The sequence below is a fragment of the Polypterus senegalus genome, chromosome 3 (genome assembly GCF_016835505.1).
Source record: "Polypterus senegalus isolate Bchr_013 chromosome 3, ASM1683550v1, whole genome shotgun sequence".
Taxonomy (NCBI): Eukaryota; Metazoa; Chordata; class Cladistia; order Polypteriformes; family Polypteridae; genus Polypterus; species Polypterus senegalus.
In genome coordinates, this window is record NC_053156.1 from 53,248,475 (window position 1) to 53,316,493 (window position 68,019).

At 41.1% G+C, this 68,019-nt stretch overlaps 1 long non-coding RNA gene across 2 annotated transcripts; it reads left to right on the forward strand.

Annotated features, from left to right (window-relative positions):
* The first annotated feature begins 25,377 nt into the window (after positions 1-25,377).
* LOC120526774 lies at positions 25,378-46,159 on the forward strand. Of its 2 annotated transcripts, none has more exons than XR_005633161.1 (3): positions 25,378-25,518; positions 28,384-28,525; positions 45,758-46,159. It is a non-coding gene; the product is annotated as an uncharacterized LOC120526774 (long non-coding RNA). The 2 variants fall into 2 exon arrangements; XR_005633160.1 differs by lacking the exon at positions 45,758-46,159 and adding an exon at positions 44,991-45,387.
* The last annotated feature ends 21,860 nt before the right edge of the window (positions 46,160-68,019 follow it).

Here is a 68,019-nt window from a genome sequence, read left to right on the forward strand (position 1 = left end):
ACTGCTGCACAGCCCTGAGTCTGGCTGGTGACGCCTGGAACTTGTTTGGTGACTCCTTCCTGAATGGATCATGATGGGACTGGGAAAAATTCACCTGATGAGGTGTGTCTCTCTTTCCCTCCTTCTCTCCTCTCCTCCCATTTTAACCACTTCTCTTCTCATTTACTGTCTCAACATGATGGGGGCTGTCCAGCAGAGGGGAATATGGGGTTGCTGGTGGTTATGTATTTCACTGCCTGGTGCATGAGGCACTCCAGATATGAGAGCATGGATGGAAGAAATGGCTTCCTCTACCTATAAAGACAAACATGAAGAGAGTTTTGTGCTGCTCCAAGCATTTCTGCCTATTCTCAGTGTGGTCAAGTTTTTGCTGATAGATAGATAGATAGATAGATAGATAGATAGATAGATAGATAGATAGATAGATAGATAGATAGATAGATAGATAGATAGATAGATAGATAGATAGATAGATAGATAGATAGATAGATAGCAGCCAGGTGTTACATGGGCGACCCCTTGGCCTGGTCCAGCCACTTGGGTCCCCAACAATGAGGATCTTATGAGCCGGATCACCCTCAGGGAAACCCACCACATGGCCGTAGTGCCATAACTGACGCTCCCTCACAATGCAGGTAATGTGCTTCATTCAAACCAACGGTACCCAAGGATTTTCTGGAGAGGCACAGTACCAAAGGAGTCCAGTCTTTGTCTCAGGTCAATGGATAGCGTCCATGTCTTGCAACCATATAGCAAGACAGGAAGCACCATGACTCTAAAGACTTGGACCTTCGTCCCTTTGCATAGATATCGGGAGCGCCACACACCCCTTTCCAGTCACCCCATGACCCCCCATGGTCTCCCAATCTGTCTACTGACTTCACAGGAAGAGTCACCAAAGGCATGAATGTCACTGCCAAGGTAAGTAAACCTCTCCACAAGGTTTACACTCTCTCTGCAAACAGACACACTGCTGATGGCTGTGTCTAAGAGTTAATTTAAGGCCTGGATCTTGGTTTTTATCCAGGACACTCGCAAATCCAGACACTCAGACTCCTCCCTCAGTCTCTCGAGTGCCCCGATCAGAGTCTCCATTGACTCCGCAAAGTCAAGATCCGTGAATCTTTCTTTAACAACAGATGCTCCACAGCTGCTGGGCCCCACAACCTTGCCCAACACCCAGTCCATACAAGCATTGAACAGAGTAGGAGCAAGAACACACCCCTGATGAACCCCAGAATCAACTGGAAAAAACGCAGAGGTCCTGCCTCCATTCTGCACAACACTCACAGTACCAGTGTACAGGCCAGCAATGATATCCAGCAACCTCGAAGGGATCCCGCAAACCCTCAGGATGTCCCACAGGGCAGCTCGATCAACTGAGTTGAATGCTTTGCGAAAATCAACAAAGACTGTAAAGAAACTCTGCTAATATTCACGTTTGCGCTCCATGAGAACCCCCAGTGCTAGGATACGGTTGATGGTAGATTTCTTAGGCGTAAAACCAGACTGTTCCGGTCGCTGGTAGGTGAGCAAGTGATCACGGGTCCTAGCAAGAACCTTACCTGGCACAGAGAGCAGTGTTATCCCCCTGTAGTTGCTGCAATCCAGGCGATCACCCTTTATCTGCCCTCAGAGCCCTTGCAGCCATTCTTCTCATTTCCCAGTACAGACCAGAGTTGCCATTGACCATCGGAACAACGGTAACACCAACACAACCCTCAGCAACCTTCAGGGTCTTGTCACGGAAGATCTCCCACATCACATTAGGATTGGCAGTAGTAACCAAATCTGAACGTTCCTCACATAAACTGTGTGCACACACAAAGAAAAAAGAACTGACCCTAGGACAGCCCCTTGTGGTTCCTCCAAAGGTAACAGGGGCTGCAGAAGATGAAGAAACACCAAGATGACACTAAAAAGTAAGTAAGTAAACTTTATGTCTATAAAAGGTGTTTTATAAATAAAGTCACAAAATACTTTACATATACAATAAATAAATATATACACATATGTATCCATATATAAAACCAATAATCAAAAAAACTCACAGAAATTATAAGCACCCCAAATCTAGAACATCCAAAATACATAAAAGCTATGATTAACCAAATGCCTGTTTAAAAAGACAAGTCTATCACTTACTTTTAAAATTATTTATGGTGCTCTTGGAATGCAGAGCCATTGGAGGTTTGAATCCCAGAATCTTGGAGCTGCCCACCTTGAAAGCCTGATCACCATGAGTTGTTAACCAAGTTCTGAGGATAGTTAGTAGACCTTGACCAGAGGACGTAAGGGATCCACTTAGAGAGTAAGAAAGGAGCAGTTCCACCACATATGTGGGAGCTTGGCTGCACATGGCACAATATGTGGTAACAAGAATTTTAAAATGATTTAAAAAGTGAATTAGGAGCCAACGTAAATGCCATTAAAACAGGAGTACTATAGGACCTTCTGTTTGTTATTGTTTAAAGCCTTGCAGCAGCACTTTGGACTCATTGAAGACACTCCAACAATGAATTTGTCAGATAAGCAAAAAGTCCATTATAACAGTCTAACTGAGAAGAAACAAAAGCATGAATAAACATCTCCATCTCAGCCTTAGACTCAAAAGTTCTCGGTTTGGCAACATTTCTTAGATGAAAAAAGAATGACTTAGTCATTAATCTGATATGAGGATGAAAACTGAGGGACTGGTCAAAAATAACACCTAAATTATGACTTATATGGTGAATATAAGAAGAAAAGGTTCTAAGCCTCTGCTTAATCTTAAATATGAACCCTTCCTGAAGCAGAAACCAGCACATCACTCTGATCCTCATTTAGCTGAAGACAAATATCAGCCAACCAACACTTTATGGTAGTTAAACATTTGGTTACAGCAGACAATTTATCAAAGTCATTAGGTTCAAAGGGAAAATAAAACTGGACATCATCTGCATAAAAATGATAAGAAATATTATTAAAACTACCAATAACCTGTCACAGATGAGTAAATATAAAGAGAACAAAATAGGCCCCAAAATAGAACCCTGAGGAACTCCACATGACACTGCAGCAGTATCTGATACACATTTTCCAAGTGAAACAGACAAACTCCTATCCTGAAGATAAGAAGCAAACCAAACTAAAGCAGAACCTGAAACACCAATCAGCTGGTTTAACCTACAAATCAGGATCTGATGATCTACATTGTGAAATGCTGAACTAAGATTCAATAAAATCAACACCAAGATTCTCCTGTGTCTTCAGCCATTATATGATCAGTGGAAACATTAATTAGAGCAGTTTCAGTGGAATGGATAGTGCAAAATCAGACTTAAATGTATCATAAATCCTTTGCACCCTCAAAAACTCTGTAAGATGCACACCAACATCCTTTTCTGAAATTTTTGAAAGGAAAGGTAGCTTAGATATTGGTCTGTTGTTGTTAGGTAGAGCTGGATTAAGATTTGCTTTTTTTGAGTAGTGGCTAATCAATAACATGCTCAAAATATCTTGGCACACAGCCTGACAGAAGGGTCAGGTTTATAATAGAAACTAAGCAAGAGCTAGTCTTAAAAACCTTTACCAGTAAAGATTACAGAAAAACATCCAAAGGGCTTGATAAGGGTCTCATTTGCCTACCATGTCAGTAATATCATCCAGGCTAACAGGGTGAAATTAATTCAACACAGCAAAGTTTGCACAACTTTCAGCAAAATGTCTTGGTAAGGGGGAGATATTTGCCTTAACAGCTCTGACCTATTCAACAAAATAATTTAGAAAGTTGTTACAAACACTATTCAAGAAAATGGGCACCAATTTAGAAGCAAGAGAGACCAAATTGGTCACAGTGTCAAAAAGCATCTTAGAATTTATATTACTGCAGGAAACTAAACCTCCTGCTCTAAAGGTACTCTGCGAATGAAACAAGGACAGTCCCCCAAATGTGAACCCAATGTTCATTTTGATCAATAAGAATATCATCCGTGTCGAAGACAACACTCAGTATGGCTCAAATACAAACAAAAACAACAAAACTATGTCCTCTTGGGCTTACCAGTACAAAAAATTGCCTTCTTACTATACGCTTGACTCCGGAACTTCTGACTGGTATGTTTCAGTCAGGATTTAATAGCTCATGTTTATTCTCCTTTTCATAGTTTTTTCTGATGTTTTTGAATTATTAAATTTGATGTGTTTTTGTCATACTGCAATTTTTTTTAATGTGTGATGAACTGAAGCAAGACAAACATAAAGGGATGCTAGTCTCATACAGCACTCCATTTAATAGCATCAATGCTATTTCAAAGGAAATTTTTAAAAAAATCATCATTATTTGTTCCTTCTGCATAAAGGTCTGTTGCTCCTGCTGGCTGATGTGGCTCTGGCTATTTAATGTTGACTGGGCATTTAGTTTCTTATATGGCGTCACTACCACAAGGGATAGATCTTGACGTAATGCCACTGCTCCTCTGAGGTCCCCTCCTCCATTCTAAGGCTACAAAAGAAAGAGGTTAGTAGGTTTGCCTCGCCCAAATCTGTCCCATTTTAATTCTTGTGTAGAGTCTCCGACACACTATTGTAGTATGTTTGTGACCACTGTTATATTTATTTATTATTTAATATTTATGTATTGTGTATTTTTGTTTGCCAATATTTCTTGTTTTCTATGGGTGGAACCCCAAGAGTCAGAGCCACTACTGCATCCCTACTGAAGAAACGTCATCAGCATTTACAGTGCATCCGGAAAGTATTCACAGCGCATCACTTTTTCCACATTTTCTTATGTTACAGCCTTATTCCAAAATGGATTAAATTCATTTTTCCTCAGAATTCTACACAACACCCCATAATGACAACATGAAAAAGTTTACTTGAGGTTTTGCAAATTTATTAAAAATAAAAAATTGAGAAAGAACATGTACATAAGTATTCACAGCCTTTGCTCAATACTTTGTCGATGCACCTTTGGCAGCAATTACAGCCTCAAGTCTTTTTGAATATGATGTCACAAGCTTGGTACATCTATCCTTGGCCAGTTTCGCCCATTCCTCTTTGCAGCACCTCTCAAGCTCCATCAGGTTGGATGGGAAGTGTCAGTGCACAGCCATTTTAAGATCTCTCCAGAGATGTTCAATCGGATTCAAGTCTGGGCTCTGGCTGGGCCACTCAAGGACATTCACAGAGTTGTCCTGAAGCCACTCCTTTGATATCTTGGCTGTGTGCTTAGGGTCGTTGTCCTGCTGAAAGATGAACTGTCGCCCCAGTCTGAGGTCAAGAGCGCTCTGGAGCAGGTTTTCATCCAGGATGTCTCTGTACATTGCTGCAGTCATCTTTCCCTTTATCCTGACTAGTCTCCCAGTTCCTGCCGCTGAAAAACATCCCCACAGCATGATGCTGCCACCACCATGCTTCACTGTAGGGATGGTATTGGCCTGGTGATGAGCGGTGCCTGGTTTCCTCCAAACGTGACGCCTGGCATTCACACCAAAGAGTTCAATCTTTGTCTCATCAGACCACAGAATTTTGTTTCTCGTGGTCATAAGTCCTTCAGGTGCCTTTTGGCAAACTCCAGGTGGGCTGCCATGTGCCTTTTACTAAGGAGTGGCTTCCATCTGGCCACTCTACCATACAGGCCTGATTGGTGGATTGCTGCAGAGATGGTTGTCCTTCTGGAAGGTTCTCCTCTCTCCACAGAGGACCTCTGGAGCTCTGACAGAGTGACCATTGGGTTCTTGGTCACCTCCCTGACTAAGGCCCTACGCTCAGTTTAGATGGCCGGCCAGCTCTAGGAAGAGTCCTGGTGGTTTCAAACTTCTTCCACTTACGGATGATGGAGGCCACTGTGCTCATTGGGACCTTCAAAGCAGCAGAAATTTTTCTGTAACCTTCCCCAGATTTGTGCCTCGAGACAATCCTGTCTCGGAGGTCTACAGACAATTCCTTTGACTTCATGCTTGGTTTGTGCTCTGACATGAACTGTCAACTGTGGGACCTTATATAGACAGGTGTGTGCCTTTCCAAATCATGTCCAATCAACTGAATTTACCACAGGTGGACTCCAATTAAGCTGCAGAAACATCTCAAGGATGATCAGGGGAAACAGGATGCATCTGAGCTCGATTTTGAGCTTCATGGCAAAGGCTGTGAATACTTATGTACATGTGCTCTCTCGGTTTTTTTATTTTTAATAAATTTGCAAAAACTTCAAGTAAACTTTTTTCACGTTGTCATTATGGGGTGTTGTGTGGAGAATTCTGAGGAAAAAAATGAATTTAATCCATTTTGGAATAAGGCTGTAACAAAATGTGGAAAAAGTGATGCTCTGTGAATACTTTCCGTGTGCACTGTATATTTCAGGCTGGGAAGTCAGTCCCTTAGAAGTTCATTGAGGTTTGTGGTGTCTAGGGTGTTATTGTAGGTACTGATTGGTTTATAAGGTGTTGTGAATTATTGCTTCCTTTTTGTGGATTTTGACTTTGAGTTTACGGTCTGGACTTGTCAGCTTTAAGTTGCCTTTTTAAGCAAACTGTTTTGTCTTGCCTCGCAGTTAGGAGACCTGGGTTCACTTCCTGAATCCTCCCTGTGTGGAGTTTGCATGTTCTCCTCGTGTCTGCGTGGGTTTCCTCCGGGTGCTCCGGGTTTCCTCTCACAGTCCAAAGACATGCAGGTTAGGTGCATTGGCGATCCTAAATTGTCCCTAGTGTGTGCGTGTGCCCTGCGGTGGGCTGGTGCCCTGCCCAGGGTTTGTTCTTGCTTTCTGTCCTGTGTTGGCTGGGATTGGCTCCAGCAGACCCCCGTGACCCTGTGTTAGGATATAGCGGGTTGGACAATGACTGACTGACTGACTGACTAATACATTCGTTAAATACTGAAACATTATTTTTGTCTTGTCTATTTAAGCCAGGTGTTTTATGGTTTCCTTCTCCCTTGAAGGGCAGTTTTGTGTATTTTGAGTGTTTTCAAAGTTTTGAACATTTTAAAGCATTTGCAGGCCTTGAAGTCTGCCTTCTGAGTTTGGGGCCAGGCTGTGAGTCTGTTCCTAAGAATTACCAGTGAAGTCCTGATTAGATTTTTGTTAATTTTGATACATATTCCTTCTCTTTTTTTATTTTGTGATGCATATTTCATAACACTGATCACACTCCTTCTCCTTCCTGTTATGAAATTATGTTTTCATAGCAGAAGCAATCAAAGCAGGCCAGGATTTTCAATGCTCTGCTCAGCAGAGGTTCACCTGAACCTGAGGCCCCTAATATAAATAACCTTCTTGCTTCAGATGATGCAGACCCTAAAATTGAGGGAGCTGGCAAAACAATATGAAATTAAGCAAAATGTACCACAAGGGGTTGCTGTAAACCCTTGGCTTGTATTGACAATGACAGACAGGAATCTTTACAAATGAAGGATTTTTTTTTTAAATCAGAAAACTACAAGAAAATGCCCTAATGAGCAAAAGAAGGTAAAAAAAGAACTTGCCTTCATCATAACCAGATAAGTCCTATTATAAAATTCAAAAATTAGAATCTTAATCAGAAGCAGGAAAATAACAAAACACAGTAAATCCACAGAAAAACTATTGCTTATGAAGCTCCACAGAAAACAAATGATCTCCTACTCCTAAACATTCAGCTCACATAAGCAGAATGACGGCTCAAGAGTGGCGATATGAGGGTGGCCCCACCTCCTGGAGCTCCACCCACAAAGAACAAGGAGCAGCAGAACATTTAAAGAGACAAAACAGAATTATAGAATAACAACTGAAGCTAACAGAAACAGCATAAAGACAAGAAAAAGGGTTCACAAAAACACAATAAAAAATAAACTACACGTAACAATTGCCAGGGTAGCCATTGTCTGCTTTTCTCTCTTAATTTCAAGCTCACCTAGCCAAGGCCCTTTTAAAGTCTGACCTTGAGAGACTTCTGGAGCATAGGCCAGCCAACTATCAATTCAAAATCTCTTAGAAGAAATCCAGCTGTCCTCTTAAAGTGCCAAGCAACTCATAGCTGCCCTCAGAGTACAGCAGTCTTCTGCAACTCCTGACTAGCTCTGACTTTGTGAGCCCTATTGGGAATCTTTGGTGACCTGTCCAGAGTGTAGCCTCCTCCACTCTCCCAAATAGTTTTTAACATCCTGTCCAGGGAATGGTCCACACCAATTTCCAGGAGGCTCTTTGGCATCACATAAGCCCCCGTGGTCCATGCCATTACCTTGGCAGAAAACATTGCATAAAATAAAAATGAATTTACTGACAATCCTACACCTATAATTGAAGAAAGAGCACCAAAGGAGGACACTCATGGTTATGACAGTAGTAGACACTGTATTGTGTGTATGGAGAAAAGATGGCAGAGAAAAGTAAAAGAAAAAAAGTTGAAATCACTCCATTCATTAACATATTGAAGATATACCATCTGTCCATCCACCAGTTTTATAAACCCACTGCTTTGATATTCATTCGACAGCAACTAACCCTGGATGGGACACACTCAATAAAAATGTGCCAATTCAGAGCGTCCAATTAATGTGACTCACACAGCTTTAGGAGGAAGACATACAAGTCAATAAAGAAAACCCACAAGGACATGGGGAGAATGTGCAAACTCCACAAAGGCAGACCATGCCAAATGTGGGCCCAAATTCTGGGAGTTTGCAAGCAGAAGCACTGTCACCTGGGCCACCATTAGATTCATGCCATGAACAACCAATTATTAATACAGTATGATTTTATATGTTGCTGGGACAGTTTTTTCAGACTTTATAAGTATTTTAGTGGCAGGGCTTGACTGACAGGACCATTGTTCACTATTTCCTAACAACCTGTCCCCATCTATAAACCAACAGCTTATCAGGTAGCACTACAAACAAGAACTCAGCTCTACTCCAGTGCTTGCTCTTATTAATAATCACTGTCCTCATCGGCTGTTTTACCCACAGTCAATTTAAACATAGTGGTAGTGATTTAGAAAACCAAGTGAATCTTCATTTATTGTTGCATCTTTTGTTGCCAAAGCTGCCTGTATGCACCTTATAAAACTAAGAAATTAATTGCAGCAATATTTTCATTTCTTGAAGGATGAAATTTCAAATATCATTTCCTTAGCATTTCTCTGTGTGACCCTTGCTCAGCCTGTAACTGATGAATGGTATAAGCAGATGAATCAGAGGGAGACAAAGTCCAATCAATGTTTGTATTTGCCATATGTTTAGTTGAAATGGAAAAGCAGGAATGAAAAGTTACAAAATGAATGCAGCAGAGCTTGAGTGCCATCTTCTCTATTGAATCACAGAAAGGTGTGATATAAAGCATGGACTGTCCCCTAGCCCCGGCAAGTCCCCAATCTTGGGAAGATCTAAAGACATGGCCACCTTTAGATGAAAATATATACAGAGGGCTGAGTGACAAAACAACCAATGAGTCACACAGGACAGGAAACATCTGCTGCTGTCAACAGGGAGAGAGGTTGGGAACATAAGCTGATGCTAAAAGGGCAACACTGGGATACACATACAGTAAAAGTAGCATAGGAGCAAGTGAGGACAAAGACTGGGCTGGAGGTATTCAGCCATTTTACTTTTGCTAGTTATTTTGTTGAACTAGGCAGCCACCTAAGGTGGCAAATGTTTGGGAGTGGTACTTTTTTTAAATGGAGAAGTACTTGTATTTAATAAAACAATATGGAGATCCATACTCCCACAACCCCCCCCCGATTTCTGAGGCATGCTGGGAGCTGGCAGAGTGCACTGACTCTTTTTCTCCCTATCCTGTAGACCATTCCCGGGAGAGTTCACCTGGCTCTCTTGACATCACTTTCGGGACCGAGCCAATGGAAGTAGACCTCCTCCAGCCCCTGTGATGTCACGTCCGGGCTCGAACCAATGATTGAAGAACATGGGCCCGATCCTTATGACCTCACCTCCTGTCTTCCCCTTTAAAAGCCTGCCCTTTTTCCATTTTCCTGTGCTGTGTATTTGATAAAAAACGACTTTGCAGCCAGGACACCATATTATACGGGTGGCTGCCCCAAACCTTTATCTGTTTATGTCTTGTTTTTGTGACAATATATAATCTTTGAAACCACCATTTATAGCTTCATCTAGGATATCAGAAATGCTAGTGCTGGCACTGCATTTATTATACTCCATACATTTCTAGAATTTTTCAAGATCCATCAGTTCATCAGTGAGTCACTAAGGAACTTACCATGAGAATATGTCTAATTTCTGTCCTCCTGGTCTGTACACTGTCATGCTTGTATGCTTTGGGACCAATCAGATGGCTCAGGTAAGCCAAGTAATACCACCACGAAGCAGGAGGGATGCTGTGGCTGTGTCTCTTGTTTCCTCTACAAATGAAGGGCCATCACTAGAAGACAACATCTAACTCTGCCCCACTGAGTGTTGGAAGCTCCACTCCTACCAGGAATGGGCCTATATGAATGGAGAGCTAAGTAATGCAGGTCATCTTATGACCTAAGGTAGGAAATGAGATGGAGCGCTCTATGATTGCTAATGTGCAAGGGTCACTTATTTATTTTGTGTTTTCTGGGACAGACCTTTTTTGTTTCAATTTTGTTATTATTAAACAAGATTGTGAGCAAGTTTGCAACCCAATAATTGCATTGCCTCTCACAATTTTTCATTTTATAACACCTTGTCTGGAATAAGATTATTTGTCTGTACTATGCAGCAAATATAATTAATAATTAGTTTGTGATTGTGATTTGTGCTTTGGTTATACAAATATATATATATATATATATATATATATATATATATATAATATATATATATATATATATATATATATATATATATATATATATATATATATATATATACTGCTCACAAAAATTAAAGGAACACTTTAAAGATACACATTAGATACATCAGATCTCAATATGGATATCTATACAAATAACGACAGGGCAATGTCTTAGGAACAAAAGGATGCCAAGTCTTTTAATGGAAATAAAAGTTTTCTGCCTACAGAGGGCTCAATTGTGTAGACACCCTAAAATCAGAGTGAAATGAAGATGTGGCAGGCTAGTCCATTTTTCAAAACTTAATTTCTGCTACTCAAAATGCTTTTCAGTATCTTGTGTGGCCCCCACGAGCTTGTATGCATGCTTGACAACGTCGGGGCATGCTCCTAATGAGACGACGGATGGTGTCTTGTGGCATTTCCTCCCAGATCTGTATGAGGGCATCCCTGAGCTGTTGTACAGTCTGAGGAGCAACCTGGCGGCGCCTAATGGACCGAAACATAATGTCCCACAGATGTTCTATTGGGTTTAAGTCAGGGGATCGTGAAGGCCATTCAATTGTTTCAATTCCTTCATCCTCCAGGTACTGCCTGCATACTCTTGCCACATGAGGCCGGGCATTGTCGTGCATTAGGAGGAAACCAGGACCTACTGCACCAGCGTAGGGTCTGACAATGGGTTCAAGGATTTCATCTCGATACCTTATGGCAGTCAGAGCACCATTTTCTACGCAGTAGATGTCTGTGCGTCCCTCCAAGGATATGCCTCCCCAGACCATCACTGACCCACCACCAAACCTGTCATGTTGAACGACGTTGCAGGGAGCATATCGTTCTCCTTGTCTTCTCCAGACTCTTTCACGTCTATCACAGTGAAGTCTGTTCCTGATTGTTTGGGTAGAGACATTCACATCAGTGGCCCTCTGGAGGTCATTCTGTTGGGCACGAGCAGTGCTTAGCCTGTTCCGCCTTGCACAAAGGAGCAGGTATCAGTCCTGCTGATGGGTTGAGGACCTTCTACAACCCTGTCCAGCTCTCCGAGAATAACAGCCAGTCTCCTGAAATCTCCTCCATGTTCTGGAGATTGTGCTGGGAGACACATTAAACCTTCTTGCTGCAGCATGTGTGGATGTGCCATCCTGGAGAAGTTGGACAACCTGTGCAACTTCTGTAGGGTTAAGGAATCACCTCATACTGCCAGTAGAGATAATTACTCAAGCCAAAACTAGCACGAGTGGAAAACCAGCCAAAAAAGATCAAGAGGGAGAAACTTGAAATGACCTCCACATGTAAAACCAGTCCTGTTTTGAGGGTTTTCTAATTGTTGCCACTTTAGTGCACCTGTCGTTAAGTCCATGAACACCAATACAGCTGAAAGTGATTAACAATGACCTCAGCTGCTTAACCAACCAGAAAATTATCAGACAGGTTTAACTGATTTCATGCCAGGCCCAATAAAAAAAGTGTTCCTTTAATTTTTGTAAGCAGTGTATATACATACATATACAGGTGTGGATAAATGTGTTAGTGCCACTCCATGAAAAAAGAACCCACAATTGGCTCTGAAATTACTTGAAACGGAGTAATTGGCACCCATTATTTTTTATTCCATATTTAACAAAAATCAGACTATGCTTTAGAGTTTTGATGCAAGAGAATATCTCTATATATAATCTTCATTTGGATCTTGATCTTTGTTTGTCCGCGAATGAATTAGAAGAAGAAGCACTAGATGGCAGTAGAGAGACAGCTAAAACATAGGCATTGCATTAAGAATCTCCTCCAGGCTTATACTACTGAAGACTGTAGTACTCCAGTCACACCTCAAAACACAGACATTCAAACTAAACAAATTGTTGTGCTTTAAATTAACTAAAGAGATCTTCATTTAGATCTTGATCTTTGTTTGTCTGCAAATTCCACGCATGTGTAGACCACCTTCCAGTTTAGTACGTTGTTGTTACTCACGGATGTCAACAATGTGCCGGATTAACGAAAGGGGTGGTGGACAGTGTTACGCTGGTTAGCTCCTGAGGCCTGGTTAGAGAATGAGATTGCCGAAGATAAAAGGTATGTGCCTACGTAACATATGAATGAAAGAAAGACAGTGGGTAAAATGAATGACAACGTAACAGCATGTTCCAGAAATTATTATTGTTACGTTGTAGCGGCGAGTGCTGCGCGTCTTACAGTTGTACCGTGGCTTGCTCACATGTCAGTGAAGTGATCCCTATTTATGCTTTAAAGAGCCTGGATACCTATGTGTCCCCCTTTTATAACCATTGCTCAGTGTATATTGCCTTACTCTTTGGATTGCCACAAAGCAACCTGCGAGATTGGAGAAAGGTTGAGAAGAGATCATGAGAGGAAACAACAGAGTCGTGAAAACGAGACTGACTGTAAACGGACAGAAGCAGACATGCTCCTGCACCACCACATAATTACGATTCGGACAGTGATTCCGAGTAGGCCGTTCCTATTGAATCAATATCCAAGGGTTTTCTTTTGTAATTTTGTTGCCCTTATAAAAAATCATAATGCTGTGTGACGAAGGGCCCAGTTCACGACTGGCAGCCGTGTTTAAACAGGGAGCCCTTCACAGACAACTTTAACGCGCGCAACGTAGTTGGGTGCACATGGCTAGTTTCATATAATAACACAAATGAAAATAGAATGGACAAAAACAATGGGACCCTTAACCTAATATTTTCTTGTACAGCCTTTAGAGGCAATCACGGTAAACAAGCGACTTCAGAATAGTCCAATGTTTTGTTCTTAGCCATTATTAGGTGCTTTTAGGTGTGTGTTTTAGGTCATTATCCTGTTGAAGGATCCATGACCTGTGACTGAGACTGAGCTTTCTGACACTGGGCAGCATGTTTCACTGATGAAGATGATAATGCTCTCAACTGTTTGTTCCAAATTAGACCACTTATGAAATCAAAACTAAATACTTTAAGTGTTTTGTCCTCCTAAGCCTGTTTTGGGGTGTGTATGGGAGCTTTTGGGCTGTATTAGTCTGCAAGGTAAAAGAGCCGACTGTTCAGGAAGATTGTGACCCCTGGATAATACTGACTACATTAAAGGAAACATTCGGAGGTGTGGCTGTGGATGCCAGTAAAGAATATACAGGTAGTCCCCAAGCTTACGGACATCCGACCTACAACTTACGAACGAGGCCGCAGCTGCGATGCATGTGCCTCAGTAACTGCTGCTACGTCATCTAGGGTCTGGGGATGCTGCAGGCGGTGGCTGGAGGGGGACGATTTCGCTGCTTGCGTAGTGTAGTGTCCCTCGGGTGGCTCCCAGCGGCAAGCAGTGACCCGTGGTCCATAGTCACTGGGGCCACAGCTATCGCTCGTGTGCAGGACAATGGTTCGCTGTCCGCCCACTACGCCGCTGCAGCAACTGCTCCTGACTGGATGCAGGGTGGATGGAGCGGAGGGGGGCGTTTCACTGCCCGCCCAGCACACATGGCTGTTAATGCTGCAAGCAGTGACCCGGTTGTGGCTGAACGGAGGCCATTGAGGCTGAACGGGGCGGCGGGTGGTAGCATTGTAGTGTGCATCGGATGGCTGCCTATTGAATGAGGGCGATTCACTACCCGCCTTTGGCCACACCGTGTTCGTTCTCGGTGGGCGGACACTGCAGGCAGCATACTGTAGTGGAGGTGACTGTGAGGTGGGCTGGTGATGAACCACCTGTCGATGCCCCCATTCATTCTCAATAGCAAGCCTGCTTGCACTGTTACGTACATAGCAGGAAGATGTCTCTTGTCAGTACATCAGACGTGTTGGCGGGTGCCTTCCTGCTGTGATAGCATGCATAGCGCTGTGCAGAAGAGCTCATCTTAACCTTTTGTCTTCACCCTTCAATAATTTCTCTGAAACACAAATCTGATGCAAGTGCTGGTGATACAGTAAAGAAGAGAACAACCATCACCATTGAAAATAAAGTAGAAATAGTAAAAAGGTCAGAGAGAGGTGAATCTCCATCATTCATCGGCAGAGCACTTGGGTTACAGTCTGTCAACAATAGCATTTATTACAAAAATGTACCTGTTCCGACTTATATACAAATTCAACTTAAGCACAAACCTACAGTCCCTATCTCGTACGTAACCTGGGGACTGCCTGTATAGTGTACAGTATCTGTCTTTTCCCTCACAAGCTGGAAGTCTTTGACCTGGAAAGAGCACCATGACCACCACTGGGCTCTGTTTACCCACACACCAATGCACCCCCTCAAATTCACCTCAGATGGAAATTTGTTTAGCTTACCATGTTATCCATGGACATTGCACCTTTCTATTTATCATTACCTTTATCATGTTTTTGACTTATATAGCAATCATTCTGCATTTCTGTGTATTTGCCAATAATGTGTGACAGCTAACTCATTATTTTCTTTGTCAATGATACTTGTTGCATTTGTATTTTAGTTCCCTGCTTACATTGTCTTTTTATTACTTCTACTATAAGTAGACAAGATCTTTTACTATTGACAGCTGTAAGAGTAATACTGTTTGGCTCTCCTGTCTAAAGCAGTTCAGAAAACATGCTGGTTGTGAGCTGGCTAACCCATCATTAAAACTTCTTCATTACCTTATTATTCTTTAGAATAAACTGGAAATTGTTTCATCTGGGACCTTCAGCACCTCCCATGTCTTTTTTTTTTTTTTTATAACCTGCGATAAGAAATTATCTGCCATCTACTGCATTATAAAGTGTTACCATCGTAAACTGCCTAGTGGTCTTTATTGAACTGTCAGGGACCACCTGTTTTATGACTGGTAAACTGCAAGGCTAATGAGTGCATGAAGGTTCCTAGCATGGATCAGCTGCTACCAAATCATTGTAATGAATGCATTTTAAAAGGTCAGTCAGTCATTCTCAACCCTACGTACTCTAATTCAGGTTGTGGAGGTAGCTGGAGTTTATCGTAGTGGCTTTGTACACAAGCCAGAAAACAGCCGTGGACAGAACAACTTTACAGCAGACACCCACTAATATAGATTTACACTCACACCGAGCCCAGTTTACAATTACCAGTCACCCTAATCTGCATGTCACTGGGGATGTGGGAGGAAAACCCACACTAATATGGGGAGAACATGCAAACTTCACACACACAATGACTGAGCACAGGATCCTAACCAAGGAACTGTAGTGCTAATCACTGGGCCACCCACTTCAGAAAGTCTTCAGATGTAAATTAGAAATGATTGATATATTAATACATCCATCAATCCAGTTTTTGAACATCCATATTGCAGAGTAGGGTCTCTTTTGGCAATAACAAGGATTCAAACTGGGAACCTTCCAGATACCGGCACAGAACCTTAGCCTCAGAGCCTCCACTCCTTACACATACACAAAGAAAACATGCAAACGTGACACAGGATCCCAAGTTTATGAGGTGCCAGCAATTACTGCTATAAAAATGTCATTTCCCTAAAGCAGGACCTTGGCATAAAACAGAATACTGCCAGAATATACTATCGACTCTGACTTTTGGATGTTACCTTTGGGTAAAAAGGTCTTTGAAACAGCAAGATTAATAGTAATAATAATCACCTGAAGATGACCTCCTATGGTTCACTTACTTAACACTCAGTAAAAGATGAATAGAGAAATTCAGTTCTGGAATCCCACACTGGCTGCATGCTTTCAAGGAATCCAGCCTCAAAAACAGAAGCTCATTTACTCCTGCAAATTAACTTCTTTTCTTTTTAGCTATTCCTTCTTTCAAAATGACCTAACAATACCAGACGTTCTTCTTTAAAGGTGTCATAAATAAGTGCTGATAGCAGCTTTGTAAAATTTAAGCTCACAAGAGTGACATCACAACTCTTCTGTTAATTATTTTAGACTAAACGTATATCACATTTTGTATTGAAAGCACACTGGCTCAAGTAACAGTACGCTTATTGAGTAACAAAATATTTACAACAGTCCAAAATAGTAAAAGAAAAGTAATCACCATGAAAATTAAAATGATTGAATGCATGTTTGTAATCTCAAACATGAAAAACAACACAATATCAAATATCTGGATGCAAGAAAAGCCCATTCTATAGCCGAGTGCAATAGATAGATAGATAGATAGATAGATAGATAGATAGATAGATAGATAGATAGATAGATAGATAGATAGATAGATAGATAGATAGATAGATAGATAGATAGATAGATAGATAGATAGATAGATAGATAGATAGATAGATAGATAGATAGATAGATAGATAACTGTATTAGAAAGACAGATGAAAACCTGAATCCACTTTAGTCCTGCAAACTGAAGTTGCCAATTTGCTTTATAAAGGATTAACAGATTGACACTTTCCGCCTTATCATACAACATATATTCAAACACAGGTCTCTACATGCCCAAATAAGTAAACAGTATCTAGCAAATATCATGTCGGGGAGGGAAATCTTTATTTATAACATTTAGAATCCCCTCTCTCTGTGATTTTGTCAAAATCCCAGTAGTTTTAAAAAGCATTGGAAAACACCTCTGAACATCACACAGTCAACAATGGACGAAGCTTACTGTAGGGGGAAATAAGTGTTGAACATGTCAACAGTTATTTAAAAGAATATATTTTCAATGAGACTAGACACATAAAATTCTCACCAGAGAATGGTATTAACTCAAGAAATCCACAAATATAAAGAATTCACAACATTAAAGGCTATATAAAGGCACGTGTAATAAAGAGAGCTAATTATTAACTTGGGAAATTCACAAATATAAAGAATTCATAACATTAAATTACATAAATAAAGGCATATGTAATAAAGTGAGTTAATACCAATGTCTAGTAAGAGTTTTATGTGACTAGCCTTATGGGAAATATATTTACTGAAAAAAAAGTTGATGCATTCAATAATTACTTTCCCCCACTGTTGGCAATCACTTGATGTTTAAGACATCAAGCATGCCTTACCTGATTACAGAAGTGAAAGAATTCTCTCCACACTTTTTGCTCCACCCAACAAATGTTTAGATTTCAACCTGAAGCCATTTAAAGTGCATGTAATAACAAGTCCTGGTGGGAAACATCCCACTGGCTGATAGAAGGCAGCTCTGATAAGCACTCCCAGGCTCAATCATCTGCTTAAAAGCTCTAAGGAGACAGATATTCTTTTAAGAAACTGTCTAAAGAATGCAGAATACAGCTGCCGATTCCTACAGTCTCATGATCCACTCCATTAGAGTCCTTATTTGGCAGCGATTGGACAGGACTGAGGGTGTAATGGAGAAAAGTAGCTGGGCACTCCAGCTTTAGACATCCTGCAGAAGCGTCCAGAGGTGTGGCTCATCTGTCCAACACTAAGCTTTTCTAATTCACTCTACGGACCTTAAGATTTGTTAATCAAATGCAGCCAAAGCCTCCCTAAAGTCACATAGCTAAATGTACTGTGCATCTCAAGTACAAGTATAGTTTGGCAATGTGTGCAGTGTGCTGGTATGAGTTTAAACACGTGAGGCCTGTGAGTCACAATCTAAACCATATAAGAGTGTTCTCCTTCAATTTATCTGCAGCCACATTAAATCAGCATGTTGGCACGGTGCCGGGCCCTCCCTCATCCACACCTGTAAATACAGTGTGACCTGTAGGGGCTGTCACCGAGCACCAAAACCCTACACATAACTAGGCCAACACAGTCACAGGCTCAAAGGAAGTTTTTTTTTTTTTTAACTTGTCACAAATGCGCTATACAGGTTTCCTCCTTGCCAGAATAGATAATGTAAAATTATTTTGTTTTAATTCTACTCCACTCCTCCCAGCTGAGCTTTGCCCAACTCCACTCCCGACACTGATTTCCTTTGGGGAAGAGGAATGGTGCCTTTTCAACTTGAACTCAGCATTACTTCCGGTGCATCAAGATCATCACCAGGAAGCATTTATGGGCCAGGCAGAACCTCTCCTTGATAGTTGAGCCTGTCCCTAATAGCTCCTCCATGAAGTCCTGCAGGGGTCCAAATGGCAGCCATGCCACAGGGATGCAGCCACCCAGAATACTGAGGGAACACATGATCCCAGAAGGCAGTTTTCTCAATGTCTTTCCGCTATAATGGCGTCTCAGCTGGAAAAGGTACCATTAACCAGCCCAACCAGGATGCCCATCTTTCCTCATCATCCTTTACAATAGTCACGTGAAAAAGTAAGTACACCCCATGAACTGTTCTCTTTTTTCAAAATATGTGGACATATCAAGATTTGATCTTTATTTAAACATCATCTATAGATAAAGGTAATATAACAAACATGCCACATTTATATTGTGTACTCCATTATATAATTTAAATAAACATTAATGCAAATTTCACCATGTGGAAAAAGTAAATACACCCATATATTTACCACTATCACAAATACCTGAAATTTGAATCAGGTGCAAATGGTGAGAATATCATTGCAGAGGATCTTAGAGGAACTTATTTAAAACTCACACATTCATTTTGGCTTGCCCTCTGTTGTTAAAGTGTGTGTTTTCGGTTATAGACTCCTATTAGTCTGGGAAAGGATTTAAAAAGATCTCCAAACAAATGGAAATTAGCCATTCCACTGTCTGGAAAATCATTTACAAGTGGAGAATATTTCAAACAACTGCTGACTTGTGCCACAACAGCCAATTCAGCCCAAGAAGAGAATTCAAGATGCCGAAAGAAGTCCGCTCTTGCCACTGATGGCATCAAAGTGCTTGAAATTAGAAAGAGGGCGCACAAGTTAAATCTGCATGAAAGGTTTGTTAAGAGGATAGCTCTGCTATCCAGGAAGAATAGCAGGGCAAGACTAAAGTTTGGTCATGAACACCTAGATAAAGACCAGGACGTCAGGAACAAGAGAGGTAAAAATATGTAGTAGTTACTTGGCCACAGTACCAGAATACACATTGGGGAAAAAACAAAGACAGCATTTGACCAAAAGAACTTGCTGCCAACCTGTAAAACATGGTTGTGGAAATATTATAGTTTGGGGCTGCTTTGCTGCATCTGGCCTGATCGGCACACCACAATCTGCTATTAACTCTTAGTTATTTCAGACAGTGCTGGAGAACAGTGTGATACCATCTGTCAGAAGACTAAAGCTCAACCAGCCCTAAACATACCGGGAAGTCCAACAAGGAATGGCTGAAAATAAAGAAATGGAGGGATCTGGACTTGCCAAGTCAAAGCTCAAATCTGAATCGCATCAAGATGTTGTGGGGGAATTTGAATTGGGCTGTGCAAACAAGACACCCCTCAATCATCACACAGCTGAAGGAAGGAATGGAAAAAACTTTCTCCCAGTCGATGTCCAAGTCTGGTAGACAGTCACAGAAAACACTTACTTGAGTTTATTTCTGGCAAAGTGGGCAATACCAACTATTAAAGTCAAGGGTGTACTTATATTTTCCACAGATTGACATGGTATATTTGTATAATTTTTCATTTTAACAAAAATGAAGTCACATTTTCATTGTTTATATTGTCTAAAGGAAGATCAAACCTTGATATACCCACTGTGACAGATAAGGGGCGCTATCGCTCCCTTGAACCCCTGTCCAAGACTCCAGACACCAGGAAACAGTCCAATAGTTGACTTTATTCTCACAGTACAGTGCACAAAGCACCCTCTCCTCCACAATACTCATACAAATAATCAATTACAAATAACAATACTCTCCACCACTCCCAGACGCGTTGCCCTCCTACCACCCAGCTCAGCTCGCCGTCTGGGAGCTATCACAGTGCTTTTAAAGTCCCTGACCCGGAAGTGTTCAAATCCCCAGTTCATGTGATCCTTATCACTTCCGGATCAGATAAAAAGTCCCTTTCTTCATCCCGGAAGCCCGTCACTTCTGTTGTCGCTCTGCCTATGACGCACTTCCGGGTTATAGGGCACAAATGACTCTCTATGCCTCCCTGCAGCGTCCTCTGTTGGCCCCTGGGGTATCCAGCAGGTTTGTAAGGGAAAACTCCATAGTCCATGATTCCCTGCTGGCATCCGGGGCACCTCCATGCTGCAAAGAAAGCTCCATCTGGCGGCCTGGGGGTATTGGCCGTGATGACAAGCCCGCCATAGACCACACCACATATGTTTAAAAAAAAAAAAAAATCATTTCATGGGATGTACTTTTTAAATTTTTTTTCACTTGGATACCACCACTCACGGGCCAGTTCCTTCTCACAGTCCCCTGTCCCATCTCTCAATGATCTAACTCACCATCTTCAATCTGAGGTTCCAAGATAGACTTCCATTGCTTCCATCCACTATTCCTTAAACTCCTGCACCCTTTTGGATCTATCATTCCTTACTGCTTTGTATCTTTTCAAATATAATATTCTCAAAACTGCTTAATCCAACTCAGGATTACTACGGTAGGCATGGCATGCTGGATGTTTGAAGATGCAGTCCTAACAACTGCACCGCTATGCCACCCTTCCATCAAACCAGTAAGCAATATTTACACAGCAATTATATCTGCACAGACATGCTGAAATATAATCAGTGTTACTGCAGCAATTTCCATCTCTCTGTATTCACTTTTGTTTGTCTTTATGAGTTATGTTGACAAATTAATTCCCATATGGGATTTAAAAAAAGCACAATACTGAATGTGAGATGAAAGTATGATTTCTAAAGTAAAACACATTTCAATAACTGGAGCACTGAAAGATTGATTGACTTAATCCTAGTAACTCAGAGGGAAATGAGCTAGCAACTGTGTGCTTTACTGTCCAATACTGAAGCCGACAAGCCACACTACTTAACACGACCACCATAAACGTATCCTCTTTACATGCCCAAACCCTCCCAACATTGATCTTTGTGCTCTGCACTCTCACATTTAAAACCAACTCACATTTACTTTCCCCACCTCACTCTCTACCACCCCTATAAAGAAGGAACTCTTTTAATCTGATACACATTTATCTCCAATTATTTTATTTACTATAGTGCCTTTTATTGCAACTTTTATCCCACATATTTTCATATGAACATAACAGCACACAATTCAGATTCTTACAACTGAAGGATGTGACAAGTAACTCTCGGAGATCACTCAGTCATCTTGTGGATTCAAGAGCAATACCTGAACCCTCAACACTGCCACTCCATTCTCCAGGAGCCACAAGCACCTGATCCTTTCTCTGTTTTTGCACATCAGTCCACACACGTTTCCACCTATGTGCAAATTGACCCCGCACACTACACATTCACTCCAGATATTCAGAACATGTTCAGAACATATTCATATATCATGACAAATTCAGCCACCCACACCCCCCGAAGCTGTAAGCAGGCATTGTAGATGTCGGACCTTGACCAACACCCCATTCCTTACGCTAAGAATTGTTAAGATATTAGGGGTATGCTACCAGCTGAAAGACTATAGCACCCCCTGCAGGCTTTTAAGGAATGAGGTGCACTTGAAAGTTTAAGATGTGTTAATGAGAAGTCAAGCAAAATGACACCTTTCATTGGTTAACTGAGCAAATTACAATATGCAAGCTTTTGAGGCAGCTAAGGGCCCTTCCTCAGGTAGTTTGTAATGTAATGTAATTAGCCTTAGCTGCCTAGAAAGCTTGCACATTGTAATTTGTTTAGTTAGCAAATGAAAGGTGTCATTTTGCTTGACTTCTCTCATTGCTTTCATAATGGCTAATATGGTACAACAACCTACTACTAAAGATGTGCTAAGAAATGTACATATTACCAATATTAAGGCATTAACTTTATGTATTTCATATAATTAATTAATCTAAAAAATGAAGGGCAATATGATACACAAGAACTGTATTGACAACAACAGGCCTTTCTGCCCAGCACATCTGTTAACTTCTATTTTCACCAAGTAAGTACAAAACACGGAGTTAAGATTGGAGAGTCTATTTAGTAATCTGTTCCTTCTATCTTCAAATGTGCTTGATAAGAAGTGACAATAGCACAAAATTGATCTTAATCCTGTTTCCATCTGTATTCTTGATTTACCAGAAACTTTAAAGTCAACATCTTCTGGGAAAAACCATAACAATTTTAATCACTTAATTACATTAACATTTATTTATTGAGCATAAGCTTTAATTCAAATTAACCTATGCATCACAAGTGTAAGGAGACAAATGTCAGTTTAACTGTAATGCAGAATATTAATTATTCACACATGCAAGTAATCTAGGTATCAGACTTTAAGCATTTAAAATGTATGGAAGAAATTTGGGAGAAAATTTTCCAAATGTAATTAATTTCAGCATAATTTATTCTTAGTAAGCGTCACAGTTCATTACACTATATAATAATAATAAATGCAATAAATATAGGTGAAACACATGGAACGCAAACCCAAAAAATAATGCGGAGCACAAATAACAAAACCATGTGCTATTTAAACAAAGAAATATGTATACATATTTATATTTACAAATATTTTACACACGTTTTTCAAGTCAGTATTATAAATAAGCAGATGTGTACTTGTTAATAAGGCTTTGGACTTCAAACCTTGAGGCTGTCGATTCCAGTCCCACTACTGACACTGTGTGACCTTGAGCAAGTCACTTCACCTGTCTTTTCTAATATTGGAAAAAGCATAAAATATGTAAGTTACCCTGGATAAAGGCGTTAGCTAAAAAGTAAATAATAATAATTTCAGTAGAGCAGGTCCATCATTAGTGACAACACATTCACTTCAAGCAGACTAAGCATTACCAAAGATGCCAGGAAGATAAAGAAAATGGTAAAAAAAAAAAAAATCATACTGATGGTCAATCAAAATAACTATTATCATTAATTAAAAAGTTATTGGAGCGATATGATCATCCTCAGCAGAAATTCTAAGAAGAATTTGCTATGCTAAGATAATAAGCCATAATTTAAGTGCTGGGTCCAATGAGGCCTCTCTAATATTGGTAGGCAGAAAATTCAGAGCTTGCTGACCTATTGGCTACGTCTCATACACTAGATTTAGTTATCCTTGTCATTTTAAACAGACCCATGTCTTGAGATTGCAATGCACACTCTGAGGAACAGATATCATTAAGTCCTATTAAGTATATAAAGTATGAAACTTTGTGTTTGAGAAAACATTAAAATTGACTGTAAATTAAACTGGAAGCCAGTTAAATCATTTAAGATTTGGTACTTACTATATGGTTGTACTTGTTTCTAGTTTAAATCATTATTGCATCGTTTTGGATGAATTTTAAAGCATTATATGAACAATTGAACAGGATAAATTTTAAAGCATTACATGAACAATTGAAACAACCTAATCATAAAGCATTACAATAGTTAATTTTTTTAAGATCCTGCAACTTAAGAAACGGAGTATACATAATAATGCAATATTTCTATGTCAGCGAAAGCAGGGCTTACAGAGTGTTAAATGTAGCAACCAAAAGTCAAATCTATCAATGCAAACTCTTAAATTTCAAATGTATTAATCTCAGGTCATTTTTTTGCGCATGTGGAAGTAGATTATCTGGTGGAAACCCATAATAACATAAGGAGAACATGCAGGTGTGAGATTCACTACATACATGAGACAGCAGCACTGCTTCACCCAGGCGGATTCTGCCAAAATAAATTCAAAACCTTGAGTTTTCAGTGTTGCTATTCAACTGATATATTTAATACCAACTAAATTATCTTTATCTTAATTTAAATGAAGTGATCGGTTCAAAAATAGAAGACAATTTTCCAAGTAAATGCTATAACGCAAACAAACAGTATCACTAACACGGTATACAACGGAAGCGTTAGGTCATATAAAAGTAAAATAAGTTAATTTTTTGCTAGCAAGTAGGCATGGATCCCGCCACTGTCCCCGCGATAGTATGCTTGTCATCTGGGTTTACTAATAACGCACTTGTGCGCAAAACGACTTCACCATTACAAACGTTGCCCAAGAACCTCGTTAGTCATTCAAAAATGAACATGCTGAAAAAAACAGAGGCGATTCGAACGTGAGAAATATCATTTGACCGTCTTGTAACTCAGGGCTGGGCAGACTGCTGGTAAAGCATTAGTCACGGGAAGGACGTCTTTAATTAAAACATCAAGAGCTAGTGACTGTTTCTCTTGTTTGTTTTAGTTACCATGTCATATGAAAATGTAGCTATTTAAACATTATCGCGAGCAGCTAACATGATATGAAAAGACCAAAAAATTGGCTGGAGTTATGAGCCGAACGTGAGTCATAAAAAAGATCGCGACATCTAGTTTAACGTCCAAATTTGGTTTTGCTCAACAGTGACTCCAGGGAGGAGGGATCCCAGCTGACGTCCCGTGTGCGCAATCAAACGTATTAAATTACCGCGTTCTTTACGCACTGCCCGACCTTTACCACAGCAGTGGGAAGCAGTCTAAACACAGTTCTTGTTATAATTTCGTTACTCTTTTTTTGACGATCTCTCTGCCAAGTTCCAACAGTTACAATTATTATTCATCCTGCCGTCATGAGAACAGAGAAAAGTAATGGGTGGAGATTTATAGGCGGATCCAAGGGGCGGGACCATTGACAATTACCCACACCCACTTTGCTCCGGTCTGCTTCTTGGGAGAACGAGTTCAGGGGGCCGTGGTGACGCCACAGTCACTGATTGGTTTTACTGCCCGTGACGTCGTAGAGGTGACTTGCCGGTGTTCCAGAAGTTTCATTCTCATTCTCAGGACTTGTCGGATTTGCTTTGTTTTGTGCAATATTTGCATTTTCTCTAAACTGAAGCAATAGTTGAAGTGAATGGCGGAAGAAGTGCAAATACATACGGTGAGAAGGACTTATATATTAGAACAGCAACGAATGCAAGCCAATCAAACTGGTATAATGTAAAGGAACGGGGATCTACCTCAGCGTAACCGATAAAAAGATGAAATAATACATATACGTTTAAAAGCAACACAATGTAAAATTAGCACCAAGATAATGATCCTTAAGGCCTGCGTTTAGTGCTGTTTTCACATGCATCCTTCGAACTGAGTTAAGAACCAGTGCCAGACAGGCAGAGTGCTTTGTACTGCTGCTAAGATTAAATCCCGCAACTTTTTTAATGTCTGTGTTGAGTTTTCATATTCTTCCCATGTTTTTGTTTTCTTTTTCTTCCTCCTTCCCAAAGGTTTTCTGACTGTTAGGTTATTTGGTGATTCTGAACTAGCCTCATATGAATGTGTGGCACCTGTAATATGCAGATGCCCTTGTCAGTTTTTTCCCTGCTATGCTTTAAGAACATAGGCCGTGGAACCTGTGACACCAAATTGGACTGGACTAATTCAATTCCATTCAATGTTATTGTTACAAGAGGGAAATTAGTTTTTTTAACAGGTTTTACAGAGAGACCACAATGTATCTCTATATATAATCTTCACTTGTATCTTGATCTTTGTTTGTCCGCGAATGAATTAGAGGAAGCACTAGATGGCAGTAGAGAGACAGCTAAAACATAGGCATTGCATTAAGAATCTCCTCCAGGCTTATACTACTGAAGACTGTAGTACTCCAGTCACACCTCAAAACACAGACATTCAAACTAAACAAACTGTTGTGCTTTAAATTAACTAAAGAGATCTTCATTTAGATCTTGATCTTTGCTTGTCCGCGAATTCCACGGATGTCAACAATGTGCCGGAATAACGAAAGGGGTGGTGGACAGTGTTACGCTGGTTAGCTCCTGAGGCCTGGTTAGAGAATGAGATTGCCGAAGATAAAAGGTACGTGCCTAAGCAACATATGAATGAAAGAAAGACAGTGGGTAAAATGAATGACAACGTAACAGCACATTCCGGAAATTATTATTGTTACAATGTAGCCGGCGAGTGCTGCGCGTCTCACAGTTGTACCGTGGCTTGCTCACGTGTCAGTGAAGTGATCCCTATTTATGCTTTAAAGAGCCTGGATACCTATGTGTCCCCCTTTTATAACCATTGCTCCGTGTATATTGCCTTACTCTTTGAATTGCCACAAAGCAACTTGCGAGATCGGAGAAAGTTTGAGAAGAGATCATGAGAGGAAACGACAGCGTCGTGAAAACGAGACGGACTGTAAACGGACAGAAGCAGACATGCTCCTACACCACCACATAATTACGATTCGGACAGTGATTCCGAGTAGGCCGTTCCTATCGTATCAATATCCAAGGGTTTTCTTTTGTAATTTTGTTGCCCTTATAAAAAATCATAATGCTGTGCGACGAAGGGCCCAGTTCACGACTGGCAGCCGCATTTAAACAGGGAGCCTTTCACAGACAACTAACACGTGCAACGTAGTTGGGCGCACATGGCTAGTTATTAAAAAACATCAACAAAGCACTCAGCCATTACATGTAACTAAATGTAGCAGTGAGCATAATATGAGTATAACATTGGATCAAACATATAAAACCAACAAAAAAATTAAACCAACATTAAGACTTGGTTAATGATTGATGCAGATGAGTACTGTTCATCCCATGATTTCAACCTGTGAATATAAAGTTGAACTTATTTAGAAGATTAGCAGCAGTTGGTATGAAGAAGCATTTGAACCAGTTGCTTTTTATTTCTTGGAACTTGTAACCTGATGGCAACAACTGGAATTGAGAATGGAGAGTCTGAGTCAATACACTCAGCTTTCCTTTAATACTTTCTTATTAAACAAATCTATCAGACTTGACTGTTAAGAACTTGTTATTTTACTTTTCCATTTTACAACTTGATTTGTTTCTCTTTTTATGCTGACTTTAAGATTTCCAAACCAGACCATCAGAAAATAAGTAAAGACAGACACCATACAATATTTATAAAAGTGACATAATGGCAGTGCTCACAGTAAAAACACATGGCTTCCTTAGACAGTAGAGGCACTATTGTTACTTTTTACACATGGCTTTTGTATTTTCTTTTAAAGTTAGTTTTCAGTCTATATCTGTCCCCAGATACTTATAACTGTCAACAATCTCCACAGACTGGTATTTGATGTTTGTTTCTTGTGGGACAATGGTGTTTCTTCTATAACTGATTACTAGTTCCTTCGTTTTTGTAAAATTTAGGTGTAGAAAAGACTCATCACACCAGTTAACAAAATCATCTACCACTGAACCGTGAAAGGTTTCAATCTCATTACTGAGTCATCAGCATATTTTAGAATGTACCTTTTTCAAGTCTGTCAGTCATTATCCAACCCGCTATATCCTAACACAGGGTCATGGGGGTCTGCTGGAGCCAATCCCAACCAACATTGGGTGCAAGGCAGGAACAAATTCCCAGGCAGGGTGCCAGCCCACCACAGGACACACACATACCAAGCACACACTAGGGACAATTTAGGATCACCAATGCACCTAACCTGCATATCTTTGGACGCAGACATGGGGAGAACATGCAAACTCCACACAGGGAAGACCCGGAAAGCGAACCCAGGTCTCCTTACTGCGAGGCAGCAGCGCTACCACTGCACCACCGTGCAGCCCATCTTTTTTAAAGTTTAATGCAAATATCATTAATGTAGAGAATGTACACAAGAGTTGGAAGAACAGAGAGAGCCCTGAGGGGACCCTGCAGATGAGGACACCATGTCAGACTGACAACCATTGACTTTCACTCTGAATTCTAACAATCAGCCATCCTACCAAATTTAAGTTCAAATTACTTTTTTTTATAGGTCTCTTCAAGAAGTTGGGGCTTGATGGTGTTAAAATCTGACAGGTAATCTACAAACAGGAGCCTCATGTGAGTCTTGATGCCCTCTAAGTGGTTATAAAACCGAAGAAGCAAAGTGACAAATGCATCCTGTAATTAGACAGGTAGGCAAACTGAAATGGATCAAATAAACCCTGAGTGTTCTCTGTCAGCTTCTTCTTTATAAGTTTGTCAAACAATTATATAACCAGTAATGTCAGAGCCAGTGGTCTGATGTTGTTTAAGGTTTGGAGGGTTTTGTTTTTAGCTACTGGAATTGTTGCTTAACTTTGGAACTTTCTGCTGTTCTAATGACAACCAAAAAATAAGGTACTCTGCACAAAATTTCAAAAGCCTTCCACTTTAGGTGGTCTGGTCCAGGACGTTTATTTTTAATATTCCAAAAATGTTCTGTACATCTACATTAATCATGTTTGAGAATGTTTTTATAACTAAAAATGTCAGTCAGTCAGTCAGTCATTGTCCAACCCACTATATCCTAACTACAGGTTCACGGGGGTCTGCTGGAGCCAATCCCAGCCAACACAGGGCACCAGGCAGGAACAAATCCCGGGCAGAGTGCCATCTAACCGCAGGACACACACACACCCACACACCAAGCACACACTAGGGACAATTTAGAAACGCCAATGCACCTAACCTGCATGTCTTGAACTGTAGGAGGAAACCCACGCAGACACGGGGAGAACATGCAAACTCCACGCAGGGAGGACCCGGGAAGCGAATGCGGGACTCCTAACTGTGAGGCAGCAGCGCTACCATAATTTTCTATTTTTATAAAGTGCTGCTGTTACAATTTTTACAGGTCGTGCTTGGAACCCATAGATTTAATGTAGTGTAGACCACTTCTCACTGTCCTTCCCATTATAATGCAGTTCTGTAAGAACAATATAGTCCGAGTTCAGATAACAAAATATGTCAATGATAGCCAAATCTCATTTAAATGCCAAAAATGTAGCATAGTATGTATATTTAATTATAAGGCCTGTGTTTTACTTTTCTTAAATGTATTTGTACCAGGATTTCACTTCATAGATTTCTTTGCTTTTTTCATTATTGAACAGTCAGGAATCTTAGACATCTTTAACAATGAAAAGTAATCCAGGAGATAGAGGTGCAACAAAAGTGTCTGCAAAATATGTGACACAGTGCTTAAATACAAGAAGCATGAATGCATGGTGGCAAGTGCTGTTGCCTTATGCCCTTGACCTGGGCTCAGTTTCTGGTCAAAGGTGTGAAGTGCAGTCATAGTTCATGTGGGTTGTTTCAGGCACTGCAGTTTCCCCTTATATCCCAGAAAATGTGGTTCTTGCTGGTTTAACTTATATCTTTTATGCTGCATATTAATTGGTCTTTTGCATCCCTCAATGTTACTTTCTGCTTCTTTTAAATAGATGTACATATCTGTGTTTACATTAATGAAATAAATTACAATCTTTTTTATAAAATACAACTGAAAAATTAAAGAAGAATGTCAGACCCCATAGGAGATGAATGGCTCCTTCATACCTACTGTTCAGACTTAAGCATGGTACTGTATTATATCAGGACAAAAAAAAACAGGTGCATAAAAGGAATAAAATGGATGGCCTGCTCCTGGCTACATGTGACTTTCCTGTCATTTCCAGCAGAGGTCAGCTGTGCACAGCATATGCAGTACAGTACCAAGAAAGACAGCAGCTGTGGAAATGCTTGAGGAGCACACGTCAGTTATTAATTTGTCACATCGCTGCATGTGTTTCAGTTGTCGGATACGCTGCATTTACTGTACACAAAGACTTTGCTACATGCTACAAATATTATTTTACATCTGATCGCCATTTTAGGCACACTCATCCATTGTATGATCCCACGTTATAGTGCTTCTTGAAAATTAGAGTCCTTTGACAGGCAGATGTTCTTTGTGTATGGATAAAATGTATCAACGTTTATGATACTTAGAGCAACAAGACAGGAGCCAGCCCATTGGCAGATGGACGCACAGACTGATGCTAACAAACACGCAACCCTTAAGGGTATAAAATGAAACATTTTTACGTAAGATGTGTGCCTGACAGAAATTAAATTCATTACATCATTAAATGTATCAATCAATAAAGGAAATGTCTTGAAGAAATTAATTATGTACCACACTATTAAATCACATAAACAGACATATTCAGTTTTCAAAATTCACCTTCTTCATTTGACTTATCAGATAATGATGGAACTTGGCTTTTCATTCCTGTTTAAAAAATATAAATGTCGGTGTTCAACGAAACACATACTAACACATAAAATGCGTAATCTGTGTTCTGTGGATATGTAAAGACTGGATGAAATTTTTAGGAGCAACACAAAACCAGAAGTGTTACAAAGTATAAAACACAAGTAGTGTCAGTGCGGGATCCCTGTTATTGTGGCATACCATTGTTCACCGTGTGCCAACCAGTGCTGATTCCAGCCTTTCCATCATAGCCATGAACTGAATGAAAGATCAAGAAAGGGCAATATTCTGCACTGCAGCAAAAACAGGATTTCTTACTTGAAAATGTGCCTAATAGCCACAGTCATAATGTAAATTGGGGGGGACACCGGGACACTGGCAAATGATATGCTTAGATCTGTCACCATCTTCTGTGAAGGTAGCACATTTTTTTTATTGGTTCTGCTAAGCTTTTGATTTAGTGTATTCATTTTGACTTTTTTTAAAAGAGCTAGTATTGTTTGTGTGTGGAACAAAGTCAGTCTCTTGTCACCCTAATGTGGAATTGGACTAAGAGGATTCAATAATGGATGATATTTATGGATATAAAAAAAGACATGAAATGTAGACAGAAGCCATTTAGCAGATGAAACTTGAAACTCAGATTGGTGTGGTGATGATTATATTTAAATATTCTTATAATCCTGAAAGATAAATCTGTACCCCTCATTCCACCATATAAGCCACTATATATTGGCATTACTTGTAAATAAGTTTTGAGTAATTTTTCATTTTGATAGCATTCCCCAACATAGACACTGGGTGTTGCGCCTTCCAGTTAAAAATAACAGTTGTGTAATGGCGCTTGACTGGGTCGTGTGTTTCATAGTAAAACCATTTCTTTCTGGAGGGTGATGTTTGCATATAAAATTGGTTCTATGGGCTTTGCAAAAATATGTGGACAAAGCAGAAATATTTAATGTACAGTAGAATACTGAAAGATCTAGAGTCCTTTGAAAATCAGAGACCCATTGGTATTTCAGAAATCTGCTATCTATTCATGGTTATCTATGGAATGTAACAAAGATCTAAGTGAAAGTTTCTTTCTGGATCCTTTATACAGTTCTCTTACAGCATTGCTCTAAAGAACCACTTTTGGAACTTGTATTTTTAATAGTGTAGACGGTGCTGTAATACCCTCCTGTCTGCAATTATGCTAAATTTTGCATCAGCCATAAGTGGCAAGACTTTAAAATATGCAGTTTCAGTGAAACCTCTCGTCACTGCCCACCCATTCAGTCTGTTTGACCAAATGATCTCTCTACAGCCCCTCCATTTTCAAAAATATTGCCAATTCATCTAGGAATCCCAAATATTCAAAATATCCAAATCAGGTTAATACACAGGCTTTACCTGACTCATCAAAGATGATGCACTATGTGGGCTGACCTCAAATCCCTTCTGTTATCTGTGTCAAACAAGGACTCTGGAAACCTTCCTGCATAGCAAGGTCTAAAGTTGCTACCTGAAAAGACAGCACATATCATTATGCACTTTACAGTATTCATAGACTGATAGATATTTATCTGGCATATAGTGTTGTGCTGACATCTGTAAATGTTGAAAAGGTATACTGATAAAAATTATTTATTGGTGTTGCCTTGACCATGGATGGCTCTGATTTCCCATTTCTGTATGGATGTTGTAGTATTGCGTTAGAATTCCCCCTGAAGAACAACCTTTGTTCACATGCCCATTCCTAGCAAAATGAGTCTAAACAAGAGGCTCCATCAGTCTAATTCATGGACTTTAGAGGAGTGCAGTTTCAACCAATCCAGCTCAACCTAAGTAATCAGAAAATAATTTATTACAGTGTTAGTGTAACAGAGGCCAGGTAGCCTGTCACCAGTAGTGGAATTTTTTTGTACAGTGACATTTGTAGAGCATATTATTCTTGGATGGTGTCATTGAGTCTCTTTAGAAAGGGATGAAATTGGTGTTTCCGCCCTTCATCTGTGTGGATTTTTCTCCAGGTACCCTGGTTTTCTACCAATAAATGAAAGATGTTCTTGTAAGAATAATTGGAAACTCTAAATTGGACCTATGTACAGTAAGTGTGACCTGCAATGGACTTGTGCTCCCTTTGAATGTTGGTCTTGGCCTTCTGCTAGGGAGGGTCCAGCCCTACGTTTCTGAACCGAGTAAGTGGGTACAGACAATGGATGGCTTTATGAATTTATAAGTTGTGCATCTAGGCTAGTAGGTTATAACCATTTTAGAGTTTACAGAGAAAACTCAATTATACAGAGATGCTGACAAAAATGTCTCAGTTTTCATGCCATTTGATGCTCTGTACACAAAGAACGATAGACACTTGGAATAAGTCACCAAGTAGTGTGGTAGACAGTAAGACGTTAGGGACTTTCAAAACTCGACTTGATGTTTTCTTGGAGGAAATAAGTGGATAGGACTGGCGAGCTTTGTTGGGCTGAATGGCCTGTTCTCGTCTAGAGTGTTCTGATGTTCTAATGTAATAGGTTGAGCAGACAGTCCCATTTTTATGCATCCCGTTTTAGGTATCGTGACCGCATATTTAATGAGTTGTGTGTCCTGTTTTGGGAAAACTGGTCAGTCTACCTTTTAATCAGATGATCATTGTTATGACTATATGCTTAGAAAGGGGAGAAACACCTTAAAACCCCTTGTAACAAAATGTAACTTTTAATTATGTATTTTATCAAAATATAGGAACAAAAAAATATACAAAACAAAATACAAAATTCAACAGCAAGATGTACACTAGAAATCATGAGAGTCAACAAGCAGATTTATCCCATTTTCTGGAAAACTCTATCTATCTATGGTCCTGCTTTTATGTTCATCTTTTACATCTTGCATTTGAGGTATCATGACTACCTGTGGTTATTTTATCTTCTGCTTGATTCCTCTGCCCACTGAGCTGATATAGTGCGCTGTTTATCAGAATTTACTATGAATCTCCTCCTAAGTACATTTTGTTTTCTTTTTGATGGCTCACCAGTGCTTATTGGCCTGTTTTAGTTTGAATTTTCATATGAAAACTGTTGCTTTGCAATTTGGGCCAAAAAAATGGATGACCACAAAGTGAGTTCCATGGATCAGACATCCTGGGTTAGAAACCTGCACCTGGTTATAGTCCATACTGAGTTTACATGTCTCCCTGCTGTTAGGTTTCAACTACAGTTTGTTCCCTCTCTTAAATTTATATTCATTATTCATTGTATATTTATGTTTGCCAATGTTCTTTGTGTTCTGTGGGTAGAACACAAACATACAAACCCACCATGACATCACTGCTTTGGATCTCCCACAGCCTTTGTATTGTGGGTGAGGGCTAAGTCCAGCAGAGTGTCATTGAGGGTATAGACTACAGATCTCTATTATATATTTATATATAAATATACGGCTTTTACTGTTTTTTTTCTTCTTGTCTTTGGCTACTGTTTGCTAGATTGCAGGTTAGGATTTGTTTGCCTTGGGTTGAATTTTTAGGCTTATATCCTTTCCATTTGTTCCCGTTTTCCATTTTTTGTTTCTTTGTTTAAATCAATTCTTTTTGGATAATTTAAATGAGATAAATGTGATTGATAAAAGATTTTAAGTTGAATGATTGAATGCTTTGCACATATGGAGCTAGAATGTATGCTGTGCATGACTGCCTTCCACTCCTTTTCAGATTTGTTGAGTGAAAGGTCTTTTGCCCAATGTACACTGGGAACTTTGAAAGGAAGGGACTTTAAAATGTTTTTATATTTTATAGAGATGATATCTGAGTCTTCACAACTGATCAATATTTCTTCTGGAATAGAAATGGGTGGGAGGTGTAGAATATTGGAAAACAAATACAAGTTTCAAGCAAAGAATTTAAATTGATCTTGTTTTTTTTAAATCCCTCAAATATTTCCTATAAGTAACAAAATATATAAAATAGCATCTAATGCCTTTCAGTAAGTATTCAGAATGTCTTCTTAATTAATTACCAAAGACCAGGTTACTCAGACTTGTCTGTATTTTCAATGTTTTATACATCACTGCGGTCCTCCTGTACTCCATCTTTCGCTTGCAGAAGTGAATCTCTAACCTCCAGCAGTATGGGATGCTCTAGAATGTGGCCAGACTGAATGAATCCTTATGTTCTGTTTTGTAGCCAGTTATTCCTTCCCCCAATTCCTCATCCATTCATCTTTCAAAGGGTTTGGAAATATGGTAGCTCACCTCTTTACTTTGATGCCTTTTATGTTTAAAGCTGATATTATACAAGTAAAATATTTGTCTTGTTACATGAACCACAAAAAGGTATTTCAGTTGCTAATGTTTGGATAGAAGTGTTTGAATTTGCTAATATGAATTCTCTTGACTTAAGTATGCAAGGAAATAAGTGTGTCACTTTTTAATGACATGTTTTTCACATGTGTTCATTTGTCTATAATGTTTTTAACAGCAAAGCCGTCATAACAAAGAAAACTTGTTTAATGTGTTTTGTTTTCATTTGTGAGAACTCACAAACCTACTTGGGTGGCGCAGTGGGTAGCGCTGCTGCCTGTCAGTTAGGAGACTCGGGTTCACTGCCCGGGTCCTCCCTGCGTGGAGTGTGCATGTTCTCCCTGTGTCTGCATGGGTTTCCTCGGGTGCTCCAAAGACATGCAGGTTAGGTGCATTGGTGATTCTAAATTGTCCCTAGTGTGTGCTTGGTGTGTGGGTGTGTGTGCCCTGCCCGGGGTTTGTTTCCTGCCTTGCACTCCAGCAGACCCCCATGACCCTGTGTTAGGATATAGCAGGTTGGATAATGGATGGATGGATGGACAAACCTACTTAAAATAATCAGCCTTAATAAAAGGACAAGTGTCTGTGTATCTGTGAGTTTGTCTTGTTGCTGTCTCTGTTGTTCCAACAGCGGTTCGCAAACATTTGTAGTAATAAAATACATTGCATTTTTTATTCCAGCGGATGTCGCATCACAAACATTAACACAGCTTTTTCCTCTTTTACAAGTCCAATATCAGATGGCATATAACAGAGATTTATGCATTGCATTTGTCATTCCAATAGATGGTCCATCGCAAACATTTGTAGTTATGCACTTGGAATGATAAAAGAAATGCATTTTATTATTGCACACTTACAAAACATATTCTAATATATGGTGCACCGGAACCGTTAATGCTGAGGCCTACATTGATTACTTAGATTTCAACCCTTCTTAGACACGTAGCACAGATAAATAAATATGACAGTTTGTATTTGAGCATCACAGGCACTGTATACTGTATGCACAGGGAAATAAAGATAAAGTATAAGATTGCGGTGGGCTGGCACCCTGCCCGGGATTGGTGCCTACCTTGCGCCCTGTGTTGGCTGGGATTGGCTCCAGCAGACCCCCGTGACCCTGTGTTCGGATTCAGCGGGTTGGAAAATGGATGGATGGACAAAGTATAAGAGGATTTTTTAATAACACTGCATCATTACCTTTACAACACATGTAGCACTGACGGCTAGTGTAGATCAGACGTGGTGACTGGCAAGTGAGAATATTTGTCTTCGGGAAATGACGAGTTAATTAATAATCCTACCATCATTAGCAGGAGATAATGCGATTGCGAGTTGTCTCTGTTCGCACAAAGCATGTTTTAGAAGAGGGCATGAAAAGCCCCTTTTCCTTCTGATGACATGTATATGTATAACTCCGAGATTATTCGTCATTTTTCAAGACTCGTTATCTTAGGTAGAATCGAGCCGTCATTACTTTGCATTCAGTGGATTTGTGCTTGCGGTTTTTCTGTGAGTGCACACAATTCAAACAGTGAACGGTACAACTGCGCGCGCACGTATCCAAAAATCTGCGCATGAGCCGTTTGTTAGGGGAATTTGCAACGGAATGTAGTTTGGACCTTGTAGTGATCCGTAGAAATTCAATCATGAAACGTCGCTCCTTTCTGAAATTGATTAACATTTTCGGGACAGAGGACCAAACAGCGCAACAGCACCAGCTGTTTCCCTCACTACCTGTATATAATATATGTATTCAAGTAAACAGATAACTGCCGAGGAAAAATGAGAAATTTGTGAAGAGCACCACATCAACACAGGCAATACTTGGAGAATTACCACACTACCCACTGTTTGGGTTCGTAATGAAAATACTGTACTGTAGTGAGGTATTCCATGATGCACAGTACTATGTATTGAAGTGAGTTTTCACCCAGACGAATATCCTGAGTGAAGACTCCGGTTTATTTTCTAAACTGTGTATCACAAATGCGCCAAAAAATACATAAAACAAACAAGAGCGTAGTTCAAGTGCAAAAAAAAAAATCTATGGGAATTATACATGAAAGCAAACAGCGCCATGTACTGGCAGGAGCGAATACTAGGCAAAATATCACATACAGTACATAGTACTAGGGTGTTGTACCGTGTTAGCCATTATGAATGTAGTGAAAAGTCAAGCAAAATGACACCTTTTATTGGATAAAATTGGATACCTAGTTATCCAATAAAAGGTGTCATTTTGCTTGATTTTTCACTACATACAGTACATAGAAATCGAGACTTAGCCGAACGATTCTCGCTTAAGTAAGCCAAGCCTCGTTTTCCAATCGAGGCTCAGTCGGTTACACGAACATGAAGTGTTTTTCTTTAACTCAACACGGACCGGGGCAGTCCACAGTGATGCGCGCACTCGTGAGATTTAAGCGGCCCCGAGAAACGATCGGCGAGAACATCAATCAGGGCTCAAAAAGCTTGATTGAATAAGGCCGTGCAAAGATAATGGGTGCAGAGTGTATTATAGGATAGTTTGGAAAAGCCCATTATTATCTATTTTTTTCACTAGAACTTTTAACGTCACTTTTGCTGACCGGTTTTCCCCGATCAGGATGACCGACTGCACCATACAACTGGCTCTACGCGTCAATGTCATTGAAAATGATTTATCTGTACAGTGGCGATATGGAATGCCTTTTACTTTACATAGTCAGCCTCCAGCTGGGTTTGCTGGTGCCGTTATTCATACATGAATTGAGTCTATTGTCCTGTTTGAAAAGCCTAAAGAAAACACACAAGTCTGCAAAATTAATTTAAAACATGTTAATTTTATGAATAGCTAATTTCATCTGTATTCATAAACATAAAAGAAATATAATTAGAATGTTTCCATCACGTCACATTTAAGTACAAAATTGAAAAGAAATGTAAGTATTATTTTAAAAAATGACAAGATTTATTCATAAACAATATTGTTCGAAATTAATTTGACATAAAAATATTCAATCAATCTAATAATTTTAAACATGTAAAAAAAAAAATATACATATTCAGTGACTTACATATTCTTCTTTTTTTACAAAGTCAAAACCAGATGAAATGAGTCAGGCTTGTTAATTTAAGCTGACTTGCTCAATACGCCTTGTAGAACAGAGGAAATAATAATAATAATAATAATAATAATAATAATAAATCTCTGCAAAGAATTTGACATCTGAAGAAAACAAAGGCAGCCCAGGATCACCAGAGGGTTGTTCTCCTTTTACATCCAGCGTGTTGCATTCCAGTATGCACAGTGATTTGGGCATCGGACTTTTTGTGTTTTCAACTCCCTGTCTTTAAGAGAACAACTCATTTAGCTGAACCAGCTGGAATTCATACAACTGTGACAGGATGCCATTTTTATTGGCTCCCCTGCTGCTGGCTCAGAGGTTGGTCATTTGAACGACTGGATGCCCGTTCACACTGTTGGTAACTCTTCTCTGATGCCATGCCTGGTTGATGCAACTTGTAAGTGCGGTTACAATATATACATATTCTTTTACTTGTTATCATCACTATGTTACATTGAGTGTGTTTACATGCACAAACACAACCAGGATACGGAGAGTAAACCAATTAAGACAGAAACCTGGTTTCTTAAAAACCTTCATTTACATGTGTGATTCCACTTATTGATTTCTCCTTTGGGAAAATGCTATGATGCCATAAAAATGTGCAAAAAAACAAACCAAACTAAGCATCATCCACAGCTGCCATAAATTCAATCACACTGTTTCAATATATCTAGTGCAAATAGCTGCAAACTAAACTGACACTTTTATTGACTGGCTGTGCAATTGAGCCCTGCAAAGGAGCGGTGCACCGGCACATGTGTTTTCTTACCTTACATCCAGTGACCGCTGGAATAATAATAATAATGCAGGGATTTTTGCTCCAATAAAATAAGTATTGTGTAAGGTTATTTGTTACATTAAGATGTGATGAGATTTTGCTGATGAGTTAGCACTGTAAGTTCAACTCATCAATGTAAATTTAGCGGTTTCTGAAATACTGAGATGGATTATTTCAGCCAGGAGAACAGTAATGCGATTGCCTCAGCATTTACCTTAGGAAATACAGTACAGGCCAAACGTTTGGACACACCTCCTCATTCAATGTGTTTTCTTTATTTTCATGACCATTTACAGCACTCCATCACTCTCCTTCTTGGTCAAATAGTCCTTACACAGCCTGGAGGTGTGTTTGGGGTCATTGTCCTGTTGAAAAATAAATGATCGTCCAACTAACCTGACTTCTGCACAACACAACTGCTGGTCCCAACCCCATTGATAAAGCAAGAAATTCCACTAAATAACCCTGATAAGGCACACCTGTGAAGTGAAAACCATTTCAGGTGACTACCTGTTGAAGCTCATCGAGAGAATGCCAAGAGTGTGCAAAGCAGTAATCAGAGCAAAGGGTGGCTATTTTGAAGAAACTAGAATATAAAACATGTTTTCAGTTATTTCACCTTTTTTTGGTTAAGTACACAACTCCACATGTGTTCATTCATAGTTTTAATGCCTTCAGTGAGAATCTACCAATGTAAATGGTCATGAAAATAAAGAAAACACATTGAATGAGGAGGTGTGTCCAACCTTTTGGCCTGTACTGTATATCTTTGTGGCTGCTGGATTTGTGTCCAAAGCAAAGACTGGTAGTCACAGATATGCGCAGACTACAAGATACTTAACTGTATTAAGGGATTAAGTCCTGGTTAAGAGATTCCATGGCCAGATAACCGTGGAGAAAAGATAAAAGACGCCTCACGCCTGGACAAACTTGTTAAGAAGGCAGGCTCTGTTGTAGGAGTAAAGTTGGACAGTTTAACATCTGTGGCAGAGCGACGGGCATTAAGCAAACTCCTGTCAATCATGAATAATCCACTGCATCCACTGAACAGTGTCATCTCCAGACAGAGGAGTAGCTTCAGTGACAGACTGCTGTCACTGTCCTGCTCCACTGACAGACTGAGGAGATCGTTCCTCCCCCACACTATGCGACTCTTCAATTCCACCCGGGGGAGTAAATGCGAAAATTAATTTTATTTTAATTTTTTTCATTTTTATTACTATTTAATTTAATATTGTTTCTTTGTATCAGTATACTGCTGCTGGATTATGTGAATTTCCCCTTGGGATTAATAAAGTGTCTATCTATCTATCTATCTATCTATCTATCTATCTATCTATCTATCTATCTATCTATCTATCTATCTATCTATCTATCTGTCATATAATAATAACTCTATCTATCTATCTATCTATCTATCTATCTATCTATCTATCTATCTATCTATCTATCTATCTATCTATGTGTCTATCTATCTATCTATCTATCTATCTATCACGTGTTAACCCGGTTTCTCTAATCAAAATAAAGGTCTATGTAGCTCCGCTTACCAAAAATTACTAAAGTTCAGCAGTTCTAGTTTGCAAAAGAGATTCAGCATTAGCTTGATGCGTTGAAGTGATTCCACCAACAAATTAGTTTTGTTTTAAAAACTTTAGTAAAAATTCAAAGTAAAACAGTTCACACAAAACTAGAGAATACATTGATATAGCAAAAAAACAGAAAGGTTAGTGTTTAAGAAAAGTTCTGTTTAAAGCATACAAATCTTGTTTCCTTTCTTTAAGTTTGCTTATACAGCTGAACTATTTCTAAATGTTCAGAAAACTGTAGGCTTGTCCCATTTGCAGTCTGAACAATGGGTCTTTAGTCCATACTAGCCTGGAGACAAATTCCAAACACAAGCTGACTGAGTTAAGATACTGTATTGCAGATTATGCCAAGACAGTTCTATCTCATATTATCTCACAGGGGGTAAAAGACTGTACTGTACCAAATTCTAATAGCCATGAAAGAAAATGATATTCTATTCTGCTTAAGCAAACACTAATCTGAGTTTAACTCAAAGCTTTAACTTTCTACAATTGGCTTTACATGGCCTTTTAGAAACCACATTTCTGTAAATAACTGAGTTTCTAAAGCAGATGCAAACACACTGATTGTTTGCTTTTCCTTTTTTTACACATTGACGATTTTTGTTTTCATTATTCTGCCATATCAGTCTGTAAGAAAGAATTTCTTGGGCTGGGTCAGGGAAATGCATAGAAGGTTGTTTTGTTCCGAGCTTTGTAGCAAAAGGGGGTGAAGTTCAATATTAAACACTAATTGGTTAACTGAACTGAAGCAGTATTATCTTAAAGTCACAAAACATTGTACCTCATCCTGGCATTTGAGAACCTCATCAGCACTGGACTCTGGACATGCCGGAGCACCACCACAGCAACTGCTTAGCCTTGGGGCTTTTGAATTGCAGTGCTCCATAACCTCGCACCCTCTAACCTTCTGCCCACTCCAACAGCACCTGGAAAAGGCAACAAGCAGAACACCAAGAGCTCCTCCGCTAACAACGAGAGGCAGAAAGACAGAGAGAGTGTCCAGCCCAATGTGGGAACCTTCACGGCATGATGTGAAGTACTGTATATGCTGAAAAAATGATTTGATGTAAGATAAATATACTGTATATTATTTGTGTCATGTTTTTTGTTGTCAGGGCTTTGAAGAAACACTCAAAGTGAAGCAACCTTTGTGCATTGTCAGGCCCAGCATTTATTAGTTTTAATTTATTTAGCTGATGCCTTTATCCACGATGACTTAAAACATTTAAAATACATTTGCTTACACTTGATTTGTTTTTCCAGTTGGAGCACAGGCAGATGAAGCGTCTTGTTCATGATCACACAGTCTCAGTTGTGTTCATTTGAACCCTCAGCCTCAGGGTTTAAAGTCCAAAGACTTAAATCCCAATGCCATACTGAGCCCATTCATCCAAGCAGCTGGCACTCCCTGTTGGACACACTGGGTGAAGTGACTTGTCCATAGCTACATACTGTGCCAAGCCTGGGGACCAAGTGGTTTACCAATCTACACCCAGCCACAGTTTCTGCTGCATTTACAAACAAACAAACCTTGCGTTACATAGTGTGTTTCCTAAACAAATTCCATCCCAAGGTACTTTACACCATCATTCTCGTTTCATTTAATAGCTGGACCCTGCCAGGTTAAGTGGCTTATTAAAGCTCCCACAACAAGTCAGAGGTGAGGAGCGAACTGGCAGCTTCGGGGTTTATATGACAATGCAGTTAACTACCAGACCACACCGTCGTGATTATAAAGCTCTCAAAGACTGTGAAAACAGCACCAGATAGTGGTCAAATGAAGACGGAGTTTGTCTGTGCTGATCTTTTTAACTTTTCTACTAAAAGAATTGAGTTTGCAGCTTTCTGTTGCAGCACTTACTTTACTGTATAAAGAAAGAATGAGGTTAACGTTCTGTTTAAGAGTACTTACTACTAAAGTTGATATATGAAATCACCATTGCTTGGATAGTGTGCCAGTCCATCACAGCTGTTCAATGGACATCCTGCACTGAATGTATTTCTGATCTGTCTTCATCACCGTGACCCCTCAACTACACACACACTTCCTGAAACTGGGTGAAAAAATCCGTGAGAAAACTCCACCATACAGTAACATGTTGTATGTTGGTCAGACGTGTATGGAAGAATTTCAGTGTATTTTATACATACATGACCATACCACTAATACTACTGCTACTCATGTTGAGTCCTCCTTTACAGCTGTCAATGGCCTCATGGTTCTGAGGGAGTCCGTTTCCCTTACCCCTCTACTGTATAAAGACATAGAGATGACATGCCAGTGGCCTCTGTTATCCTTTCATTGAGGCTCACCTTTTCAGCCAGCTGCATTCCCTAATTTCGGATTCTGTGATGTATTGTATATAAGCATAGGTGTTAAATTCAAGGACAAAAGATTAAGACAGCCCTTTTAGTTAGTTAGTTAGTTAGTTAGTACCAACAAGAATGCCCATAATACTGAATGGGACTTCATTCATGCACTGGATAACATTGTGTTATTTAAAGTCACCAATTACCCTAAAACTCTGGTAACACAAGAGTACAGTATAATAATATGGTATCTCTCTATTATAAAAAAAAATCCTGGGAGAGAAAGACGGGAGATGAGACGTGATCTTCACATTAAGATATACGGAAGACACTTAAAAGACCCGCGAGACGAAAGAGAATGGCCATGGAGTGTCTCGCGGAGACCTTAAACAAGAGACTTTGTGCCAAGAGATTGTCCCAGGACCACCTCGCGATGACGAAGAACATGAGATTCTTGCAAGATACGCCCTTCTTACAACCAAATAAGACCACGGGCAGCAAAACACTCAGTCGTGTAAAACTAAGGCTTTGAGCAGACACAGATCCAGGGCTCTCAGCGCATATAAAGCATATAAGGACAATATGTTATAAATGAAACGTCGACGACTAAGTGAAGAAGATAGCAGTGCGGAGAAAAGAGACTCAAAAGCGTTGGAGAGAAAAAAGAGCAAAAAAAAAAAAGAATAATCTAGGTGCAGATTCAGAAAATAAGGAAAGTAATTATCAGCCCAGAACAAGTGGAATTGAAAAAAAGCACGTCCAATCGGGCCCAGAATTTAAAGACAGAGTAAAAGACAAAGAAGAACTTCATAAAGACATTCACAAACGTTGGTGCCATACACATGCTGAGCAGGTTAGAGATTATGAAAGCAGTGGAATTCGAAAGGCTCACAAAAAAAACGTTGGCACGATATACATGTGGAGAAAGTTAAAGAATATCCATCCATCCATTATCCAACCCACTATATCCTAACTACAGGGTCACGGGGGTCCGCTGGAGCCAATCCCAGGGCTCAAGGCAGGAAACAAACCCTGGGCAGGACGCCAGCCCACTGCAGGGCACACACACACACCAAGCACACACTTGGGACAATTTAGGATCGCCAATGCACCTAACCAGCATGTCTTTGGACTGTGGGAGGAAACCCACGCAGACAACATGCAAACTCCACGCAGGGAGGACCCGGGAAGCGAACCCATGTCTCCTTACTGCGAGGCAGCAGCGCTACCCACTGCGCCACCGTGCCGCCCATGTTAAAGAATATGAAAGTGGGAAAATTATAAAATATAAAAAAGAAAGTAAAGATCGCAGGAGCATAAACAAACAGAAATTATTATTTGAAAAAGGGAAAATAATCCCCGTGGACCAGATGTCATTGAAAAAAAAGCAGGACAAAGCGAGGTCAGAAATAAAAGACAGTAAAAAACTAAGTAAAACGTCATAAAGAAGTTAAAAAACAAGGGGGCCAAACACATGCAGAGCAGGTTAGAGACAATGAAAACTGGAATTCAAAAGACTCAGAAAAAACTTAGGAGTGAAACACATGCAGAGCAAGATACAGAATATGAAAGCAGAAAAAAACGACAGTGTCAAAACAAAGAAAGTAAAGATCATATTAGAGCAAAGAAAGAGAAATTATTACTTGGAGAAATAACGAAAAGGCGAATAGAGAGTGAATGTATGGACATGGGTGATATGTCAGAAGTATATAAATATTCTAAGGCTTTGAAGTCAGAGAAATTCAAAAACAGAGTTTAACTCACATGCATTTCTTGGTTACTTTGCAAAAAAAATGATTAACTGCTGATGATGTCGATCGTTTTGTCTGTGCTGAAATTCCAAACGGAGAAACCTATCCTGAATTAGGGTACAAAGTCATTAAACACACGTCTCACTGAGCTCATTAAAAAGATTCAGCATATTGGGACTCGGAAGAATCCAAATATTGTTTTTACAGAAGTTCTGAAATAAAAGTGAAACTAATGAAATAGCAACAATTCAAAGAAAAAAAAATCTTAAAAGTGTGAATCCGAAAAAACAAAAATGGGGGTTGGCGAGCGAAGCAAGCAGGGGGCGAAGCCCCCTAGTTGTTTAAAAATTGATTGGTTAATTGAACCAATTTAACAAAAGATGAGCTGTCAAAGTTTTCAGGATGGAAATAATTAACAAATGTAGGATGATAGAGTAAGGAATTTTCTTAATATACTCGCTGCTCTTATAATAATTATGCAATATAACCCTCCATCATTTGAAAATAACCAGGGACTTTGCATTGTCTCTTTCAGTGTTGGAGCAACGTCCTTGATGGCTGATGAGCTTGATGCAGGTTTGGCGGTCTCTGTTGCAGAGGTCACACCAGTTTCAGCTCCGGTGTGGTTATAATATTCCTTCCTACTGGCCTGCTCATTGTCTACTGCATATTGGAGTCCTTTTCCACCTGTCGTGATGTGCTGCTTCAAGGCAATTTTCCACTAAGTATGATGGACTACATGCTCTTCCCCAGAGTCATCATCAATGACCAGCAGCTTCATGTCTCACTTGCAGACATCCTTGAAGTGAAGATGCAGACGGCCATTGCTTCTTTTGCCATGTACCAGCTCATTCTTTGTGATGTGGCCATCCTTAATGCAGCATACATGGCTCAGCCACTGTCTGAGCTGCATATACATATTGGTTAGTTGGCCAAAGAGACAACCTTAATATTGGCCACTTTGTATTGCAAGGAGATGCCCAACATGTGAAAGAGATATGTCATATGGAAGGTGTTGAGCTTCTTCTGTTAGGTGTCCATGTCACACTCTTGTACAGCATTGTACTAGTGATGCAAGCATCATACACTGCCATCATGGTCTTCGCTGTAAGCTTGGGCTTCACCCAGACATGAATGTTGGGGCAAGCAGGGTTTTAGTAACCTTTCAGAGTCTGTTACTGACTTCCACATCTAGGGAGAGGCTGTTATTCATAGTTGTTGATGATGATGATGTTCATTGTGAGTCTCAACAGCTCCATACATTTTTTCAAACTGCTTACATACATTATTTTTGGTTCCCAGGTGTGCAAGATTGAACAGCTTCCCATGGAATCTTGTGTGGAGAAGGTTCCCCTCAGGTAAAGAGCCAAAGGCTTGATGTAGCAGCAGGGCAAAGAAAATCCCAAAGGTGAACACCACAGCCTTGCTTGACTCTGCTATGTAAGTTGAACTGTTCTGTGCCTTACATGTTCTCATGACTAGACGTGATTATGCTCAGCAGCTTTGATAGGCAGCCTATTTTCAGTAGTATCTGGAAGAGCCTGTCTCTACTGACCTGGTCAAATACCTCAATCATATTAATAAAAGCAATGTAGACTGCTGTTTCTGCTCTCTGTATTTCTCCTTTAGCTGGCGAAGGGAGAAAATCACATCTACATTGGATCTTTTTGTCAAGAAACCGTAGTATGGCTCTGGGTAAACAGGTTCAGCCAGTGTTTGGAGTCACAACAAAAGGACACGAGCAAAATGCTCAGTAGGGAAAGGTCCCTGTAATTCATGCCATCTCTTTGCTCACCCTTATTTTTCTAGAGTGTGATGATCCTGGTGTCTTTCAGGTCCTTAGGTACTGCTTTGTCTTTTCAATACCGGCAGAGGATTTTATGCAGTGGATGCAGAAAGAGTAATATGGAGTGCTTAATCAAGTCTGGTGGTGCCTCCACTGCCTGGTCTCTTACGTGCAGCCAGTCTGTCGATGGCCTTGCAGAGCTCCTCCATAGTGAGCTCTCTATCATGCTAATGCTTGGTTGAGTGTTAATGTAGTGGCAGTGTTCATCCTGGAGTTCTACCCAACTCTCCATCTGTTTGCTCTTATCTGTGACCACTGCCCCAATGGTGGCCTAGAGTGGTGCCACCTTGCTCTGCGTGGGACCAAAGACCCTTTTTTATGCTGTCATACATACCCCAACATTGCTAATTAATGCACATGTCTGAATGGCTGCACTGAGCTGCAAACAGTGGTCTTTGGCACAGCCCATGACAGTCTGCCGGTCTTTGCTTCTTACGTTCCTGATGATCTGCTAGTTCTGCTCATTTGCTGAGTGCCTGTATTTGGCCAGGGCCACGTGTTTGGCTTCAATGACAGGTGTTACTTTGCTGGATATGACCTCAAACCAGTCATTTGTTTTTGAGGTCTACTTTCCAAAGGTAAACAGGGATTTTCAGTGAATGGAATTCAGCAGAAGTTCCCATTTTTCAGTGGCTATTTTCTCAGATTGCAAAGCACTGAGCTCATTTACAAAGGTCTCTGTAAAACAGCTCCTGTAGGCCAGTAGGCCATCTGGCTGACATCGATGTGGAACTTCTTGGGCTGAACTCTGACCTTGCAGCACAACAATGGGTGGCTGGTGTTAATAACTGCAGTGTGGTATGAGCAGGTGAAAAGTGTGTTTTTGAGATGGAAGTGCCAGGCTAAGATCAGTGCTTAGAGCAAAGATGTCTCCAGGACGCTTTATGTAGGTGCGTGGTGTGGAAGAATGAATTGGTGATGCACAGGTTGTGATAAGAGCAGAACTCAACTTGTTAACATTTTCATTCATCTTGCCCACACCACACTGTCCACTGCACAATACCAGCCATGGCTGTTGTCCATTGTGGCATTGAATTTACCAAAAGTAAAGACCTTCTTGCTGTAGATGTTACCAGTGACAGGAGTGAAATGCGTCACTTTTTAGAAGATAAATTGAAAAAAAAAAATCCAGACACTGCTATTAAGACTCTCCAATGCCTGTGTTTCCTTACATGTTTGAAGACAGCTAGCCTTTCTCCACCTGTTCCCACAAACCTTTACTGGTACACCTCACTGCCAGATCATTTTCTTGTGTGCCATCTGCCGTGGGTAGTGATCATGCCACAGAATTTTACTAGCACCCAGCTGCCTTCTATTCAGGACAAATACAACACAGCCTTAGAAAGGCAAACAGACGTCAGCCACCATGCACAGCTGCTTTTCTCACTCCTCCCTTCTGGCAAACAGTACTGGGCCACTGGCAGTCACACCAGTAGAGTCAGGGAGAGTTTCTACCCACAAGTCATAAGGTTGATGAACAACTAATCATTAGAATAAGTGTTGCTTAATAGCAAAAAGTGTGTATATTACCTATTATACAAGTATTGTATATATACATTATGTTGCATTTGATGTAGCATTTTTTGTGCGTCTTTTGTTAGTATTTCTTTATTATCAATTGTTCTGAGGAGACATGCAAGTTAAAACTTACCAAATCCATTTGACAATAAACTGAACTGATTTTCAGAAAATGGAATAGGAACTGCTAATATAGCAAAAGATCCCAGTAGAGAAAACCTTACTGTTAAATAATGTAAACTACCTCCTAGACCCGGGGTCTCAGTCTCAGGTCCTGGAGGGCCGCAGTGGCAGCAAGTTTGCATTCTGGGAGTTGCCGTCGTAGCCTCCTTAGCGTTAGACCTGAACATTACTTGGGCTGTGAAAACCGTGCTAAAAACAATAGTAATAGCGTTAGTAAAAGTGTCAATAATGACATTTATATAGAGTAGCACTTTTATAACTACTCAAAGTGCTTTGCACAGACAGTGGGAGACACTTTAACCAGCACCAATGTATAGCATCCACCTTGATGATGCGATGCTGGATATTCTTGCACCATTACACTCACTAGATAGATAGATAGATAGATAGACAGACAGACAGACAGACAGACAGACAGACAGATAGACAGATAGATAGATAGATAGATAGATAGATAGATAGATAGATAGATAGATAGATAGATAGATAGATAGATACTTTATTAATCCCAAGGGGAAATTCACATATACAGTAATAGCTATTGGGTAGTGAAGGGGTGAGAGAGACAGTTATCCAAAAAGGGACAGGGAATAATTAGGGGTCCAGAATGAGTAGGCTGTGGTGGCCAAAAGAGCCTGGGCCACAGGAAACACTCTACTCTTTGTGAAGGATGCTCAGGGATTGACTACTGGAAGTCAGGACCTCAGTTTTATTCAAAGGGCAGAACCAATTTTTACAGCACAGCGTCCAGGTCACTGCACTGGAACATTGGCATCCACTCAGACCACAGGGCAAGCGCACCTTAATGGCTTCACCAACACCTTTTTGTGAAGCAACCTCAGCTTTTCCTAGATGGTCTCTCATCCAAGTACTGGCCGAGCCTGAACAAGTTTAGCTTCTGGTGGATTACTACCTCTTCTGACGTGCAGGTGGTATTATATTAGTATTTGATAAAAAGGCTAGCTGTACCATTTATTTAAAAAATAGAACATGCATCATCACTCTGTGTCTCCCAGAAGTCGATGCTGTCTAATTTATCCCGCTCACGATTATGCTGCCTCACATGACAGTGAGCAGGAAACTGACGCGTGCTTAGTTTGCTTATTTTGAAGTGTGCATAAATGTAAAGTAAGTGATCTCACTTTAAGTTATTAGCGGATATCATGTACTGGGATGGTATTGGTGTTGCAATGTATACTTAAGCTTAATTTTGTTTTATGAAGACCCGTTCCGTTGAAGGTTGCTTGTGTGTTGATGCTTAGGTGGCGACATGCTGACTATTGCTTAACCATTTAATATTCGACTAGTGAATGTTATTTACTTGCAACATATGACATTTTTTTAGGATATTATCTCATTTCAACTTGCTTCTCGTTATAATGTGGAAAGTCAATGGTTAAGTTCCAAATCCACGTGTTAATATTCTTAGTATACAAAGTGTCATTTCCTCCAAGTGATGACAATAAGGTACACACTGCTGGTCTATTTCTGTCATTTACTGGACATGTAATGCTATTCAGTTTATTGATGTGTATAACGACTATCTATCCATCCATCATCCAACCCGTTACATCCTAACTACAGGGTCACGGGGGTCTGCTGGAGCCAATCCCAGCCAACGCTGGGCGCAAGGCAGGAAACAAACTCCAGGCAGAGCACCAGCCCACCACAGGGTACACACACACACACAGGCCAATTTAGAATCGCCAATGCACCTAACCTGCATGTCTTTGGACTGTGGGAGGAAACCCACGCAGACACGGGGAGGACATGCAAACTCCACGCACAGAGGACCCGGAAAGCGAACCCAGGTCTCCTAACTGCGAGGCAGCAGTGCTACCCACTGCACCACCGTGCCGCCTGTATAACAACTAATAAAAATTAATTTCCTGTCTTTCAAAAAAAACACACAAATGCATGATGTCATTTTATAATCTGCCCAAACCTGTATGCTATCCAAGTCCTTCTGTAATGATATAACAGATTCCAAATTATCTGCTAATCCACCTATCTTGGTATCATCTGCACACTTAACCAGCTTGTTACTTATATTCCTATCTAAATCATTTATATATATTAAAAATAGCAGCGACCCTAGCACTGACCCCTGTGGAACACCACTCTTAACAGCGGCCAGTTCTGAAGCAGTTCCTCACACCACCACCCTCTGCTTCCTGTGTCTGCGCCTGTATTGTGATTTCAAAGCGAGAACTCTTAACTAAAGATAATGTGAAAGTGCAAAGACAAATATCCATGATTTTTTCTAATGTGCTTGCTCTTCTCGGAGTCTGGAGTATCTGTGCACAGTTCACTTTCACATGGGCACATACTCCTACTTCATACAGGGAGTTACTGGCAGGGAATCCATCCCAGAGCCCTGAAGCGGAGAGGCAGCATCACTGACTGACCACCTCGCCACTGCGTCACTCCGCTTAGTAATACCTGATTTGACCTGCGCTCCAACTGTAAATGTCCTCAGCTGAGTGCCCTTTCAAGTCAGTAAATCAGCTGGGGTGTTACTTTACCAAGCAGCACATGTGTCTGTGTGAAAAGGGGATCTGCGGTAACACCTTGAACTCTGACCTTTATGTGTTGGAGTACAGCCAGGCTACACAAGGGACTCTCTTTATTTTAACAGAGCACGGACCCTCCAGCTGTTGCAATGGTGCAAACCATCAGATGGGAAATGAGTGAAAATAATTGAAACGTTATTTACAGTGAGCCCTCTCATAAAGTGTTCTGCAAAGAAATTCACTCGAGAAGACCAAAGAAACAAATCAGATCACCATATGTAAGCAGAAAAGCCTTCTTACATTTCAGGGACTCTTTCAAGCACGTGTGAACAAAGTTCACTCAATTCACCTTTCACAGCAAGCCTCCTCAGAAAGTGCTACTTAGTACAAACCGGATTCCAAAAAAGTTGGGACACTATACAAATCGTGAATAAAAACTGAATGCAATGATGTGGAGTTGCCAACTTCTAATATTTTATTCAGAATAGAACATAAATCACGGAACAAAAGTTTAAACTGAGAAAATGTATCATTTTAAGGGAAAAATATGTTGATTCAGAATTTCATGGTGTCAACAAATCCCAAAAAAGTTGGGACGAGGCCATTTTCACCACTGTGTGGCATCTCCCCTTCTTCTTACAACACTCAACAGACGTCTGGGGACCGAGGAGACCAGTTTCTCAAGTTTAGAAATAGGAATGCTCTCCCATTCTTGTCTAATACAGGCCTCTAACTGTTCAATCGTCTTGGGCCTTCTTTGTCGCACCTTCCTCTTTATGATGCGCCAAATGTTCTCTATAGGTGAAAGATCTGGACTGCAGACTGGCCATTCCAGTACCCGGATCCTTCTCCTACGCAGCCATGATGTTGTGATTGATGCAGAATGTGGTCTGGCATTATCTTGTTGAAAAATGCAGGGTCTTCCCTGAAAGAGATGACGTCTGGATGGGAGCATATGTTGTTCTAGAACCTGAATATATTTTTCTGCATTGATGGTGCCTTTCCAGACATGCAAGCTGCCCATGCCACACGCACTCATGCAACCCCATACCATCAGAGATGCAGGCTTCTGAACTGAGCGTTGATAACAACTTGGGTTGTCCTTGTCCTCTTTGGTCCGGATGACATGGCGTCCCAGATTTCCAAAAGAACTTTGAATCGTGACTCGTCTGACCACAGAACAGTCTTCCATTTTGCCACACTCCATTTTAAATGATCCCTGGCCCAGTGACAACGCCTGAGCTTGTGGATCTTGCTTAGAAATGGCTTCTTCTTTGCACTGTAGAGTTTCAGCTGGCAACGGCGATGGCACGGTGGATTGTGTTCACTGACAATGGTTTCTGGAAGTATTCCTGAGCCCATTCTGTGATTTCCTTTACAGTAGCATTCCTGTTTGTGGTGCAGTGTCGTTTAAGGGCCCGGAGATCACGGGCATCCAGTACGGTTTTACGGCCTTAACCCTTACACACAGAGATTGTTCCAGATTCTCTGAATCTTTGGATGATGTTATGCACAGTTGATGATAATAGATGCAAAGTCTTTGCAATTTTTCGCTGGGTAACACCTTTCTGATATTGCTCCACTATCTTTCTGCGCAACATTGTGGGAATTGGTGATCCTCTACCCATCTTGGCTTCTGAGAGACACTGCCACTCTGAGAAGCTCTTTTTATACCCAATCATGTTGCCAATTGACCTAATTAGTGTTTATTGGTCTTCCAGCTCTTCGTTATGCTCAAATTTACTTTTTCCAGCCTCTTATTGCTACTTGTCCCAACTTTTTTGGGATTTGTTGACACCGTGAAATTTTGAATCAACATATTTTTCCTTTAAAATGATACATTTACTCGGATTAAACGTTTGATCTGTCATCTACGTTCTATTACAAATAAAATATTGACATATGCCATCTCCACATCATTGCATTCAGTTTTTATTCACAATTTGTTTAGTGTCCCAACTTTTTTGGAATCCGGTTTGTATGAATATGAATATGAAGTCAGTGACCAAAAGTACAGAATCCTCAAACACACCAAACCCACATTCTTTATATCAGGGGTGGCCAACTCCGATCCTGGAGGGCTGCAGTGGCTTCAGGTTTTCATTTGAAATTAACTAGAGACTAGATTATGATACTAATTAACTTCATTGAATGTATTTGCCGTTTAAGACTCAGACCCTTTAAATGAGCTGAGCAACGTCGCTCCTGGAGGGCTGCTGTGGCTTCAGGTTTTTGTTCCAACCTAATTGGAAGGTTGCCAGTTCAAATCCCATAAATGCCAAAAGTGACTCTACTCTGTTGGGCCCTTGAACAAGGCCCTTAACCTGCAATTGCTCTGTCCTGGGTATGACGTTAATGTTAATCTACCTCCAGCCCTGTAGGTAGGCCCTCCAACCTGCAGGGAAACACCTGGGGGTTGGTGGCAGAATTGGCACTCCGGGCACCATAAAAAACCTCACACTGTTCCATTCCATCTGAACTAGTGTGGTGCTGAGGTGTCACCCGTTGCATGGCTGCACTCGGGTCCTAACCTGGGGTCCTGAGTTGGTTTGTCATGTGGTGGGAGTGGCAATGTGCTGTAGCAGCTCCTGCTCCTAACCTCTCCTCCTCCTATTTGGTTCATTGCTGATGAAGCCCTTATTGCTCAAGTGACATTCTTCTGGTTCATTTTAGTTGACTTGCTTGTTAAGATTAATTAATTGCTTATTTTAGTGTTAAACAACTGCATTAATTAATTGCTTATTTTAGTGTTAAACAACTGCATTCATTGTCTTTTACTGCTCCTTATTAGCAATAAGATGCAAATGACATAGGAACCAGCAGTCCTCCATTTAGCTTGTCTCCATTTCCACCCGTGTGTTTCTCATAAAAGAGAATCTAAAGAAATAAACAGATGTTGGCGAAGCCGATTTGCGTATTGTAATGTTTGTTTCTTTCACTTCACTTTTGCTTACTTTAATTTTCTTCTTCACTAGTTTTTTCTTTTTTTGCCACACTTTTGTCACTTTCATTCGCAGATGTTTCAATAGAAACCTGTCCAAGGAGCTTTGTTTAGTCCTCCCCTTTAGAATGTTTCTGAAATGAGTTAGGCAAGTGTCATTAAATAGCGCCGCTGTACGATCAGTTGCAACTTTTTCAGGGTGTTTCTTTTCTTTAAAGTTCGAAACTTTTTCCCACATTGCAAACACTTCCTTTATCTCACTTTAAGAGATAACCTCCTCCGTGATAGTGATCTCCTGCAGAACCTCCTTATGTTGCTGTGTCTGTAGTTCCGTCAACTCCTCTGTCATCAGTTCCCCAGAATGTGCGGCAACAAGCTCTTTGATGGCTCGTATTTCGAATTTTGGCTCGTAACTCAACGCAAAAAAATCGACTTGGTGACGGCTCGTATTTCAAAAAACTCGTACGTTGGGGCACTCGTATCTCAAGGTACCTTTGTATTCTTATGTTCAACTTATATGGGGTCTTCCACACCAACCATGGTCACAAAGCACTTTACAGAGCAAGCCGCATTATAGTAGAAATAGACATCGGTAGTGAACTTCACTCCATTCAGACGAATAAGACTCTGCAAAAAAAGGCAATGAATCACACTTTTATATGGTGCCTTTTTAGGTGGAAAGTAGTGCAAAAAGCTTCTGGAAGTGTCCGGAAAAATTGAATTGTTTAAGAGAAGTAGGCGAATGTGTGCAGTATGTTGCAGCTCATGTCAGTGGAGACTTTCAGATACTGTAAATGTCCAGAAGGAGGACCCTGGTCATAGTGGAGTGACAAGTGTTGTGTTTCATACCATTACGTTATTGGTTTGGCTGTTACAATCTGATATTTTTCAAGGGTTGCTGGTCCACTGGATGCTCAGTTTGAATGAATCATTTTATTCTTGTGGATATGTGGAATACTCCTGAGACTGCAATCTGGACCCACATTCACACCTCACCCTGTCCTGGCCAGCCACACCTCCTTCTATGGATGACCCCATCTGTCCCCATCCATCCAGCCTCATTAGCACTGAATGGACATGAGGTGAACATTTGTCATAAAAATAGCAGCACAGGAAAGAACCTCCAAAAGACATACCCTCATTCTAGAAAATGGAAAAATGTGTTTTAACCTCACAAGCCATTGTTTGCTGCATTATAGGCAACCTTTTGATTTTGTGTTCAAAGCTAATCCTATTTTAATCCTGCATTTTCTAAAATACATTTTCCTCACACAACTCACTTCTTCTCTCTCTGACAACAATCTAGTAGATCCTCTTCAATCTCAGTTCCGCTAGGGTCGCTCTACTGGGACTGCACTGCTCTCAGTCACAAATGCTCTTCTATCTGCTCAAACTTCTTCTCTCTCCTTTGTCCTTATCCTTCTTGACTTTTCATCACTCCTTACTTATCTCTTCCCTTGATAGACTTATAATCCGTGGCTCTGCTTTGGACTGGGCCAAGTCCTACCTTTCTGACCAATCGTTTTGTGTCTCCTGATCTAACTCCTTGTGTTCTTCACAGAGACTTTCCACAGGTGTGCCTCAAGGATTATTGAAGGGTCCACTTCTCTTGTTTCCCTATATTCACTTCCTAGGCAATGCTTCTTCTTCTCTTGGCTTCTCCTAACACCTCTATGCTGATGGAGCCCAGATCGTCCTCTCATTACCCTCTTACAATCCACAGGTTTCAACTCCGATCTCCAGCTGTCTTCATGCTGTCTCATCTTAGATGAATGCTCATCGCCTTAAACTTGACCTTCCGTAGTCAGATATCCCATATTTGCCTTCTAATTTTCCATCCTCAGATTTGTCTCTGTGCATTGCTCTCGAAGAAGTCGCCCTTTCACCATTGGTCAGGGTCAGGAATCTTCGCATAAGTCTGGTCTCCTCATTTTCATTCATCAACCTAGTCTGTTCATTTCTTTCTTCTTAATATTTAGAGGACTCAACCCTTCCTCACTCGTTATCCTACGCAACTCCTTGTTCAGGCAGTGCGTCTCTCTCAGCTGGACTATCACAACTCTCGCCTTGCAGGGCTTCCTTCAGTTGCTACCATGCTTGAGATCATGCCTGGCATTAATTTCCGAATGATGCTGTTGTTATAAGCAAAGTCATCTGGGTAACTGATCAAGGGCCAAACATCATTTCTGCACTTGCACCCTGTCGTCACCTGGACTGCTAGGATCATGCACCATCCTGAAGCACGGTACTTGATGTTGACAAGCTTTCATCAGATATTGTTCCAGAGATTGCAGAAACACTGCTGGTAGCGAAGGCCTTAGTGAAATATGTGAAGCAAACAAGCCTAGTAAGCCAGCAGACAAAAACAGTTTGCCAGATTTCAGGCACCAGGTTTAGTACAGTTTCCCTCACCTTGCAGTCAATCAAGGATGTGTACATCGAGCTTCAACAAAAGCTTGAAAGCCGAAAGGGAAATCCAAAGAATTAATAACATAACCCCAGATGTCCTAAACCTCATTTTGGAGTTTCTTCACCTATTTTTGCAGAGTCAGAGGAAACAGGAAGGCGACTAATACCCTACGCTTAATCTGGTCGTATTATGGCTTGAGAGACTTAAACATCACTGCAGACCTGTGGGTACAGACAGCCCACATCAAGCAATAATCCACAAAAAACAACTAAAATGAATTAAAAAAAAAGGTAACGATAGAGCCAGCGCACAAACTTGCTATATTCTTATTGCCTAAATTCTGCCAGTTATGCATGTTTCTCAGTACTAAGATGGAAGATATTCAGTAAGAGGCCTGGCGTCTGATAGCCCGACGAACCACTTAGTGATCCTGCAGTCAAGAACAGAATGTCTACAGTGACAGAGTTTGAGGAGTGGGTGAACTTACTGTGGAAACGACCCGGACACAGACAGGCGGACATGTTGTAATCACCACCACACGTTTTATTTTCACTATTTACAATAAATAAACTGGTCACTCAGACCCAGTCACGTGCACAAAACCCCCCAAATACTGGCCACAAATGCCTCTCTTCGGGCCGCCTCCACACCTCCTCTGTGCTTCATCCTGCCTCCTCCCGACTCCAGCCACGAATGAATGGAGACGGCCCCTTTTATACAGTCCCCGGATGAGCACCAGGTGTTCCCGGCATTCCTCGTTTGGCCACGCCCCAACATGGCGGGAGTGCTGGCTGTCCTCCCGGCAGCTCACCGGGTGTCTCCCAAAGTCTTCCCCCCAGCACTTCCTGGTGTGGCGGAAGTGCTGGGGCAACAGGTCCCCAAGGCACTGGGGCGCCTTCTGGCGGTGACCACAGGCCCCTTCAGGGTGGGGCTTTCATGTCCTGTACCCATGGCCCCCAAAGCAACCAGGAAGGTAGCCCCCACATGGTCCCAGATGGGCGCACGCCCACTTCCGGTCTTCCAAGGCATCCCGGCCGGGTCATTGCCCCGGCATCCACGACAGTACCTATAAATGAAAATGAAGATGAAGTAATCATATCATGGAAGCTGAGTAGGACGTGTTGGGTTGTTTTAAGGCATCTTTCTCTCTGCTTGCTGTGTGTTAAGCATCTCCACAAATAGCAGCAGCAAGCGAGTGGAAGTTTAGCGCAGCAGGTGGAACGATAGACTAGAAGAAAATGGCACTGAAACCATCAACGGCGGATGCAATTGTGTTCCTGCACAATTCTTATTAACGTAATGGCTTCATCATGACTGTAAATAGTTCTAAGTGTGCCCAACAGTTTCGTTCATTTGGAACACCAACAAAAGTTTCCAGAGTACTTACTACCAACGATAACCAGTAAGACAAATACAGTAACTTATAATCATCCTTTTACAATACTATACATTGCAAAGCTGTGTAAGTAAGCTGATGATGCTCTGATTTTAAATGTTCCTTTAAATGTTCTATAGTAATATGCGCACTTTGATTTTAGACTTTTTGCTTTTTGTGGTGCTGACCGAACGCCTTTAAAGAGCATGGAAATTTCCAGAAAATGATGTCAAGCCTTTAGGCAATTAGACAGTTAGCATCTGATAGCCAATTAGCCTAACTGGAGTCAACATGTGGATGAATGTTAAGGCCTACATGTGACATAATGGGAAAATGAAAAGAAATCGGCCAAGACCTCAGGAAAGTAATTGTGGAATTTCACAAATCTGGTTCAAACTTGGGAACAATTTCCAAATGCCTGAAGGCTCCATGTTCATCTGCCCAAACCATAATATACAGATATAACCCCCATGGGAACACATAGCCGTCGTGCCATTTAGGAAGGAGACGCGTTCTGTCTCCTAGAGAAGAACGTAGTTTGGCACGAAAGTGCAAATCAATCCCAGAACAACAGCAAAGGATCTTGTGAAGATGCTGGAGGAAACTGGTAGACAAGTAATCATATCCACAGGAAAACAAGTCCTACATTGACATAAACTGAAAGACAGCTCAGTAAAGAAGACGCCACTGCTTCAAAGTCGCCATAAAAAACCCAGACAGCAGTTTGCAATGGCACATGGAGACAAAGATCTTACCTTCTGGAGAAATGTCCTCTGGTCTGATGAGTCCAAGATTAAACTGTTCAGTCATAATGACCATCATTGTGTTTGGAGGATAAAGGATGAGGCATGCAAGCCAAAGAACACCACCCCAGCCATCAAGCGTAAGTTACTGCAGCAGGGACTGGTGCACTTCACAAAATGGATGGAAGCATGAGGAAGGAAAATGATATACTGCAGCAGCATCTAAGAGCTCAGCAAGGAAGGTTGAAGCTCAGTCGCAAATGGGCAATGACTGAGAGTTGACCTCCAATGTTAGGGACAGCAAAGTCAAGGTATTGGAGTGGCCATCACAAAGCCCTGACCTCAGTCTGACTGAAAATTTGTGAGCAGAACTGAAATAGTGTCTGTGAGCAAGAAAGCCAACAAACCTGCCCCAGTTACACCAGTTCTGTCTGGAGGTGGGGGCCAACATTCCAGCAACTTATTGTAAGACGCTTGTGGAAGGTGACCCAAAACGTTTGGCGAATGAAAACTTGTGACCCACTGGAATTGTGATCTAGTCAGTAAAAAGTGAAATCGTCTTTTGCCCTGCACAAAGTAGATGTCTTAAACAAAAAGTCAAGTGTATAGTTTGTTAGTGTAAAACCTGTGGAGGTGTTTATAAAGTGAGTTTTAAAGAATTCGTCCCAAGTGTATGGAAACCTCTGACCTCAACTTCATATCTTGGGCACCTCGTATGAAACTGCTGAGGAACTCCAACAAAGACAGAAAGGAAAACCTTTGTGAATTATCGGGTGGGACTTCTGCACAGTCAACTAAGAGCGGTGCCTGAGCTGAGTGGCCTCCTAATCCCTAATGCCAGCTGTCCTTTCATTTGTGACTTTGAGAGTATCAATGGCGTCAGTTTTAGTCCGAGTTCAGCAAGTGCTTATGGGTGCACAAGGATGCCCTCTCTTCTCTGCTGTTTTCCTACACTGACTGAAATGTGATTATATATAGTTGTTTGATATCATTGTTTTAAAAGTAATTCTTCTTACGTGCTTGAAAAAAGGCAGGGGGGACTGTTGAATTTTTTAGGTTATGAAACAACACCAGCATCAAGGGGACAGGTGAAGAATTGTCCTAATGTGCTGGCAGCTCCAATAATAATAACATCAAGACTCCACTAAATCCTGGTGTTGATTTTAAGCTTCACTGATTTCTTTTTAATGGAAGATCCTCTAGTAAAGAATAAACATAACAGTGTTTCTAATATATATATATACTGTACTGTATATATATATATATATATATATATATATATATATATATATATATATATATATATATATATATATATATTTATTAAATACTATTAAACTATCAGGGCTCCCATGTCTCAAGTCCTGGAGGGCCACAGTCACGGCACACTTTCATTTTGGCCATTTTCCATTTGCTAACCAATTTATGCTGCTAATGGAACAGACTTAGCACCGCCAAGCCGTAAAATTAAAGAAAGTAACAGCGTATCGAAATAAGTAGCAAGAATGAAATTCTCATTTTTGGTTACAAAGAAAGCCTGCAGCCAATGTAGCAGACCCCTGCCCTTGACACAGGAGCACACACCCACCTAAATGATTCAGTGCAGCCGGTCATCCATCTGTTTTGTGTCCTTTTTGATCTTCCTGAAATGATGAGGACTGGTGGGATTTTTATATTGGATAGCGGCAGGCAGTCTTTATTATACCTTTCAAGGATAGATGCATCACAAGAAGGTGTTAAAAATGAAAGGCAAGCAGCCATCCATTTTGTGAGATGCTTGTTCAGCTCAGGGTTGCTGGGAGCAGCTGCCTAATCTGTCACAAAGCTGCCTCGGACAAGCCGCCATGGCCCTGGGTAGTGCCCTCAGTTACCCAAACTATGTGTGCAGGGGTTTATGGGTAGAGAGAGAGGGAGATGGCAGACATTCCAACTGGTTGGTAATGGTGACTCGGTCACAATGTGAACCTGGGACCATGGAGCTGTGATGCAATAACCCCTCAGAAACTGACTAAGTGTATATAGTGACTTCTAAAAACATAAACTGTACATACAGTATAGGCCAAAGTATCTTCATCCACAGCTGTTACTGGAGAAGGTCAAGCGCTCTTCTTCCTCTAATGTAATCAACCATCTCGTCCATTTCTTAACCTGTTTGTCCATTTGTGGGTCGTAATGGGTGGACTGTATCCCAGTAGCCCTGAACGATAGGCAGAAAGCAACCCTGGACAGGATGGTGGTCCATCACATGGCGCACGTCTTCACTCCCTCATGCTAGCTAGCCTGTGTGTGTGATCACTGATCCACAGCATGTCCCAGTTGAATTACTTAATAATAATAATAATAACACTGCCTTGTGTCTGCTGCTGCCAAGACAGGCTCCATCACCCTAAAATCTGATGGAATTGATTCATTCATAACTGCAGGTGACCTTGCATTGCCCCAAGTGGGTTTCAGAATGTTATGTTGCAGTTCATTCAAATGTTAAAGGGTAGTCGAAGGTCACAGCCGCCTTGTTGCCTACACGTACGATTAGGAAACTCTTTTTAAAGTTTGCTTGATTAACCTGACTGTGTGGAATAAAATATCAGTACATAAATTCACAGAAGGAAAAAAAAATGTGCAATTACAAAAAAATGAAGAAACTGTGAACTTTAGGAAATGATCATTCGCCAGTACAAGTTGTTTTTAGCTCACGGGGTGAATTGTCAGACGGTCCCCCGCCGTACGCCAGCTGGCCCGCGGCCGCCAGGGAGCGTGTATAAATAGCGGGCCGGCCGCCGAGCGGAGCCACTTGTCAAGAGCTGCCACAAGTCTCGTCGGCGAGTCCTCGCACCACACTCAGGTAAGATTTAAAAAAAAAAAAAAGCAGCAGCAGCAAACGACACGCTTTGTGAGGAGTTTGTAAGGAATATCGTGTTGTTATCTTGCAATAATTACGTGTGGAAAGTAGTTGGCACCGTTAAGGGGGAAAAAAAGACCAAATCAGTCGCTCTTACTCGTGGCGAAAGGCTGACCGGTAATTCACGTTAATTCGCACCTGTGCACGTTCGTTTAATTTACGTTCGCGAGCATAAAGTTTAATCATCCGAGTAGTAAACGGAGCTGCCCGATGCTTTCGGTTATTATTAATGGATTGTCTTCTCTTTAAATAACTCGATATAAAAATAGTTCTAAAAGCTGCTAATAACATATCCGCCATTCTTTATTCCAGGGGTTTATTGGGTTGGCATTATTGCCTTCAAATCGGAAAGCCTTGTTTTTAACGTTTAAGTAACTGAAGTGCCTTATTAACCAGCAAGCAGCAAACAACTGAGAGTTTCAAAGTCCAAGGAGACTTGGCGTTAGACCCCGGAGCGCCGCGAGCTGACAGGCGCTTGTCTGTGGATGAGTTTACGGTCCGGGTGATTGGACCGCCGTGTGTGATGGCGTCCATTTGGAAATGACAGGGGCAAGACAGTGAAAGTCGCTTAATTTGAAATGGCAACGGATTCCCCCGTTAATATCGCCAACAGACCTTGGCGTACTCGAGAAACTCCGGTAACCGCTCAACGGGCCACACAGTGACCCGAGGAGTTTGGAGGAGCGGGGCCGTCGTCATGTCGGCGAGCAGGACTCTGACAGCAGCTGTTCGGACAGACCGCCTAATGTGCAGAGGCTTTGTTCGGTCCTGACGTTTATATTTGGAAAGCCATAGAGGGCTTGAGAATGTGGAGTTCCTCTCCATGATGAAGGCTGGGGGCCGACAAAGTGAGCACTCAGTAGAAGTAACGGTTCAAGGGTGTATGGAACTTCAGATCGCTGTACTGTGTTGGATCTCCGCTTACGTTGGTAATGCGTGTTTATTAAAATGTAGTTTTGTTAAAACCCAACTGATTTTTAACGTTAGGTGCATTGGCGATCCAAAATTGCCCGTAGTGTGTGCCCTGCAGTGAGCTGGCACCCTGCCCGGGATTTGTTCCTGCCTTGTGCCCAGTGTTGTCTGGGTTTGGCTCCAGCAGACCCCCGTGACCCTGTAGTTAGGATATAGCGGGTTGGATACTGGATGGATGGAAATCAGCTTTGTGTTAATGCAGCTCTGCTTGTTTCCCACCCAGAAATCTGAACAGTTATCTTATCTACTTCTGTGAAACTTTGGTCAGGACCATCACAGTGTGGCACACAAACCGTAAAACAGCCAGCCTTTAAAACCATCCTGATCTGAGTGCTTTGGTTTTATAGTCCTGGAGAAGACTGCCCTCCAGATGCAAGGACTGGACCTTCTTAGGACCCCAAATGACAGACATTGAGATTTTTGATGTAATGTCATCCAGCCCCAGAACTGGGAGCCTCTGCTAAGGAGTAAAATCCTAGTTCTTGAATTTATAGATGTCCTTTTGTTGTTCTCTGTTCAAAAATGTAACTTGCATTGTAATAGAGGACTGGTGCAATGGGGGCCTCCCAATACTGGTGGGGTGTTCTGTCTCCACATTGGTGGTGTTGTTCAGAACATTTCATCTGTTCATATTTTTCATTTGCAAAATGGATCCATGTAAGCTTTAAAACCAAACCTTGGGTAGCTCTGGCAAATGTGGATCAGTCGTCTGTCCATTTTTATTGCTCAGTTTATTTAGCTAGTAGGGCTGCAACTAATGATTATTTTGGTAGACAACTAATCGTTCAATTTTGTTATTGATTTTCGCGATTATTTCATGCCTGACTATTTTTTATGCCTGCGACCTCTGGTTGCCCATCCGGTTCTGGACTCCAGTGTGTCTTACCTCATCTGCTCACGTCTGTCTACCTGTGAATGTCACGCTGATGTCTCTGCATTAAAGCAATTGAAATTGTTTGGTAAGTGGCATTATTTTAACTCCAACTAATAATGTAAAGACTTAAAATTAGAATAATGGCAAAAATTGTGTGAAAATGTAAAATGTTATAAACATGAATTGCATTTGTTCATACTTTTTAGTACATATGTATATGCACACTTAAACACAGAAAAAATAATTTTAAGTATATAATGACAATTATGTGAAAATAAAAGAAACTTTCTTTACACTTTAATTAAATGTCAATTAGGTACTTACAAAAAGCTCATTAATAACATGCAACATATAAAGAAAATGAAAGGGTAACAAGTCATTAGTAAGGTAATGTTAACAGATAACAAAAACGGAGCTTATTCTCAAACAAAGACCACCATACTCCAGTATTCATACACACACCCTTTGCATGTATCAACATAACCTTAATTAATAATAAAAATAATAAAAATAATAATCAAATTAAAATAACAACCAGTGAAACATATAAATTTGAAAATCAGATTTTTTTTTTTTTTATATTCGTGTGACCATCACAATCAAAGATACATTAAACAATACAAACTAAAATGCACGTAGTCTTTAAACCAAAAAAGTGCATTTGACTTAACCTAAAATGGCCACTGGTGTGTCTTGAAGTCCAAAAGTTCAAATAAAGCTTCAATTCAAATAAAATAAGACAATTCCTGTACAGTTTATAAAAAATTCAGTTCATATATTGCTGATTACAGTGTAGGAATGTGAGCATTTCGACGTGCTCTGGTGTGAGGCTGGATCTCTTCATTGAGACAATGTTCCCAGCTGCTGAGAAGAGACACTTGGAGGGAGTAGAGGTAGCAGGAATATGCAAGAGTGGTTTTGCAGACAAAGATGTTTTAATCGTCACAATCTGAAGGAAAGTGGTGTAGTTTATCACATCATGTACTATATAATGCTAATATAACGGACTAAAATGTAACAAGCTAATTACTGCCAGCACGCAGGGGGTGAGTATATTCGGTGATGTACATTCATTGAACCCCTCAACCGGCTATATTTGCTTCACAGAGCAATTTGCCAGCACGTCGGAGCTGAACAGTCCGTGCCGTTTATTGTTGAGCAGCCAGCTTACGACCACTGCCGGCCCCGGCAGAACTGCAGCACCAATGTCCCTGGGATTCAGCCGCTGCACTAGACGAGCCTGCAATCATCAGTGTTTACTTCTGCGTGTTTGCGTGCAGCCAGTTCAAGTGCAATTGGCTCTGTGATTTACTGAATTTCATCAATGGCATCAGTGGCACCTTAAACATTTTAATAAGATTGTTGCAGTAGTTTTTTTTTAGTTTTTACAGTTCATTTGCAGTGTGTAAAATGATCAGTGTTGCAGTAATTGTGATACATTTTCTCTGTGAATTGTAAGGTTTACTTAAAAAATGCAACTAAAAAGTATTCGGTGTCCAGGGGTACATTAACCCACAAGTATGTGTCAGTTTAAGGGTTAACTATCATTATAGTACAAACATCAACGTTGACACGCGACACAAATTTACTCGCTAAAACTTACCTCTCAAGAGACGGCAGCATCACCGCTCCAGGATGCTTGCGCTGGTAGGACTGTGCGCCTCCACAAACGATTCTGCCTCCAGACGTTCATGTAGTGCATTGCAGTTACAAAAATGTATCTTCTTCTTTGACTGGAGCCTCTATTGAAGGTTCTGCTGTTTGACACATCATTGATTACGTCGACTAATCGTTGCAGCCCAATTAGCTAGTGGCTCATAGTAGTAAAAATGAACCAGTTTTGGTTTTTTGGAGGCTGTAGTTCATTCATTTGGTACCTTTGCAGTATTTCAGAGCTGGTATTTTAAGAGGCTAATGTGATACGAGCGAGATCTTCCTGAAGTTTAGTGAGACAGGAAACGTGAAGCGTGCTGTTGCTGTGCTGTCATACGAGTTCTTGCCAATGTGTGTTCGAATGCTGGTGGTCCAACCATCGTTGACTCTGGAGAAGGGACTGCAGGTGCTGCTCCAGTGGTTCTTTGGATTGTAAAGACCTGCTCCGTGATTAGAGTTCTGGAGTCAAGGCAACTTGAGCCCCCCTGCAAAGCACTCTGTAGGTGTGGGCACCTGGAATAAAGTTCTTGTAAGGAGGAGACCCTCTCCAGCCTGAGGAGTTACTTGAGCTGAAGGCAGACTGTTGTTTTACACACTTGGCACGTGAGTGTGCAGCCATGTTTTGTGTCCTGGGAGCTTAATGGCAAAGACTGGGTATGGGGGCACCAGTTGCAGATTTAGGAAGGCAAGATTTACTGTAGTAATCTTTTTTTTTTTTTTTGATGAGGCCTTGTGTTGAAGAATTGTGGTGGGTTTGTTTTACTCTACAAATGCTATCCCACCAGAAAGGCTGCTGAATTCAATTCGGGGTCATAGGAGGAGGTTGGGAGGATGCCATGCACTGATGGCGTGTTGCTGCACCCACTACACAACAAACCACTTGACTTGGGACCTGATCGCAGTAGGGGATACCTTGGCACCACACTGAAACAATGAGGTTTTTACAGTGGCTGAAGTACCAATCCTGCCACCAACTCCAAGTTTTCCCTGTAAGTTGGAGGACCTGCTTGCAGGACTGGATGCAGACTAACCTCATACCCAGGATGGAGTGATTGCAGCTGAAGGGCCCAAAGGAGTCGAGTCGCTTCTGGCGTTTTTTAGATTTGAACCATCGTAGGAGGACCAGAGCCAATCGCTGAAGGTCAGATTTGCAGCCGTGTGTTTCAAAGCTGCTGGTTGTCAGCTCTTCTGCTGTGTGTTTCTAGAGTTGTTTGCTTTTATACAGCCCTTTACAAGTTAGATTTGTAATCGCAAAGACTGCAGGTCCTGAATTGACTGGAAACTACCAACTTCCAGGCAGGGGTCTGAGTAGCGAATTGAAGTGATCGCTACCCCACCCAGACCCCCTCCTCTGCTGATTGTGCATTTCCACTCCAGTTCTTGCTTATTGATCTGATGCCATTTAGTTTAGGGAGTCTTGTGCGGACCGCAGCGTGTAGGTTTGGTGGGGGTTTAGAGGTTTGTGGGATTGGAAGCTTGGATGGACTATTTAGGGTTCAAAATGGCTGTGACCCTTTGTGAAGAGAGGCATGTCTTGATGCAGCAGATGAGGTCGAGGCTTCTGTCAAACTTCACTGCTTCCATGTTTGTCTTTGTGCACCATCTGTTGGCCATAAGGTACACAACCTCCAAGTTTTCTAAACTCCGTTATTCCCACTGGCCATTTTCAGTGGTTTTTAATCTTGTTTGTTCTGAGCGTAAAAGTGGAGTCCACTCGTGCCATCCAAGCCACACAGCCACTGGCCTGAAAATGGCGGCTGAAGAATTGAGTACTCCAACTTGGGAAAGAGGTGGTGCCTGTACAGCCACTTGTCACATGCCAGAAGGATCTGCCAGTGTGGACATGGGTGCTGAAGCTGATAGACTGACTTGTACTCCAGCATGTCACCACATTGCATTCACATTCCTGAACGCTAGCTCGTGGTGTTTGTAGCACACAAGAACAGTGGTTCATCCATTACAATCGGCAAGTTTTTGCCCCTCGATCACCGCTCCTCTCGCTCGCCCTTGTCTCCCGTAGGCGAATGCATTTGTCAAAAGTGAGTAACTTCCAAATCCACGTTTGTTGATACTTTGTTCCATGAGTTGCCCGCCATCTGAGTGCGTGAGGAGGTGTGACATACCTGTGCATTTTCAAACTACTTTGACAAGTCTTTGCTCCGTGTGCTTCATATTCATTACAGAACAGTAGATGATAAATAGAAATGTTTCAGGAAGTCAATTAGTTACCGAACTGGCCAGTCAGAGTTGTAAAGGTTTGTGTAGGGTCCACATAGACGGGACGCTTCAGCCGGTGCTAGGCTGACTGACACAATTGAGTCGAGCCTACGATCTCGCCAGACGTGATTATCTTAAGTATCTAATGTGGAGTGTCCGTGCCATACTCTCTGCCTGGTCCTTGTGGGTAAATGCAGACCACTCCACTGTACTGCTTATGTTTCAATATTGACCCATTGGAGAGCCTAGTGGTTGTAGTTAAAGCCCCAAGGGTCACATCCCTCACTCTAGCTTGCTTACAGTCTTCAAGGAAGATTGTGCATCTTATGTCCTGCAAATGGACTAAGTATGCTTTATTTAGCCTGCGTTCATTGAATATGGTAAACGGTTAAGGATTACCCAGAGGTCTTTGCTGCAAATGTCCGCTCCCAGGGTTCCCGCTCGATGTCCCTGCACAACAACTTCTGTAAAGCCTAAACGCTCTGTTTTGGATCAGGTCCTCGTCTGCTGAACACAGAAGTGACTCTTGATGATTCAGGTACCTATGTATGTTTCGCTAGCAAAACCGGGGCCCTGGTGCACTACTTTGCCAGGGGGCCTATGGTGCTGGTACAATGGCCCTGCTAGGGGTGCCCTTAGTGTGGAAAGGGGCACAAGTTGAGGCAAATGGACGGCTCTTCAAATCAGTTGTCCTTTTGTCTGTGCACAGGTGTAGATACTAGGCCTTGTCGGGCTTGTCACTTCATGTTGTAACATTGCTGTGGACATCACTAAGGTCCTACTGGTAGTGGTCGGGCAGCTTGTCCTGTGCACCTGATGCAGCTTTCTTGGCCTGGAAGCCTTTAAGGTGAGACTCCTTGGGGTGCGACTGAAGAGAGTTTGGCCTTCCCTGGTAAATGTGTGGACAGAGAAGAGCTAATTTTGGGATGATCTTCACAGAAGAGGTACATTGCTAACTAGTGGTGGTCCCTTGTTCAGTGTAAAACTTTCTGTCCTGTGTCATCTTTTTCTGTTATTCCATCTATCCTTCTTTCCATTGTAAACTTTGGGATGTTCATGGAGGCCAGTAGAGTAACAGTGGTAATCCCCCTTTAATGCATTTCCTCAATGGCCTGTCTGTCCGTATTCAACACCACGTCTGTGTCCTTGGCAGTTTCTCATCCCGTTTCACCATCTCATCCCACCCAAAGTCTGGACTAGCAGCTACAGTATCTGGCAGGCTGTTAAGGTGGAGGGTTCATGTGATGGCGCCTGCTGTGTATGAATCTAGCCAGGCTGAAAGGGCTCTTAGTGTGGTCCTCCAGGCTGACCTATACGGGGTAAGCGTATTAAAGGACCGGCAGAGTTGGGCAAATCGATTGTAACACTTGCAATTTGGATGATTCAGACAAGACGCACATCCTCAAAGTGATCGTGTTTG